The sequence below is a fragment of the Bidens hawaiensis genome, unplaced genomic scaffold, assembly GCF_021521415.1.
Source record: "Bidens hawaiensis isolate Kalapana, Puna unplaced genomic scaffold, B.hawaiensis_p1.1 tig00031414_1, whole genome shotgun sequence".
Taxonomy (NCBI): domain Eukaryota; kingdom Viridiplantae; phylum Streptophyta; class Magnoliopsida; order Asterales; family Asteraceae; genus Bidens; species Bidens hawaiensis.
The window spans coordinates 30746-102834 of record NW_027495280.1 but is presented as its reverse complement, the minus strand read 5'-3'; the positions used below and the strand labels follow the sequence as shown (position 1 = coordinate 102834).

The window sequence follows — 72089 nt, the reverse complement described above, 5'->3', positions numbered from 1 at the left end:
TGGAATTTAGCCCACCTTCAACATCATCCATCTCTCCTAAAGCTTAAGAGTAAAGAGATCAAGAAACACGCATGAAACTGTACATAAAAATTTTCTCCAAGCCAAGTGAAAGCGAGCATGCCACTTGAAACCGAAATACAAAACGCCTGTTTAAGGTCGAATGAAACCAAACATAAGCATTCTCTTGAGACAAATCAGCCTGAAGTAAATCATGTTGTTTGCAGATTCTGAACCATCATAAAAAATTATTAGGTTTTCAATATTTAACACTACATATTTATCAATGTTTAGCCCTGCTTGCGGTGCGCACATATGATGTATATATGTGTGAACCCTCGGGTGGGCAAAAGTGAAATTGCACTAATTTTGACGTTATTTTACTAATCTCGTGAAAATAACGTTAAAAGTGACGGACGGTTAATCAGGCATCATGTAGTGGCGTTGATAGCCGAAAGACAAGGGTACATGCACCGATCAGCCGGTGTCCCGATGATTGAGTGCTATGTGCCTTATGTCCAAGGCTTGATGCAAAACTACTATCGAGACGGGGGTCTCACCGGAAGCAGCCTCTCTATCCTTATGGGGTAGAGGTAAGGCTGTCTACATCTTACCCTCCTCAGACCCTACTATAGCTTTGCTATTGGTGGGATATACTGAGTACGATGATGATGATGATGATGATATTTATCAATCTTCCAACTGTTTTCTTCAAATACAAGTACAGAGGTGACTAAAGCCATAAATATTAACCAAAAAAACTTACAAAAACACTGATACAAGTGACTCTTCAGGTCTTTAACAAAAACCCTACACATCTTGTAGAATAGGCCACCCTTTTCTTATAATTTCATTCACTTTTCCATCGATCCGGTTTTTAATTCTTGGTGGACATAAATCTGCTGCATACCCATTTAGCTTTGCTGCCAAGCTCGATTTTTCCAATTCTTCTTCCGGTAAGTTACCAATCAATTGAAGAAGAAACGGGTTTCGTTTTAGCTCAAATTTCTGCATATTTCAAAACATATATTTCAAGTCAGTAGATTACATTGAGGCTTCGGTAATACTTCAAAACCATTGGGGCGGTCTTATATGCAGAGTTATATATGCATATAGACTATCTATAAAATAGTTAATAAACTGACAAATTTGCTATATAACACATACATTCTTTCACATTTATTCATTCACCACTTACCGCAAAGAACACTTCTATATCCATACAAGACTTAATAGATATAAATTTGCTCGATTACTATTTATCCTTGAAATAATGTGTTTTGACTATTTCTTTAGTCAATGGATCTCTTTGATTGTTTACATACATACTCCTCGGATGTGCTATGGTTCCCATAGTCAAGATATGAATGTCTTCGTTCTATTAAGCCGTTAATTTTCATTAATCATGTCATGATTGTTCAAATTTGTACCATCTTTTATTATGATTTACATCTGACATATATATAATTATGTGAGTTCCAGCACCATATATCACTGATGTTGGAAAAATAATTTGTTTTTAAGAAGTCATAAGCAACTTCCTGTGGTCATGAACTCATGATTGAATCATGGATGTTCGTGCGTAACTGCTTATATTGTTCTTAGGCTCATAAGTTAAAATCACCGGCATAGCATGTTTGTTTAAGGTAGAATGTAAACAAAAACTATGAATCATTACCGAGACCAACGAATCAAAAAAGAAAACAAACAAACCTGGTGTTCAGGCTCCGCAGGATAAAAGGTCCCAAGCTGTTGAATTTGGGTTGTCACAATGCTACTTCTCGACTTAGTTTGCTCTCTTTCCTTGCTTATGGTAGCCAATCGGGACTCATCGGTTCCATTAACAAAAATAATAGACCTGTTAAACCAAAAACATAAAAGTTAGCTATTCAAAAGTTGAAGACACAATCACGAAAAGATGTTAAAACACAATACGCCACCTGTGTATTGGTTCCCGACATCAGGACCTTGACCAAAGACTTGCCTAGAGTCATGACTAGACCAAAAGATTTCCAAAAGTTGCCTGAAATTAATCACCCGAGGATCATATTCAATCTGCACAGAGTACATAACTTCATATGATGCAAATTCTCTTAAAACATTTTAACAAACTGTCTACAATCAACAGCGTATATTAAGAAAGTTGAATCCGTAAGTAGAGTGCACAATTTCATTGTCCTTATAAAACATTAACCTAAAATACTACAAATTAGATCGCATTATAATCACGGTTGTAAAAATTCCCGATTACTCGCTAGTCCTACCCATCGATTAGTTATCAATTAATTGCCTATTTGGTCAAACCCGGTCAAAATTGAAAATTTTATATATACAATTTGGTACATATTTTTAACTTAAATACTACAAATTAGAGGGCATTATAGTCATGGTTGTAAAAATCCCGATTACTCGAAATGCAAAAAAGATGCATACTTGTAGGGATTCAGCATGATCACCCAAGCTTCGGTACTCAGGGTTAGACTTGGATCCACCGGCGTAACCGACGGTGGTTCTGACAACTCCGTCCAAGCAACCGAACACCGATTCGGCTCTCCAGAAGCTTCCGAGGGAGAAGACGGCCACCTGAGAGATCGGGTTGGGAAACCTAATACCTAAAGTTACATCGGAGGAGGAGGAGAATATAATGATGATGATGAAGATAATGTATGATAGGATTTGATGAAATTGAAAGGGCTTCATTAGGGTTTGGTTTCGCCGGATGACTGAGAGAAGAAATGACCGGAGTAATAATAATAATAATAAATTAATATTAGTCTCAGGGAGGAGGTTTGTCACCCGGATGTTTCTGTTGCGTAACGGAAATGATGCGGTTTAACTTATCATATGACACCGTCACCTAAGACTAACGTTTGTGATGTTATTTACTTGCCTAAATATTTAAATATTTAATTAATAATTTATAATCATAAATATTTAACTTATAAACAAATTTTAGTTATAATTTCACTAAATATTACCGTATGTTAATTAAAATTTCTTTTACTAATTTCAATAATTTGGACGAGAAAGTCAACTCAGATGAACAAGTGCATGCGAGCAACATTCTCTCAAACGAAGATCAAGATAATAAGATTCAAAGAACAATAAACATAGGGGAGATTCTCGGATTTCAAGTATTCGGCCAGGATGAACATGTTCGAGTTTTAATTTTAGTTAAGGAGTCAATCGGTATATCAATGAATTTTATGGCATACATATTTTTTTAAAAGGGGAGGGGGGGGGGGTGTTAAACTTGAAGGCGGAAATCAGGGGGAATAGTTCGAGTTAGTTTGACAAACTTGGTGCGAATTTTATTTTGTTTTTCCTTTGTAGGAGGTATTGTGTAACTTCGTTCATGTCTTGTTTTCATTTCTTTCCCTGTATGTTTCTTGGGCTCCTAACTTCTGGCTAGGGGTTTCCCGTTTTAATTTTGTCCATTGAAAAAAAGTTATTTTGCTAGATATCTTGTTGTGAACTTATGATTGTTGTCTTTGGGGTATTTTTTCAGCTGAAATGGACTTTGATCAGAATTTATTTTGATCAGTCGAACATAACTAATATTTATTTTCTTTTAAAGAGGTTGGTTTTATGAAAATGCTATGAAATGATTATTATTTGTACGGATTAACAAAATCAAACAGATACAGTAAGCCATTTCGTATTTTGTTGAAAATTCAGTAAATTTTTAGACTCGTTGTTTAAAAACTGAAACGAATTAGTTGTTCGGACCGGTTAATGACGGGTTGAGGAATTTGTTTATGGGTGTTTGAAATTTTTGGTGTTCGGATGCATATTACTTAATTTTAATTTTTCAATCATGTTTGGGCATGTAAAAAGTAATACCAAATTCATTAGAAAATATACGTTATAAGAAACTAAATGCTTATTTAAAAGGTAAACTGGTTGAAAGTAACTAGTTGTTTAGTTATAGCTCCGGATCATATCTACAAGCTACAAGTAGTCAAGTAGTGTTTACATGATATATTCAAAGCTATTTCTTCAATATCTTGCCAACTTATTCAATATTTCAATGAACAAATAACTATTGATTTTTAAATGTGGTATGGCGTTTGTTATCAAGAACCCATCACCAGGTTCCTTACGCTTATCATGACTTTTAGATGGCTAGGCAAAAAGTTTTGAAGCACGAGTTTGAGAGGGCGAGGGAGAATTGATAAAGGAATCCCGAATATTCAAACACGCGTCCTTTATGTATGAAGGGGAGGCGATTTCAAGCTAATACCATTGAGCCAACATTTTATTTGTTTACTTTTCATGCAACTTATTTTTATGGGTCTTGTCAGAAATTATTAGGTGTTGCTCGGATTTCGATTACATGTAGTAAGAATAAACAAAATTCAAGAGTGTTTGGTGATGCCCAATTAGTCCGCCCCTATCGGTTAAAGTGCAAACCTAATTTTTACCGGTTCAGCTGGGACTCATTATCATGTAACCAACTTTTTTTTGAAAACCATTTGGTAATACCAACCGAACCGATGAGAATCCAATACAATAACATGTAATGCAACTTGCAAAATACTCCTACTAGTATAAGAAAAGACTGAAATAACGTGGCAATATGATACTTGCAATTAAATGAGAACACATTACATATACCATTATTAATTCTTTATATGATATGATAAGCATGATGATATTAGAAAACTATATATGAGAAAGCCGAATGATCTGCTAGTTAGCCAACAGAAACCCGAGTGGTGATTGATCAATGAATGGGTGTGGGCTCATGCTTAGGGTTCGAGCCAGTGATGGCGATATCCGAGACATCCTCTTGAGGAATAGTGGGTTGGAAGCAGGTGTTCATACACACAAAGTTAGACAGACCACAATCCATAAAGCATGGTGCAATACTTTGAGATGACCCAAGGGTGCATGTGACACCACACCCCACAATTTCTTGACCACATCCTGTGAAACATTGCATCACTTGTTGAGCCCTTATACCACCTCCGAGTACACCTCCGATTCTGTCTTCTGGGGGAGCCGGTGCTGCGTGCTTCTGCGTTTGTTGTGCAACCGCCAACAAAATACCACCACTGGTGTGGTTGATGGTGCACATAATCAGCATGGATATTATGGTAAGTTGTATCATTAGGCAGTGCTCTAGAATGTGGAGGTTGATTTGAAATGAGACTTTGGGCAATGTGTTTTAGCTAGAAAGAATAGTATAGGATGTTTGACCTTAGCCAACACAAAGTGAAAGTATTTACTTGTATTCTAGGTGATTGATCGTTTGCTAAAGTGTATGTAACTTATACCGAGGATGTAACTGTTTACTTACCGGTTTGAGGATTCCATGGAAGCATGCATGTGGAATGAAGTAGTAGTTGGTGTATAAGATTAAATTTATATTTGATCATTCAAATGGCGTGAACAATGAAATTGATTGTTAAACCGTGAATGGAGGAATACTTCTTTTTACATCTTTTTGTTGTTAAAGTCGCTATCTTATGTGACTTTAGCCGCAAATAGACAAGAATTATGGAACTTTGATCTGACTAGATTATGTAAAGTGAAGTCGTCATATGAGATAGTGACTTCAACTCTAAAGTCACTATCCTAAATATGATAGCGACTAAACTACATTTGAAGTCCAATAAAATTTCGATCATTTTTCATCACGAGCTTTCAAAATAACTTATGTGAGTCGTGAAGCCCGTCTAGATATAAATTAATGATAGAAAGTTACATGCATCACAACTCTCTTTGCTAAACATCTATGAAGTAGCCACACACTCTTGTTGTCTTCAATTTTTTAGATTTTATTAATTAACACGTAGATTTAATAAGCATTAATCTTTTATTTTGGTTGTGTCAATAACAATGTTAAAAAGATCGTCCAATACATTCTTCTTAAATGTACATGACATCAATGATGTGATGGTTTAAAGTCTTCCACTATGGGAGCTTCTAGAATATGCTTATCTTTACCTAGTTATAGTTTGTAATTTTGAACTCCTAAAGCTTTCTATTCTTTATTAGGACGAAATATTGGTGTCTGTCCCGGCCATTTTTTTTCACCCATTTTGTAACTAAAAATATTGCACATGACCCATACAGAACAAGCTAACTTGTTATGTGTGCTTCAACAAGACAACATTGTAAACGAGGGAAGTCATCTATGGTCCACAGTAGTATAACTTTTATTATGAAATTATTCTTATTATAAACATTATATACAAGAGCATCATGCTCACATAACATCCTCAACTCGTCTATTAACGACCTAAGAAGCATACCCAACTTTGATAAAGACTCTTTTCTCCACGATTGACTAACACAACAGTCTTTAAATGTAGCAATGTTTTCTGAAACTATGAAGTGTAAATGAGTTCTGCAACAAAACGGTTCAGCATTCCACCTTCTCACTAAAGGCTTGTATATCAACTGATATTAATAATTATATTCATGATCCTCATGAAGCACGCACGAAGGCGCAAAACATTTTTTTTTCTAACAATCAGTGCACACTTGATCATGGCCTCTATACTTGCATATAACAAGCTAGCTGTATAGTCTCTTACAATAATGCTCACCAAGGAGGGTAGACATGTTAAACTACTTGAAGATACGTGTGAGACAAATTTGTCTCATGGTCATTCAACTATTGAATTTAAATATATTAATATTAAGCATTTGAGAACCTCTAAACAAGTTATGATTAAGATTAAACTCATTGAAGCCGCATACAAATTACAGATAAAATTCGCATCCGCCCAACTTAATTAAGATTCAGATACAAAACAGTGCATTCAATCAATCTAATAATGGCTTTTGACATAAATACGTTGCATGGGGAAAACTTCTGTTCGAAAGTAAACAGAACAAACCACACAAAACAGACTCTAACACTATAGCAACATTTCTCAAAGATAACAAAACATCACCTAAAACATGCCCTCGCAACATCTAAAATCAAAAGACTGAAACATTATTCGCTTCACAGCTGATCTATAATAATAACACAAACACAGTTCCATCAAAGTTTCCAAAAGATCCACCATGTACATGTATATAAATAAAGCTTACTTGAACACTAACGAAGTTTATTCTGAGCAACAGCCTGACAAAGCTCGAGTTCTTCATCAAACAATGCTCTGTTTGAAGGAAATGGCTTGCATACAGGTTTTAGCAGTACAGATGGAACGGTGTACTTTGGAGAAAATGATGACTCCTGAAACAAAACAGCTGCCACTTGGCGCATCTCCATCACTTTGAGACGTGAAGGAAGGCGGGCCCCATGCCTGGGTGCTTTTGGAGTTCTTGGTGAAGTCAATAGTTTCCTTCTTTTATCTTCCTTACTGCAGTAGATGAAAAATCATGTTATTGGTAGTCAAATACCTATCTACTTATAATTTATAAAAGGTCAAAGCAGGTTGACTTTTATCTATAATCGGTCAAGCGAGTAAAAAAAACAAGACTTGAAAGATACCAACCTCACAAAAGGCCAGTGTTGTGTAGAAACCGGGGTCGTTGTATTCAGCATTTCTTGTCGAGCTCTATCTGGTGTAGTGTAGTTAAAATGAAACTTACGAGCTATAGTAACCTGTTTCAGTTCATAAACGGTCATTTTCCAAGATTACCCTTTTATAATTACAAGTTCTACAATGTAAAAAGAAACAGTTTGTATGCATGGATATAGTTATAAAACAAAGAAAGAAGCTCACAGCCGTTCTGATCCGTTCAGAAACATGGAAAACAGCTCTAAGTTGATCATGGTGCAGATGACAAAGTATTTTGACCTTCAATCACAAACACAGTTAAATTAGTCAGATAAAAAAAAAGGTTAAAAATAGCCTTTACAAGGATAAAAATGTCAATTACCAGCATTTCCATTGGAAGAGACTCGAGCCTTGATTCAGAATCTGCTTTCCCTTCATCAGGGCGCGGTGTTCTCTGTAAGTTATTCTCTTTCAGCAAATCAGCAGACTCGGAACCAGGCCTTAATCTTTCCGGAGATAATATTATCGGGCTTTCATTGCCAGACTTATTCCGACACAAAACATTACAACCAGCTTCTTCAGCATCCAAAACCGCAACCCGTTTCTTCCCAAGATCCAAACACGACATCGACACCGACACAGATGCAGATGCAGCCGCTTTGCTGTTACATAGCCGAGCAAGAGCTCCGGGTTTCAGATACCTGTTAGAATCTTGAATTTGTCGCTTCTGCTTCGGTTTTGGTTTCACGGATGCTTTGTTTTTATTAGACACTTTCCCCATTCTGATCCCTTTACAGTGTCATCAGACCTCAAATCATTACAATCAATTTAAAATATGATAATTACAGCTAAATTAGCATAATAAACAAACCCTAAATTCACAACAATCAAATTACATAAGTTGGCATCTCAGATTCCAGACAACTATATGTAATCAATGAAGATACAACTTCAAAAGCCAACAAATTAAAACCCTAGGTTAGATATATACACTTGGAAATGGATACAAAATCCCAATCGAAGCTCCGAAAACAGAAATAAATTGACTAAAACTAAGAGCAGTCAACATCGATTAATCGATAATAATAATAATACCTGAAATCGATGGAACGGTGACTATCGGCCGCCGTCGAGAGAAATGGGAGGTGCTAGGGTTTTGAATCAGCAATTTGAAACGCCCGCCAAAATTATTCGCATAGGCTATTATTTATTTTATAAAATGAAAATAATAAAAAGGTTAATGATAATCGGACACGTGGCGTGTTTTGATTGGGAAGATGACAGAGGCGTTCGTGGGTTTTGGGAATTCAAAGTGTTTGGTGTGTCCAGTAGTCGAATTTGTCGGCGGATAGATTTTTTTTCTTTTTTTTTTTTAGAAAAGTTTACTACAATAACAAAAACCAAATACAAAAACGAGCTAGCAGGACCCATCGACTGAGCACGGAAGAGCCACAACTACTCTAAAAAAATTACATTAAAGCATTTTTATGATTTTTCACCATGCGCTAATCTGTTGCCACACCACCGTGGCGAAAACACAGCCTGTAAGATGTGGTTAACCGTGGCGAAAACACACCGTCGGCGGATAGATTCTAGTTTAAGGAAAAGTATTTATGTGTAATTATTTTTTAATTATAATATATTTGAGGAGAAAATTCTCAAAAAAAAAATGTTTATAGAAACAAATTTCAAGTTTTAGGTGTCAATTGCAAAAAATTCCAGAAATAGGTATTATAAACTAGTCGTGACGGGTAGTTTGTAAAACCAATTAAAATTTGTCATGTATCCTTAAACTAACCGTAAAGAGCAACTAATCATTTACTCGTCACAACTAAATAAGTTTTATGTCTCGTAATCAACGTCCACAAATAATTAATAACTTTTTTAGTCGCGACGAGTCAGTTTTAAAATTTTTTGAGACACGAGTAGTTTGCCAAACTAACCACGACGATGTGTTTATTTACCAAATATATCGAACCGATTAGTTTTACAAAAGACTAACTAGAATGGTTAGTTTGAAAGCTCAACTAGTCGTTACAACTGGTTTACATTCCCAATACGAGTAATTTGTTAGTAGTTAACCCGTCGCGACTAGTTTACAATCCCTATGCGAGTAGTTTATTACTACTTAACTCGTCGTGGCTAGTTTACCCGGTTTACATTCCCCATACGAGTAGTTTATAAGTAGTTAGATCGTCGTGACTAGTTTAACCTTATAATTTACTCGTTTCGACTCGTTAGCGGTAATCCAATATAATTTAAAAATATTTAAAAAATATTATTTAATCCCTTATTTTATGTCATTTAAAAAATTTATTATGCAAACGTCCGGCACGTGATGTTAGTCCTAAAAAACCACTACCAATGGGTTATAGTTTTGCTAGAGTTCGGTGTTTAAATTTGATTATTATGTATTCAAAGTTCGTGTATTTACTTTGTATTTAAGTGTAATTGTCATGTAATTTAGAAAAGTCAACTTTGTTCCTAAAGATTAGATAAATGTAATAATTTAAAATTTTATTAGTAACTATATTAATGGTTTAATCTTATGATTTTGCACTATTTTATTTGTAAATATAATATATACAATTTACTAGACTAAAATAATTAAAAAAAAATGATACAACTTTCAAAAAATTGAACACAACCAATAATCATAGCTATAGAAATCAATCGCAAATTGTCATCTACATATGAAGTTATGAACTTTAACGTTAACATATAAACAACACTATTGGTATAATTGTATTAACACAAGTTTTTCAAATTAAATTGGCTTAACAATAATATAGTGAAACACTTAAGATTGTTTAACATTTTGTTTATATATATATATATATTTTTATAAAACATGACATAAAAATAAGGGATCACAAAAAATATGAAACATGACATAATAATTTTTATAAACAATGACATAAAAATAAGGGATCACAAAAAATAGGGGACATGACATAATAATTTATAAAAAATGATATAAAAATAAGGGATCACAAAAAACATGTTACATGATATAATAATTTTTATAAAAGTTGATATAAAATAAGGAGGGTAAAGTTAAAATACAAAGGATAACAAAAATAAGAATGGTGAGAAAGAATCCAGTCCATTGATCTTATATTTGAATGGCTGAGATTAATTTATAAATAAAAATTGATGAAAATGGCATGAAGGTAATAACCCACTTTGTTGACTTTCTCTCTCCACATGCAAGGCACATGTCAATTCCCCCATCACTTTAAAATGTCCATAACTTTTTCATTCGACATTATTTTTTAAAAAAAAATCACAATAATAATAAGCGTTTTTTATCTTTAATATGAGTATCATATTGTTATATAAAAATTAAAAAAAAATAATGGACTTTTTTAATTGTGGTTTTTTGTTGTTTATTGTGTCTTTTAGTTGAGTTTTCATATGTATTGTATTATAGATTTTGATCATTATATTTTTCAATTGGTACTCATATTAAAGACAAATATTAAAACAAAGATTACGTCATTGAGTCATTTTGTTCGTCATTAACTTTTAGTCATTGTGTAATACGTTCATTGTCTTTTATTCGGATTGACATATGAAAAATTCATTTAATTTGAGAAAAATAGTATTGCGTTCATTGTATATTACGTTCAAGTCATTGTGTAATATGTTGTTTCCATTGTGTTTTACGTTTCAAGTCATTGTGTTATATATATTCACCATTGTGTCTTACGTTTTCGGTCATTGTGTTATACGTATTCACCATTGTATCTTACGTTTTAGGTCATTGTGTTATACGTATTCACCATTGTGTTTTACGTTTCAAGTTATTGTGTAACATGTATTAATTATTGTGTTTTATGTATTAGATAATTTGTTGTTATTTTATCATTATTTTTACATATTAGTATTACACAACGGTGTTATTAATATTTAAAAAAACATAATGATGAGTTGAAAGACACCATGACGAAAAAACACAATGACGAAAAAAGACACAATGATAAGAGAAAAGACACAATGGTGTGCGAAAAGACACAATGGTGTGCGAAAAGACACAATGATAAGCGAAAAGACACAATGGTGTGCGAAAAGACATAATGACAAAAAAAGACACAATGGTGTGCGAAAAGACACAATGACGTGAATTTTGTTTTAAATTTTATATAACAAAAATCATACTCATATTAAAGATAAAAAAACGCTTGTTATTGTTAGGCCACGATTTTTATACTGAGGATCATTTATCCTTGACTGTCTTATGGATAGTTTATCCTTGAAATATACATCAGGATATAAAGGATCGACGATCCTCGGTATTGTTTGTTTACTAATGATTGCGTTTAGTATGGTGATGTGTTAGACAGGTATATCAACTTCAAGACGAACTTGCATCAATTATCCACATGGGACATCCTATAGTTAGAACATGGATCCAGGATCCTAGTTCAACGTAACTGATTATAGACGAACTCTCTAGGAGATTGATGTTTAAATATCAGCAACGTCTGTGTGACTCATTCTTCCGCTTATTTCGCTACTGGGTGGCTATTGGCACGTGGTCAAAGATCGTGGAACGGCTAAGTGGAAGACTTCCGGATAAATAGGAAATATTGTTATTGTTATTTTCTTATTTAAACGATATATGATCGATAGGAAAACACACATGCACTTACACACACTTGATCAGAACTAAACACTCTCTCAACACTAGCTTTCATTGTAACTTCGATCATATTCTCCACCACATTTGTAACCATTTTTTGTTTATTAATACATTCGACGGTGATAGTTTTCACCGTCCGGGGGTTTTTTGTTCCGGAGACCACGATAACCATATACTCATCGACCAAAGGTTACCTTGTTGATCATTGTCTAAAGTACTTCGACCAAAGATTATCCTATTAATCTTCGACCGGAGCTATTTTACCAACGATTGCCTCGATAAGTTTTGACCGAAGTAAGACTATCGTGATTAAGGGCTTTTTCCTGGTGCCCAGGATGCTGGATTTCACCAGTCCAGGATCCATGGCTCAGCTTTCACAAGGATCTTCACTCTTTCAGTCAGGATCACATATCCTTCAACAAGGGTTCATGGGTCAACCGGCTCAAGGATCCTCAATGTTTCAGCCAGGATCCTCTAACCTGCAACCAGGGTCCATGGGCCAGCAAACTCAAGGATCCTCAGTCTTTTAGCCAGGATAACTCATCCTTCAACAAGGATCCATGGGTCCTCAGGTTCAAGGATACTCGGATTTTCAGCAAGGACCATCTAGCTTCAACCATGGGTCAATAGGTCAACCAATGCAGAGTTCCTCGATGTTCCAAAGGGGATCAGGGTTGCTTCCGCCAGGGTCCTCCGTGATTCCTTATCAAGGATCCCTCTTTCAGGATCAAGGATCCTTTGGATCCCAACATCAACGATCTTCCGAAGTCCATGATGGGGACATAATCCCCATGCAAACCATAGCTTCTGGAGGACCCACTCCGATTGCTGACTCCTCTTATCCCAAATACTCGTCTGGAATACCAAACTCAACCCAACAGAGAGGTAACTGGTACGATCCTATATCTTTAGATACTAACCATGTTCCCATGCAGGATTCAGGTATCAACCAGGCCATGGCCAAAGAGTTACAGAAGCTAAAGGATATGATATCCAGTGTCCCGGGAGTAATACGTTCAATTCCTGAGATACCGGAGGGAAGTCACAAATTATCCAGATTCCCTCCGCCTATATGTGATGCTGAAATCTCGAAGCGGTTCCAAACTCCCAACATGAAGACGTATGATGGAAGTACCGATCCGGAGGAACATGTTACACAGTATAGGGAAAGGATGGAAATTAATCCCGTTCCTGAAAGACACAAAGAGGCTTGCCTTTGTAAGGGATTTGGAGCCACACTGACGGGAGCTGCACTAAAATGGCTGCTAAGTCTCCCTCTTTTCTCGGTTACATCTTTTTCTCATTTAGTTAATTTGTTTAACACTCATTTTTCCTTTAGTCGGAAATTTGAGAGGTTAACCAGTGATTTATATCGTATTATCCAACCTAGTGATGAATCCCTTAGGGATTTCGTTACCAGGTTCGGAAAGGAAGATCTAGAAATCCCAAACCTTGATATGACTACTGCTGTTAAAACATTCAAGATGGGAATTCAAAAGAGCTCCCCTTTTTATGATGATTTAGTGATGACTCCATGCAGGACATTAGATGAAGTCAGAAACAGGGCATTAAGATACATCCGGTTAGAGGAAGATAAGAGGATCCAGGATCGTCTCGGGGGACAAACAAAACAAGAAACTCCCGAAAAGAATAAAGGATCCTGGAATAAGAACAACAACTCGAAGCCATACGCCAAGTTCAACAATCAAAACGTACGGGCAGTTGAAGAAGGAGATGACGATGAAGACTATCCTTGCATCTCCAACTATTGTTTCTCCGTGGATACTCATGGCCTGATCTGTGCCATGAAGGATCTGGGAGAAAAAGCAAGGTGGCCCCGAAAGAATGAGAAGGTTGTGGGCTTCAAGGAAAAGTCTAAGTGGTGTGCCTTCCACGAAGATTTTGGCCACGCGACAGACGAGTGCATCGGCTTAAGGAAGGAGATTGGATACCTCATGAGCAAGGGTCACTTTAAAGAACTCTTGGGAAGGAAGAAATCCAAGATCCAAGATCCTGAAGACCTTCCACAAAAAGCAACACCACCACCACCAGATGCTCATGTGATCAACTTTGTCTCCAGAGACTACGAACTGTTTAGAGATTCTTGTACCATAGAAGAAAGTCCCATAGAAGAATTCGAGTTGGATAATGAGAGAAGACCACTCATTCCCACCACTCGAGTAACTGATCAGAGAATCTTTTTCAATTCAAGGATCCCGGATCCTCAACAGGACAAGCTGGGTGTGCAAGCAATCAATTTCATCTTCGAAGGTTCAGACATCTGTGGAACTTCTTTCTACGCAGCAAAAAGATTCGCCAAGGAGATCAAAATGGATAACGGGGATCATCCGATAGTGTCAACCACATTAACAACAGACAAGAGAATCTTCTTCGACGAAGAAGACAAGTTGAACATTCATGATCCTCATCATGACGGTTTAATTATTACTTTATTTATCTCTAACCATTATGTACGCAGGATCCTAGTGGACGGTGGCAACTCAGTCAACATTATCCAACATGATGTACTCAAGAAGATGAACATCCCGGATTCAGAAATCATTCCTAGAACATCGGTGCTAGTCGGTTTCAGTGCTGAAACCAAGAAAATATTGGGGGACATCAACCTCCCAATTTATATTGAAGGGTTAAATTCATACCAAAAATTTTGTGTTATAGATAACCTTTCCTGTTGTAGTGTTATTTTAGGTAGGCCTTGGCTCCATGGAATGAAGGCCGTAGCTTCAACTTATCACCAATGCATCAAGCTACCAACTCCTTGGGGAGTTGTAAAGATAGTAGGTGACCAAGCGGAGGCTAAGAACTACTATTCATCATCAATGAAGCCAGCAGCCAAGCAAACTATAGCATAGAAACTACAGCAACATCCTAGGAACGTGCTGGAAGCTCGGGAGAAAGACCTCAAAGAAGTATCATTGGACCCCGAAGATCCAGAGATAAAAGTGTTCCTAGGATCCAGTATCCCCAGCAAAATCGAGGAGGATATAATATCCTTCCTAGGGCGAAGAAGATCTACTTTTGCCTTCAAGCACTCAGACATGACAGGTATTTCAAAAGAGGTAATCACTCATAAACTCGGCCTTGATTTATCTGTTAAACCCGTCCATCAGAAGCGAAGAAAATTCGCTCCTGAGAGGAACAAGATCATACAAGAAGAAGTTGAAAAACTTCTTAAGGCCGGTATAATCAGAGAGGTTCAATATCCTCGATGGCTAGCTAATGTGGTCGTTGTTTCAAAAAAGAATGGAAAGTGGCGGGTGTGTGTCGATTTCACGGATTTAAACAAGGCATGCCCCAAGGATCCTTTCTCATTACCACATATAGATGCCATGGTGGATGCGACGGCTGGAAATGAAATGCTCACCTTTATGGATGATTCCTCTGGATTCCAACAAATTCAGATGAAACCATCTGATCAAGAGGACACAACGTTCATGACTCCAACCGGCATATATTGTTATACTGCTATGCCGTTCGGACTAAGAAATGCAGGAGCAACGTACCAAAGACTAGTCAACATGATGTTCAAGGACCAATTAGGCAAAACTATGGAGGTATACATAGATGATATGGTGGTAAAGTCGAAGAAGGTAGAGGATCACCTCAGAGACCTTGAGGAAGCATTCAATATCCTTGACCAGTATAACATGAAACTAAATCCGTCCAAATGCCACTTCGGTGTTAAGGCTGGAAAGTTTCTGGGATATATGGTCACAAAGAGAGGAACTGAAGCAAGCCCGGAGCAGATCGAAGCTATTGTCAATCTCAAATCTCCTGCAAATGCAAAAGACGTCCAGAGACTCACCGGAAGAATAGCAGCCCTGAATAGGTTCATCTCAAGATCCTCCGAGAAGTGCAAAGACTTCTATGATATCCTTAGAAAGAACAAGAAGTTTGAGTGGACCAAAAAACATGAAGATGCTCTTACAGCCCTGAAGGATTACTTATCCTCGGCTCTAGCTCTAATGAAGCTTGTGGATAGAGAATCCTTGTATCTATATCTTGTTGTATCAGGAAATGCAGTAAGCGCGGTCTTGGTAAAAAATCATGAAGGTGAACAACATCCTGTATACTATGTAAGTAAAAGTCTTTTAAATGCAGAGTCCAGGTATTCTCATTTAGAAAAGCTAATTCTTGCACTTATTATGGCTTCTACTAAACTGAGACATTATTTTGAAACTCACCTTATTATTTTGAGAACTAACTATCCTGTAAAGAATGTTCTTAGAAAACCAGAGTTATCAGGTAGAATGGCTAAATGGGCTGTAAAATTAAGTGTATATGATATCCAATACGAGCCAAGAACAACAAGCAAGTCTCAAGCACTAGCGGACTTTGTGGCTGATTTCACTAGTGATCTACAAAAAGAAGCTGACTTGGAAGTCCAACAACTGAAAAAGACCAAGGATCCTTGGATACTCTTCACAGATGGATCATCCAACGTAAGAGGAACAGGATTAGGGATCCTATTGAAATCGCCATAGGGGGACATATTACCCCAGTCCATAGCTTGTGAGTTCCAGACAACAAACAATGAAGCAGAGTACGAAGCTTTAATCGCAGGTTTGCAATTAGCCAAAAGCATGAGGATCAGATATCTTCAAGTTTATGTAGACTCTTTATTGATAACTAACCACTTTAACGGCTCATATGCTGTTAAAGGTGAGAAACTAATGAAATATTTAGATGTTGTGAAGGAATTGTCGAAATCCTTCGAAATATTTGGTATTACACAAGTACCGAGGGAAGAAAACGCTGGGGCGGATGCCTTAGCAAACTTAGCCTCATCTCTGAAGATTCCTGAGGATTTGAAAATCCCAATAATACACATTCTCACGCCAGCAATAGGAGAACAGGAAGTTGGGGAAATAACAAAAGATAAAGAAATCGTGCTCTGGGATCCTTTATCCTCAAATAACAAAAGATCATGGATCCATCCTATCAAGAACTATATTCAGACTGGAGAAATTCCAGCCACAGAAAATCCCAAGTCCTTCAAACTCAAGGTATCCCAATATACTTTATTAGATAATATGGTGTATGGAAAATCTCTTGCAGGTCCATATCTGATATGCATCGAGGATCCTGAGATCCAAGAAGTACTTAAGGATTTTCACGAAGGAGATTGCGGCAATCACACAGGTGGAAGAGCGTTATTTTCCAGGATATTCAGAACTGGATACTTCTGGCCAACAATGAAGAAAGATTCAGTGGAGTATTCAAAAAAGTGTGATGCTTGCCAAAGACACGCGAACATCCTTCATCAACCAGCGGAGCCTCTATATCCTATATCCTCCTCATGGCCTTTTATAAAATGGGGTATGGATATTGTAGGCAAACTGCCAAAAGCACCAGGTGGAAAAGTCTTTATGCTTGCTATGACTGGCTACTTCTCCAAATGGACTGAGGCAGAGGCATTTTTACAAGTCCGAGAAAGGGAAGTAATATCTTTTATTAAACGAAAAACTAGATTTGGTATTCCCGCTGAAATTGTTTGTGACAATGGTTCCCAGTTTATCGGGAAAAGAACCACTAACTTCTGTGACAGTTGGGGCATCAAGATGATTACTTCGACTCCGGTTCATCCTCAAGCCAATGACCAAGCAGAGTCTAGCAACAAGATCATCATCAACAATCTAAAGAATAAGCTGGGATCCAAGAAGGGAAAATGGGCTGAAGAACTACCTTATGTCCTTTGGGCAGACAGAACTACACCCAAAAATGCAACAGGCCAGACACCCTTCTCTTTGATGTTTGGATCAGAAGCAGTAATTCCCACAGAAATGGTGGTTCCTACTGCGAGAACCAGCATCTGTGATCCTGAAGCTAATAAAGAAATCCTTCTTGAAGACTTAGATACTATAGAAGAGCTTAGAGATCTAGCAAAAATCAGAATGGCAGCTTATCAACAAAGGGTAGCTGGGGCATATAACAAAAGTATCAGAATCAGAAGATTTCAAGAAGGAGATCTAGTATTGAGGAAAGCCTTCCAAAACACAACAAATCCGGCTGATGGGAAATTAGCACCCAAATGGTAAGGACCTTATCAAATTGAGTCTGAAGTAGGAAAGGGGGCATATCATTTGCTCACAATGGAAGGCAACAGGTTACCAAGAGCTTGGAATGCCATTCACCTCAAAAAATATTTTTTCTGATCAGGATCCGCTATCCTGAGAGGATATATTATCCAGAAAAAGGATCTACGAGGTAACATCTTTCTGATCTATTATTCTTTTTGAATTACTATTATTAATTTAAGGATAATATATTCTTAACACTTTACCGTTTCCAAGTTTTGAGTAACCATGCAGGATTGCAATGAGTCATTTGATGTTCAAGAGGTTGGCCACCTCTCCGTTGCATTTAAGGTACTTAACTATTTCTATTGGCCTTGCCCACATTTGGATATGACCCCCGATGGTCATATCCCCTAAGGTCTAAAGGTTTTCACCTTTCTCATGATCTCCAGTTGCGCACGCTATCCAACATATAGTTCGGGGCAGCGGGACCAGTACACGCTTAGTGGCTGACAATTTCGTTGTCTCCGGCTATATGGAGGATCCTACGAATTATGGTAGACGTACCATACCTTCGGTTTATAACGTTTTCATGTTATCTCACGTTTGGGCTAAATCCCGGTTTGAGTGAGTCCCCAGTTTACATCCGAATCTTTGGGCCAGTCCCCAGTATGGGCTTGTCCCCAGTTTTTTGGGCTTGTCCCCAGTTTATTTTATGGGCTTGTCCCCAGTTGCACGGGCTTGTCCCCAGTTACACGGGCTTGTCCCCAGAATATTTGTTGGGCTTGTCCCCAGTTTAATGGGTTCGATCCCAGTTGATAATATGAATTCTTTGCAGTGAATTTTCTAAGTTCTTACTGGAGATCGAGAAACTAAGTATCCCGGATCCTAAAGCTACTCTTGTAAGGAACTTTAAGAGTTCAATACTTCTGGTAACCTAGGTCTATCTAGACCTTCTGGTATGATCTTTATTGATTAACTTAAGTTTGATATCTATTGCAATAAATTTGGATATTCCGGTTGGAAAGGCTATTCTTTTAAAGTTATTTGATTACTAAAGTCTTTAGCTATTTTCGGGATATTTTATCCTAAAATTTGTCCTTTGAGAAAATTTTTCTTATATAAATTTTATTAACTAATAAAAATGTCTTATCCTAAGATTTTTGGTTTAAGGATATTCTATTCTAAACGATTTTTAAAGATCTTTTACTTAAGAATATTTGTCAAACTATTAACAATGCTAAACCTATATTTAACAAATTTTTGAAAATAAATAACAAACAAATAGTCAAAAGATTTATATATTAATTAAAATAAGCCCCAAGGACTTATCCAAAATCCTTAACCCGGATTTCATCATACGAAAAGATGGACCATCCATTCGGGTTAAGTGAAAGTTACTAATAGTTCATAAAGTGTAGGGAATTTAAAAACAGTGGCAACAAAGGCTTCATCCCCACAAACAGAGGATCCCTCCACCTTTGTCACCCCCGCAGATTGTCTTAAGGATCATAGATCCTTTACCCTAAATACTATTGTTTGTTACAAACCACAAAATTTGTTCATGAAAGCATTATAAAGACAAAATAAAACGGATGGATCATTGACTTCGGTAACTAACTTGATTCTAGCCTCTAAGATCGACTTAGCTGCCCATACCTTCGCCTCTTCGGCTACCCGATTGATTTCATCCTGCATCTGAACGGCCAGGGTAGCAGCATGCGCCTCTATTTCTCTTTTCTCTTTGGTCATCTTAGCGAGGGCCTTCTCATTAGCAGCAGCTGTTGATCTCAGCATGGCGAGGGTCTTATCATGTTCTGCAATGGTCTTCTCATAATAATGTCGGGCAGAATCAATGGCCTATGAATAAAAGTAGAATAAGCCAAGGAAAATGTTTAAGATAATGGAAATTGGTGAAGATAAAGGATCCTTACAGAAGAAAGCATGTCCAGGATCTGCTTTTCGGCATCAAAGGGATTCTCTGTGTCTGAGCTTTTCTTTTCTTGGACCCAGACTTTGTTCGGGTTGTGATTGGACGAGGCTCGAATGTTGGAGTCGAGTTCGAAGTCTTTTTCTTGGTAAGCATGCAGTCTATATCCTTGAGGGAGAATTTGGAAGCAGACTTTCCTGATTTTGGGGCACCTATAAATAGCAGATAGCAGATAAGTTTTCAACTTTTAATGCTTTTTACTGAAAATTATTATTCTTACTTGACATGATTGATTCTGGCCTTGGTCTTTGAAAGGCTTCAACAGACTTTGCCTGAAAAGTTCTGATTGCAGGATCCAATGACAAAAACCTCCTTACTCTGTCTTCAACTCCTGGAAGACCGGTCTAGCAGATCGAAGTTTTCAACTACACAAATAATAGAAGTGGTTAGCGAAACAATAAAGTATCCTATTTATGTTATCTAAGGATCCTGGATCCTACCCTTTGGTATCCACTTTTTGGGAAGATTAGTTCCACCCAGAATAGAGTCTCTTCTTACGAAGAAAAATTGATTTTTCCAAAGGGTACTCTTAAGGGTGACTTTAAAAATGGGGTTCTCTTGATTAGGTTTTGATTTAAAAACAAAACGTTTGGAACCATGGGTAACAAGGTTGTACAGGTATGCTAATTCCGCTAAGCCAAACTCGATTCCTTCCTCCACTGTAATCCTTTCTATGGCATGAAGGACTCTCCACAACATTGGCATGGTCTGAATATAAAAAATTCCCGCTAAGTCGAAGAACCTTTGAGTAAAATTGGGGAATGAATACTTATAACCTATAAGAAAAGGTTGGGCCGGAAAGCAAACCCAGGTTTTCGAGATGCTGTCACTACGAGCTGTGGAATCGAAAGGTCGGAAAACCGTGTTGATTGGAAAACATGATCGAATTTCATCAATTTCCGAGTCTGTGAATTTACAGACTTCGGAAGAAGGTGATTGAAGGATGTTTTGCGAATAAAGTTCATCATGAAGGAAAAAAGAGGAGGAAGAGGATGTGGAAACAGTCGACATATTGGTTAAAGATGAATAAAAAAGATACTTGAGAGGCGCTTAGATGTGTGATTATAAAAGGATTATAATTACCACATATATAGGCGGCTTGTAATTATGGTTTGTGAATATCAACCGCCTGGCACACGTCTAATCATCTACTATTTTGCAGGATTTTGAATTTCAAAATGACAGCTGTGCTCCACTGTCACCCGCCATTTTCGGGGCAATTGTTAGGCCACGATTTTTATACTGAGGATCCTTTATCCTTGACTGTCTTATGGATAGTTTATCCTTGAAATATACATCAGGATATAAAGGATCGACGATCCTCGGTATTGTTTGTTTACTAATGATTGCGTTTAGTATGGTGATGTGTTAGACAGGTATATCAACTTCAATACGAACTTGCATCAATTATCCTCATGGGACATCCTATAGCTGGAACATGGATCCAGGATCCTAGTTCAACGTAGCTGATTATAGACGAACTCTCTAGGAGATTGATGTTTAAATATCAGCAACGTCTGTGTGACTCATTCTTCCGCTTATTTCGCTACCGGGTGGCTATTGGCACGTGGTCAAAGATCGTGGAACGGCTAAGTGGAAGACTTTCGGATAAATAGGAAATATTGTTATTGTTATTTTCTTATTTAAACGAGATATGATCGATAGGAAAACACACATGCACTTACACACACTTGAGCAGAACTAAACACTCTCTCAACACTAGCTTTCATTGTAACTTCGATCATATTCTCCACCACATTTGTAACCATTTTTTGTTTATTAATACATTCGACGGTGATAGTTTTCACCGACCGGGGGTTTTTTATTCCGGAGACCACGATAACCATATACTCATCGACCAAAGGTTACCTTGTTGATCATTGTCTAAAGTACTTCGACCAATGATTATCCTATTAATCTTCGACTAGAGCTATTTTACCAACGATTGCCTCGATAAGTTTTGACCGAAGTAAGACTATCGTGATTAAGGGCTTTTTCCCTCGTGATCAAACCATTCTGTTCACCGATATCACGCTTATACATTTGTTATTATCGAATTAGCACCTTACCTCACATTACAGATTTGGATACTTGATCCTTAGCTAATTTTTGTCCAAAACAGTTATTATGATGAATTTTTTTAAAAAAAATATCATACGAAAAAGTTATAAACGTTCTAAAATGATGGGGGTATTAACATGTGTCTTGCATGTGAAGAGAGAAAATGTGTACAATTACCTTTATACCCTTTTTCTTTTGACCCTCATTTGACATGTCAATTATTTATGACTCCTCACACTTCTCATTTTTGTTACACTTTGTAGAATAACTTGACCCAAAATAAGGAATACATATAATAAAGTTACATGATATAATAATTTTTATAAAATATGATATAAAAATAAGGAATCACCTAACATAAAGGCGTGACATAATAATTTTTTTAAAATGACATAAATATAAGGGATTAAATAATGTTTTTATATATTTTTGAAATATATCGGATTACAGCTAAAATGAGTCGCAACAAGTATATTATAAGGTTAAACTAGTCGCGACCATCTAACTACTAATAAACTACTCGTATGGGGAATGTAAACCGGGTAAACTAGTCGCAACAAGTTAAGTAGTAATAAACCACTCGTATGGAGTGTAAACTGGGTAAACTAGTTGCGATAAGTTAACTACTAATAAATTACTCGTGTCGGGAATGTAAACCAGGTAAACTAGTTTTAACGACTGGTTGAGCTTTCAAACTAACCATTCCAGTTAATCTTTTGTAAAACTAACTGTTTCGATGTATTTGGTAAACAAACACCTGGTCATGGTTAGTTAGGTAAACTACCCGTGTTTTGAAAAGTTTTAAAATCTACTCGTCGCGACTGAAGGACTTATTAGTTACTCGTGGGCATTAATTACGAGGCATGAAACTTATTTAGTCATGACGAGCAAATGATTAGTGAACTTGCTTGTTACGGTTAGTTTAAGTACACGTGACAAATTTTAATTGGGTCTACAAACAACTGGTGTGTTATCATAATATACTCGTCACGACTAGTTTAATACATATTTCTTAAATTTCTTGCAAATGACACCTAAAACTTGAAATTTGTTATCATAAATGCTTATTTTGATAATTTCCCCTATAATCGAGAGACATAATCAGAATTATATGGCTATTTTTTTCTAAACGAAAAATTACACGAATTATTTCAAGACAAATACTTAAATGCGTATTTAAAAGACGATCCGTTTTTTAATTTAAAGAAAGATCAAAGACTTGATATTATTCATCATTTCGAAAACCGTGTGAGGCGTACCGGAAAAAGTATTCTCGTCTTCAAAATCCACCAACAAGCGGTCAAAATGATTTCGTGCAAAACGTTTTTCGTATTAAAAGCATTCTCATCTCCTCCACTATTTCTAAATCCAAAATTACAATAAAACACTACATTTTTTTTCTTCTTTCAATTAAATAATACTTTTTTATACACATATCGTTACATTTTTCTCTCTTTCACTTACAACCACTTTCAAGAAATATTAAAATATTATATGGGGTGAACAGTAGTGAACAATTAAATTTTTAAATGCACATACTTGGTTATAATTTGGGTTGTGTAAAAAACTTTTGTACATAAAAATATGCTTAAACATGTCTCAAATAAGACTAGATACCATAACCTTTTGGTTGAGAGCAATGCCCATTTGTCACTAATTCAAGCTAGTTGTTATGTAATTGAGTTTAAACATTAAATATACATGCTGTTTTTCATAAAAATACATATAATTTAAAAAAAAATCGGGCCAAGGGGGCGTGACCACCCAGCCCTCCTAAGGGCCGACCTTGACCACACTCAACCAAACTTATCAGAATGGATCGGAACGTAACCCATCTTTCTTCGCAAGTCGGTTTATCTCCGCCTTCCACGCAAAGATGTTGACTTTTCTAGGCACCCAGTTGTTCCAAGACATAACAAATGAGTTGGAAGAGTCGTACGCGCTAGATAACGTTTTTTTTTCATAGAAGGCATCGTGAATTTTCCTGACTGTCTTCAAGCCAAATCCAATCATCCTTGGTATCCGACAAAGGTACCTGTGACAAAAGGTTGAGCAAATTTGCAAGCTCAACAAATTCTGAATGAGACATAATATTCCCACGAGGGGAGGAAGGTAATTTGTGTAGATAAGGAAGTGGCTATTCTTGCTCACGGGTTTTAAGTATCTCGTAGGGTAGAAAGTTGAAATGGTACGGTAGGATGTTTTCTTTTTGAATCTCGACAAGGGTCGTGTATCTAGCAAACTTGATTGAAGGATGATGGTTAACACCTAACAGTCCACATTATGGGACGCTTTTCTTTGCATATGTAGTTTTCGGTTGAATAACATTTTCCAACATGTAGCGATTCGATTGGTTCGATGTTTTTATCAAGAGCCAATGGGTCAATTCCTGACACGACACAAAAAAAAGGGATTTGGGTTGGCTAACACAATTGTTCTCATATACAGGTCAACCCAAACCCAACATGTTTAAAAAATGTACCAACCGGACACTACTCGTTAAAATATGGGTTGACCTGTTAACCCGTTTAATAGTTTTTTAAACAACTCATGTTTTGGTTTCAAAGATGGAAAATGTTAAAATTTAAAATTAAATATTTTAGTATTTAACTTTTCATATATTACTAATTTTTAGAAGTCAAATTAATTTCCTTTTTAACCTTTTTATTTACTTTTCACTTCCAACAATTTTATGTAATTAGTAGAAGTGTTCATTCTCCGACTATTTCTCTATTTTTTAAGAATATATTCACCTTTGTTCTTGGAAGCTACTTTTGGTAAATTTTCCCCTCTTTGGACTCGAACCCCTAAGCTCTCCGTGAAGCAAACCCTTTAGGAAAACCTCTCTGACCACCCCACCAGAGTACATTCTCCAATCATATCTATACATTTATTTGGATTTAAAGCTAAATATAAAAACCCAAGTTTGTTAATTGAGAATGAAAGATAAATACACAAAAATCAATTAAAATAATAAAAATTTGCAAAATGTTTTATATGAAATTATAGGGTAGAAAGTTGAAATGGTACAGTAGGATGCTTTCTTTTTGAATCTCCACAGCGGTAGTGCATCCAGCAAACCGGATTGAACTTTGAAGGCTAAAGGTTAACAGTCCGCATTATGGGACATTTTTCTTTGCAGATGTAGTTTTCCACTGAATAGCACTTTCCAATGTGTAGTGACTTGATTAGTGGTTCGATGTTTTTATCAAGAGCCAATTGGTCAAAGTGTTAGGGGCTGATGAGTTTTTGTTGCCTTTTGAGCCGGTTTGGGTCAACAGCAAGAAAGTTCAGGTCCATGTGGTAATAGTCATTGTGATTAAAAGCATGAATTTTAAAGAACGGGTCAAGGTTCGTGTTGGCATTAGTGTGCAGTTGACTTTCTCTGCAGCCAACATTAGTCAAATTGCATAATTGATTTAGTACCAGTATTGGAAATAAAACACTGACTGGTGATAATCAAACTGCCTTTGACAGATTACCAGCAAAAGAGAGTTGTGTATGGCACGCTCAAATGTAGGCTACAGCATGAACAGCACACGAGAGCTAATCCTGTTCCATTTTGCAACCTAACATATTATCCACATGAATTGCCCAGTAGTTTCATAGCCCTAGCTTCGGATTTCAGGTGAGAATCACGAAGCATCAAAATTGGAAGCGGTGAAAGGTGGGTTTAAAATGGAGGTTGATGTTGCACGGCATTTGGCATCACAATTAAGCCACAGGTGGACGGTACATGATAGCAGATGTGGTGCAGGTTAACGGTTTGTGGCACCGACCTGCGATTTTAATCTATACAGTAATATGAATCACAAATTCACAATAATATAGTGGAAGACAACTTGCCTTTGCTATGAAGGGGATTATGTGGTCCGAGTAAATAATTTCAGTGTCCATGAGTAAATAACGAGTAAGGATAAAATTTTAATAAGAAGCAAGAAATGAGCTATTTTAATAAGAGGCAATAAGATGAGCTAGTAAGACGTGTCAGGTAACGAGTCAAAACAACTTGGGTTGAAACATGCCATTTTTAAAGTACCGGTATAAAATGGCCGTGTAGAGCTGCAAACACAGTTCTGCTCATTTTCATTTGAAAGCAATAACAATATAAAGGTGCGTGAGTCCAGCATGGGAATAAATACACAATTTACTTAGTAAGATTTCACCAAACATAATGCTCAAGCCAGTGAAATATGTGCACAATCATGGAAAAGTCAAACCTCAATAAATATGATAAAATGCAGACTCACTGGATCAAATAATGAGACTTCATTATCATTATTATTAACATTAAGCAGTACAGGCAGAAAACAGCTAGAGTTACTCTACATAACACAGTTCAATATCACCCCAAATGGGATTCAAATCAACTTCATATTTCAAAAATAGCTATTGTCAATTGAAACATATGTATAAACTAACACCTAAAAAAGAGACTGCAAAAACACTCAAACCTTCATGCAACCACATTTGTCACATCCGTTTAATGCACAATCCAACTGGACCAAAACTAGCATGATTCAACAAAGCTCGAACCATTTTCATCAACTGGTGCATCCATGCTGAACCATGACAATAACAAGGGTCAAATTAACCAAACCAAACCAAACCGTTAAATCATCCATGCTCATAAAGCCTAGATATGCTAACGTCCAAATTATCTCCAACTTCAAGACTATTAACTATTTGAGTCAACTCTACAAGACTAAAACCTGGAACCCTAAACCCTCTCTCCATCATCAAACACTTCATCCTAGCTACATCTTCCCACCTCGCCGCTACCGCATAGATTATAATAAGCAACACATGATACGAATTATTCGACGGGTCATCATCAATCAAAGCTTCTGCAATTTGTTCTCCTACATTCACATCTCCTTTAAACCGACACGACCCTAACAAACCAGCCCATGCTGATGATTGAGGTGACATATTAATGTCAACGGGCATACTCTTCAAAAAGTCAACCGCGTCATTGACCAAACCTTGGCTAGCATAAAGATTAGCCATGCACCAATAATGTGCAAAATTCGGTTTCACATTGAAAACATTAGTCATTTCAAGAAAATGGTTTTTAGCTTCTGGCAACAAGCCTAATCGTGCACAAGCACATAATACTCCAACATAAGTCGCTTCATCTGGAGTAAACTCACCTAACTCCACCATTTGGTTAAACAACCGAAGCCCGTGTTTTGGATTTCCGTATATTGACTGCCCTGAAATCATTGCATTCCAACAAACCAAATTCTTGATCAACATATTATTGAAGATAACCTCAGCAACATCCGGTAAACCACATTTACTGTACATATCGATTAGAGCCGTGCCAATAATTAAACTTACATCCACCGACATTCGGATCAAAGAACCATGAACCGATCTCCCCTCTTTCAACCTACACGACCTACCACACGCTGTAACCACACTCACAACCGTCGTGTCATTCCACCTAACGCCCGTCATAACCATATTCCTAAACAACTTCAACACGAGCCCGGGATTCTTACCATCCAAATAGCCCTTCATCATAGCATTCCAAGACACCACATTTCTCTCCGGCATTTCATCAAACAACCTATGAGCACACCCCATATCACCTCCTTTCACATACCCGTCCACCATAGAGTTCCACGACACCGAATCTCTCACAGAAATTTCATCGAACACCTTCCAGGCGACATCAGTCAACCCACAGCCAGCATAGAAATGAATCAAAGCATTCTCCACATGCAAAACTCTATCAACACCCACCTTCACAGCCTGCCCATGACACTCCTGACCCAACTTCAAGTCCCTAGTTTTCATACTCGAGCTAATTAAAGGCGGAAACGTAAAACTATTGGGTTTAAACAACACGTCGTCTTGTTGAAGCATTTCAAAGTAAAAGCTAACAGCTTTATTAGGCAAAGAACAACACCCATAACCTTTGATTACAGTATTTACACAGAACGTGTCTGGGTAATCAATACATTTGAAAAGAAGTAGTGTGTAATCAACGCCGCAGAAATCCAACGAAAGCTTCAAAACCCTGCCTGCAATTGATGGGTTTTGGATGAATCCTTGAGTTATGAAATGGGTTTGGATCTGGTAAAATCGGGTCGGGTTTTGGCATCTGTGTATGAGGTTTATTAATCGATCTTTGAGAGAGTATTCAGGTGCTGATTCAGAGGAATTGAAGTGGGTTCTTATCAGAAAACCTTGAATTCTTCCGTAGCAGCGAATGAGCTCTCGCATGAAGGCTGTTGCCATTCATTTCCAGATCAGAGTTTAATGAAAGCTAATAATTTGATATTCTTTGTTGCAGCCATGGCTTATTCTTCTTCTAGACACGTTGGGTTTGGTCTGAGTAGGACCAAACCTTCCAGATTTGTTTCGATTCCAATCATCGTCAAAGGAACTAGCTTGATAATGCCTGAATCCTTGCCTGAACACGTTATAAGGCATGTAGGGCATATTCCTTTGATAGAATCCATAATAAGGAACATATGTACGATGTTGACAATTTCTGGCAATATGACCAGGAGTGCCACAATTAAAGCAAGTTTGATGTTTTATGAACAAATCATTTTGGGCAAACCCTTGTCTGGACTGGTTGTGTGGACGATTCTGCTTGAATCTACGAGAATTCTTGTTCTCGTTTTTGAATTTTTCGCCTTGTTTGTCAATAGAGCATCCTTCTTTGATAAACTTGGGCGCAATATATTTATTGAATGTTTTTTAATTGTATTAGAAACCATATTATTAGAATTCAAAGTTTCAACTGAATCAACCACACAAGAATCCTTGCTCTTTAAAATAGAGCCCACACAAACAATTGGAATAACATAATTCAAAACAGAAGTTTTTAAAGAACATCAGAAACAAAGTCATTATTAAATTCAAAACAAGGGTCGTCATCCTCATCAGTCCAATCCTTGACAATCACTTTTTCTGCACATGAAGTAGATACATTAGAATCGTTCATATTTGAAGTGGTCGGACCAGCATGCACCGAACTGGTCCCGTCACCATTGTCTTGTTTACCATACTTCATATCTTTTATCTTTTCCTCCTGTTCTTTGGTGACAGGGGTAGGAAAATAATTTTGGTTGTAAGGTAGGGGAACTTGACTATATCCTATTCCCTCACCCTCATTCTCCTTCCACCACAATTGGTTTTCAATCATTGAGTTAACTACCTTACTGGAACCGTCGAATTTTTTAAAATCAAGCTCAGCCTTTTCAAACTTATTAGTTAGATTCAAGATTTCTAACTTGGAGGCTTCCAGTTTAGCAGTTAACTCAGCAATTTCTTGTTTAGCATCTAGGTGATGACAACTTTTTATACTGAAATCAGATTTAAGCTTAGAAATGTCATTCTTTTGTGCTTCTATTTTATCTAGAAAGCCCTTTTCGTTTTTCTTAAGTTTAAATTTTCTGATATTATTCTCTCCATATCTCTAGTCAAGCTATCATTGTGAAGCTTATACATTTATATTTTTTCAACACAATTTAAAGAGCATGGTTTGAAACTTATCTTAGATGAATTTGGTGAAGTGAACGCCATATATGCAAACTTACCTTAGAAATCCAACGAAAGCTTCAAAACCCGGCCTGCAATTGATGGGTTTTGGTAAAATCAGGTCAAGTTTGGGCATTTGTGTATGAGGTTTATTATTTGATTGAAAGAGAAATCAGGTGAATTGAAGACAGTTCTTCTTTTGGAAGTTGAGATCAGAAAACCACCTTGAGTTCTTCCATAGCGAATTAGCTCTCGCATGAAAATTGCTGCCATTCATTTACGGATCAAGGTTTATTGTATAAGTTGGTATCTTTTGTTGCAGCCATGGCCTCCTAGGTTTTGTGAGGAGTCAATGTTGATGTTTGCAAACATTTTTAAGAGAGAATAATATAAACCATACCTCATAAGTTATAATAAAATTAGTGTTTCACCTTGCGCGTTGTGCCGGGACATGTCGGTAATACTCGGGTCGGGTGGTGGTAAATCAAAGCCTTGTCGGTCACCGGACGTTTAGGTGTTAAGTCGACTCGAATTCGGTCGGTTTCGGTTACGTGCGTTATGGTATCAAAAGTCAAACTCTGGCGTTGGTAAAACCCGAACGTTGTCAAACACCGGTATTGAGGCGGTAAGTCAGCGCAAATTCGGTTGGTCTTGCGGTACCAAAACTAAAACAAAAAAAAATGAAATAAAATAACAAATACAAAAAAAAAATTTGGCATTCGGTTGGTGTTTTTGTTACGTTCGTTAAGGCGCTGGAACTAAAACAAAATGCGTTGAGTCTATTCGAATTCGGTTGGTTTCCCTCACATTCGTTACGTTAGCGGAACTAAAACAAAAAGAAAAAACAAAATTGCCATTTGATCGATTTACGTTATGTTCGTTACGGTGCCAGAACTAAAATAATAAAAAAACACAAAGTGTCGTCGACTACTAAGGTGCTGCCAGGTGGCCCAATCGGGCACTTGCGGCACTAAAGTTGTCTTTTGTTATATATAATAATAATTGCAAAGTTGTCTTTTGTTATATATAATAATTATTAATGGAACATTATTATAATAAAAAGGATTAGAAGCTATTTTAATATTGTCTACTGATCATCTAATCTAAGTTGATGTAGCTTAAAAAACGAAATGTGAAACATGAATATTGGCAAACATTTGAAGCGTGTTATGATGAGTGTGACTAGCAAATCAAACATACAATAACTTCTACTGATGGTAGCTTCCAACTTAAATACCAAAATAGTTAGAGCATTCACAACAACAAACACATACAAACCGACACGCCATCGTCACATCAAATTCCAAACTTCACTCTCTTCTACAACAACAAACCTATTAAAAACATATTAAATATGTATATATATATATATGTATATATATACATATGGTATGCCGTATGTGTGTGAATTAAAAATGTGGGGCCCACACTACATGTTTCTTGCAAGTTTGAAGAAACAAAGTTGTCACAAACTTCAAAGCTCTACAATGATTAATTTTAAGTCTCTTCAAGTTTACTTGGTATCACATAGACTCAAACTTTAGGATATGTAGCCTATTATAGATGCTCTTAGAAAATCAAAACACTCTTCAAAAAAATTATTACTTTCTTTTAACTTTTGACAACACATTAGAAACACGACAACACACATTAGAAACACATAACATGTATATGGAAATGTAAGTATTATGTTTGTGTTCAAGACTAAAAGAACCACTATAGTGAGTGTTTAGGTCACGAGGTGTCCAATGAGGACATAGAAATTGCCATACACATAATAGTTAAAAGTATTAAGTATGCATACTTTTAGTTGCATGACTCAATGTTTGGTATAATAGGAAATCATGCGTGTGTATTCATCGATGGTGAATGCATTAAGAAATTACGGATACCATTCTCCTGAAGCTTATGATTGAAACTATGAGAAAGTGATCGCTCCTCTCCTAATTGGTTAGAGCATCACAAGTGGATGAGTGTGTGGGCGTATGTGACCCTAGTGGCTGACGATCTATGGATGGAAAAGTGAGAATAAGGTGTGTACGTGATGATGAGCGCTCATAGACAGTAGATGTGAGAAGGACTAGAGGAAAAGAAAGAAGATGTTTGTAGTGAAGAAACACATTCATGGAGGTAACCGACATGCCGACGTTCACGTGTGTACAACTAATTTCCGATCTCTCACTAAAAGACAAAAGCCTCTACCAAATAATCTAGCCATTGACTACTATTTTCGACCATAAAAACTAGGACAAAAACCAGGTTGCACAAAAACTATATATCTATGCATATTTATGATAAAATAATTCGAGTCTTATTTTATACTTGTATATATGGAATCTAACCACATCTCCTTCGTCGCTCCTCCCCTCTTTTTCGTCCAAACAACCCATTCAATGGTACCTCATTTCCAGGGGCGAGCCTATGCTGGCCGGAGGGGATTCGTCCAAACAACCCATTGAAGCTTACCAACCCAGCAGGTCAAGAATATACTTACGCTATTCGACTGGATTTTCCAAGTACGAATAACGAAGCGGAGTATGAAGCATTCTTGGCAGGGCTGAGAATTGCGCGTAAAATGGGAGTGAAAAACTTGGAAGCCCACGTGGATTCCATGTTAGTAGCCAACCAAATAAACGGGACGTACACGGCCGTGAACGACACAATGGCCCTGTACCTCGCACAAGCAAAGACCCTTATGCGCGATTTTAACGATTGTAAAGTCATACACGTCAAGCGTAGCGAAAACAAATCTGCGGATGCGTTAAGCAAGCTTGCATCGTTAGCCTTCACCCACTTGGGAAAGGATATCCGCATTGAACTCCTTGGAGCACCATCAGTCCCGCACAAGGAAATATGTGTCATCCAAACCGGCACAGAAACATGGATGACACCAATATTAAATTACCTTGCGGCGGGTATACTACCAGAGTAAAAAAACACAGGCAAGAAAAATACGTTGTAAAGCACTGAACTATCAACTCATCGATGACGTCCTTTATAGACGTAACTTTCTTGGCCCACTCCTAAGATGCGTGGACAACCAAGATGCTGACTACCTCCTAAGGGAAGTACACGAGGGCATCTGTGGAGTACACGCAGGTCCACGCGCTGTTGTAGCTAAGCTTAACAATGCGGGATACTTTTGGCCGGGGATGCATACGGATGCGCTGGCATACATCAGAAAATGTAGGTCTTGCCAGCTCTACGCACCCAACACGCATCGCCCGAAGAATGAACTTGTTCCAGTCACCTCTTCATGGCCATTCCAGAAGTGGGCCATCGATGTGACAGGCCCATTTCCCACAGCAGCAGGAAACGTTCAATTCCTAGTGGTAGCCATCGACTACTTCACCAAGTGGATAGAAGCAAAACCCTTAGCCCAAACAACCGCAAAACATATCAAAAAATTTATTTGGGAATTTATTATTTGTCGTTTTGGACTTCCACAGACTTTGGTGAGCGACAACGGCACCAACTTTGCTGACAAGAAGCTACAAGAGTGGCTGGAAGAACTTCAAATCACCCACACCTTTACCTCAGTGGCGCACCCGCAGGGTAATGGTGAGGTGGAAAGAGCAAATAAAAGCATCGTCAACGGCATAAAGAAAAGACTCTTGGAACACAGATCCGGCTGGGTGGACGAAGTCCCACACGTCCTTTGGGCAAACAGAACGCTGAAAAAGGCCAGTACGGGAGAAACCCCGTTCAGCCTCACTTATGGCACTGAAGCCATGGTCCCGGTCGAAATTGGTTTACCCTCACCAAGGGTCTTGATTCAGCCAGAAGACAATGATGCGGAAAGACGGTTAGACCTTATGCTAACCGAAGAACGCAGAGACTTAGCCGCAGTGCGTGAAGAGAACTACAAGCGACAAATGCAAAAGTACTACAACACGCGGGTAAAACTCTGCAACTTCAATGTAGGAGACTACATATTGCGTAACAACGAGGCTTCAAACCAAGAGCGCCCAGGAAAGCTGGCTCCGGTCTGGGAAGGACCATACATTATCAAAGAAGTTTTGGGAAAGGGCGCATACCGGCTTGAAAGGCTCGATGGCACTCCCATCCCAAGAACATGGAATGGAGCTCAATTACGCAAATGTTACATGTAGATCAATTCCAAACTTGTAAAGAAAAGGCCTAGAGCCACTTCTAATGGAAATGATTCTCCTTTATCACATTGTGTTGATAGCCTTACCTTTATACTTATGAACTTTCCACTCTGATGTGCCGGTATTCACCGCATAAATATGGGAAGAAGTAAGTCGTTGCGTGTGGAAGGCGGCAAAACCCGCATAAACACATAAAACGGTAAAAATTTCTAAGGGAAAGATAAGGAAAACCTTCACGCATGTCAGTTATAGGTGAAGTTTGGTCATCCTACTAAATGCAAGTGACGGTCCTACCCGCATAATCATGATAGAGGAAACTGAACATTAACCTATTAACAACCGCGCGTCGAAAGGTTAACTTATTCAAAACACTTAGAAAATTTCTAAGGAAAAGATGAGGAAAACCTCCCCACAGGTCAGATATAGGTAAAGTTTAGCCATCCCACTAAGTGAAAGTGACGGTCTTACCCGCACAATCACGAAAGAGGAAGCAGAACTTTAACCTATTATCTACCACGTGGAAAGGTTAACTTATCCGAAGTACTTAGGAAATTGCCAAGTTAAACTAGAATATGCATGAGCAAAACATATAAGGTTTACAAGGCAAAGCATTAACAAAAGATTTATATTCCATCAAAATTCAAATATTACAAGAATTGCTGGGCACATACCCGCGTACAAGAATATAAATCTATACAAAAATGAAAATCTACTCTAACGGTAGAAAGGGATCTAAAGGATCAAGCTTCAGGACTACTCCCACTTGGACCCGCACCATCAGTAGAGCATGGCGGTTCAAGGAAAGCCTTGAGAAGAGTTAGCCCATCATCAGCAGCACTAATCTTGTTCACCTTCTCCACCACCGGATGCGGGAAGACAGCATACTGATTCACTGCTTGGTCATAAGCAGCTTCAGTATCCACATCGTAAAGAGGGAAGTTGGAAGGCGGGATGCCTTGTTCAACAAACCCTAGACCAAGCAGGAAGCCAGCCTTTTCCCCATCCTCATAAGAAGCGTTGAGGGCTGCGCTCATCGCATCGTCATATGATGTGTTCGTGAAGACCCGATGCACAACCTATAAAACAGAAGTATATCAAAAACTCTTCTAAGTGTAAGGAAAAGCGTAAAGAAATTGTGAAACTGCGCATACATGTGACAACGCTTCTCGAAGAAGCCATTCCTTGGTAACCAGAGCCTCCTGGAGGGCAGCTTGAGCTTCATTACGGGCGCGTTCGGCTTCGTTCTTTGTAAGGTTGGCAAGCAACACATCTTTGGCTGCAGCCTCTTCGACGCCCTTTAGCTTACGCTCAGTGTGGTCAAGCACCCCCCTCTGGTCCAAGATCTCTTGGAGCTTCTTGGCATCTTCCATGGCCAAGGCATCATGAGCCTGCTGGAGCCTCTCTAATTTGGCTTTAAGTTCCTCATTCTCGATGCGTAGAGGCTCAGCAACAGCTTCAGCCTTGGTGGCCCTCTCGGTTGCGTTCCGTGCAGTTTCCTTGGCCAGCCGAAGCTGTTCGTTAACAGCTTGGGCAGCCTTGGAACGGGCCTCGAGCCGGGCCTGAACTTCAACCTCGAGGGCCTTGAAGGCCTTCTCCTTTTTCGCAGCAACGGCGGCAAGCTTCGCATTCTCCTCCCGGATAGCCCGCGCCTGAGCCACTTCAAGGCTACGCGCCGTCTTTAACTTGTCGTTTTCACGACAAAGTAGCTCGACGCGCGGCTGCATCCGGGCGAGGAGGATTCGGAGCTCGTTGGACAGCCTACCTTCCTGGTAGCTGGCCATGGCCTCCCCCAGCGCACCGCTTGGGGCGGCGTGACGCGCCCATTCGACGCACTCCTCAGCAGTCCGGAGGGTCGTTCCTCGGCGGATATTCCACCGAGGAGCGTACACCTCGTTGGAATCACGAACTGCAATAAAACAAAAAACAGTTAAGAGAGAGAAATGATGAAAGGGATATAGGCCAAAATAACCCTACGCACCTGTAGGGTCGACAACAGGCCGATAGCCACCAAACCCATCACCTGAACCTAAGGGATATCCATCCAAAAGGTCAAGGAGACGGGGAGGAGGCAAGGATTGGCTAGACGCCCCAACCCCAAACGTACCTGAAGGACTGGCCGTAGTCGCAGGCGCCGGAGGAGGCATGATGGAGGCTGCCGCGGTGGAAACCAACGGAGGTGAACTCACCGGAGGTGAACTCACAACCGTGGCCGCGGCTGCGGAAGAACCCGCAAGAGAAATCACCGCCGGCTCAGTGATGGATTCTGTGAAAATGGCACTGACAACCGGCGGGGATAATGTTACAGCTGGAACAGTTGGCTCAACGGGATGAGCAACTGAACCAGTACTGCAAGCAGGCGTAGCCGCCTGGGTCATCGCCTCGGGTAGGTTGACCAAACCTACCTTCATGGGTCCAGAGCTGCTCCCTCCCGCTCAACTCTGGAATGCCGTAGCATCCACGCCTGCACGAAGACAAGATATATAAGTATAATAGCGGAAAGATATGAAGTTAAAGTTATGTACACTTACGGGTCCTTTTGAGCTTGAAGGTGCGAACAGGCGGGGACGAACCCGATGGAGCCGGTCTCTTCGTACCGGTCACCGTCGTCGTCCTGGGCTGCTCGGAGGTGACAGCCGTTTCAACCTCCGGAGCAGTGGTCTCAACACCACCTGGGTTCCCCGCCGCTTCATCACTCTCGGTCTCCGACTCAGACCGGTTCCCCTGATCGGCAGTGGAGGCAACCTTCGCCTTACCCTTCCCGCCGACAGCCTTCTTCTTCCGCGCAAGGAAAGGACCATCTGCGGATTCCTCATCAGAAGATGACAAGATTAGAGGAATTCCAGCAGAGGTTTGAGCATTGAGAGGGCGAGGGTTAAATAGTCTTTTACCTGGCCGCGTGGCGCTCAGTATCTCATGGCCTGGCGGGTAGGCCTCCACAAACCGATCCGCCGTCTGTTCGAGGATGGGCAACTCGTTCTCGTCAAGAGCACGAGTACCCAGCCGAGCGGGACCACCAGCTTCCCGCGGATGCAAGAGCGACTGCAAGTCATTCCCCTCTGAAATAAAAAGAGTTAGAATAAAACCCTAAATCAACAAAGAAGACGGAGCATACCGTAAGGGATAAAGTTCAAACCGTATTCAAGGACGATGGGAATCTGTGGCGCCTCCGCCCCAGCATCCTTCCACACCCGGCTCATGCCGAGCATCACCATCCCGGACTCCGCAAAGCGGTAAACCGGAGACTGGATCCGGGAAATCTTGGCAAACCATTCCGCCTCCTGGTAGTTGGAGGCGTGAAGGCTGGGGAGTGCTCTCCCGTTCTTGAATGTCATCGCAATAGGGACGACACGGGCAGAGATGTAAAAGAACTCCCGCTTCCAAGACCGAAGACTGCGCTCGGTAGCGCAGATCTTCAAACCCTTGATCCGGGTGACCAGGGTGTACCAGCCTTGGATGCACCTCCAGGAGTAGAAGGTCATCACGCGGTCAACATGGGGCTCCACGCCAAGAATGAGGCACACCCATTCAAAATGGCGGATCTTGGCGATCGCCATTGGGTGTACCTCCGTCAGGTGTACACCGTGTCTCTCCAAAACACGGTATACAAACTTCGTCAATGGGAACCTGAGATTCCCATAGACGAAGAAGGCGGCATATACCCCTATTTTGCCCTTGGGGGCATCATACACGGTCTGGTGAGGCTCAGGAAACTCAGGCTCGAATGGCTTAAGCATGAACTTCCTGATGATATACTGGTAAAGCTCGATGGGAAGAGCACACTGGCATTCGCCAGCAGTGCTCTTATCGTCCTTATCAGACGTAGACGTCGGGTTCTCGACGTACACGTCAGACTCTTCGGCGGTAGCTTCAAGATCGTGAGCAGAAGACATGTTTTAGAAGTAAAGAAGAAACGATTTCAGGAGAATGCTCGACAAAGCTTAGAGTATTCGCCGGAAATCGTTTAGAAGAAGAAGAGAGAAGCGAAAGTGTGGATTAAGATGAACCCTCTCCCCCTTTATATACTTATCGCAATGAATGCGATGAATTTAATGCGGAGGAGAGAGAAAAGCGCTGGTGCAATGAAACTATGACACGTGGAAAAAGCAAGCTGGCAACAGCTGTTGACAGGACGCGCGCCGTAAAATCCGCACCCACGCGCCCGAAAACTCGCGCCCACGCGCCTGAAAAAGCGTCTGGAATGACCACATACTGTCACGTCGTCATAACTTCCTGCACGTCCTGAAACTGTCAGAAGAAACCGTCGGACGCTAACGTCCCTTCAACAGTTTTGACTGTTCTTATCCTTTCACCAACTCTTCGAATTTCAAAGAAATTCAAAAAGATTCAAAGATTCAAAAATAAGAGGGAATATACCCCTTACCTTGGTATCTAAGAAACCGTAAGACAAGTGCGGGTACAGTGTCAAGGCGAAACCCTTCACATACCTAGCACCTGCAGGGAATTGAAGCCAAGAATACCTTGGTATCCAAGAAACCGTAAGACAAGTGCGGGTACAGTGTCAATGCGAAACCCTTCACATACCTAGCACCTGCAGGGAATTGAAGCCAAGAATACCTTGGAAGTAAAGAAACTATAAGATGAGTGCAGGTACAGTGTCAAGGCGAAACCCTTCACATACTTAGCACTTGCAGGGAATTGAAACCAAGAAGGATCTTCTGGACCGTGCTTGCGGAAAGAGAAATAGCACCTCCGCATAGCGGGAACGTTGAGAACTACCTTGTTTGAAACTTCAAGGCGGAATTGGTGGTTTAACATAACTGATCACTATGTCCGAAACTACCAAAATCTCGTGAAGAATCTATGCAAGTGAAACTCAACGCTCCCGATGTGCGAAGGGGTTAAACACCTACCCGCATCACAACCAAAGATCAGGCAGAAAAGTCGGGAATTTCTGCGAGTGACATTAGGAAAACCGCGGGAAGAATCCCCACGGAAAACCTTAAAACTAAAAACCCTTTTCAAAACCCCTTGCTTAAGTCCAAAAGTTCACCTCACTTATTAACAATTCATGAGAAGAACATTGGACTGGGGGGACTTGAAGAGGTAGGTCCCAGCAGAGCCCAGTTGGACCCGCAAGACTCACCTTGAAGAAGGACGTCTGCGCAAGGACCAACTGGTTCCGCAGGACCAACCATGCTCAGAGATGAAGACCTTACGCGCAGTACGCCAGCTGTTCCCGCAGGAAAAGCCTCCCAATGGTGAAGTACCCCGCCTGTTCCCGCAGCTGCAGGTACAAGCCATCAGGGAAGGCTATCCGCACTAACAGCAAGGCTACACGCATAAGGCACTAAATAATTCAGTAATGTCACATGAAGGAATGAGCAAGGCGGGAACACTCCCGCCCAAATGAGCCAGTCCGTACGCTTCTGGAAGGTCTTTTGTACTATACCTGCCAAGGTATGGACAAAATAGACAAGATCTGACCAGAGCGGCCCATGAACCAATCACAGGGTGACAGCTCACCGACAACAGTACGAGAAGCACGCTCTAGTACAAAATGTCACTATCAGCCGCTGCCTACTCACCAACCCTTGCGTGGCACGTACATAGCCTGCAGTTGGTGGAAAAGGAACAGTACACAGCCGGCCATGTCACTATCAGCCGCTGCCTACCCACCAACTACCTGCATGGCACGTGCGTAGCCCACAGTTGGTGGAAAAGGAATATTATACAGCTGGCTGTACCTGCTTGGAAACCTACCTTCGGCTATAAATACTCTAACACCTTGGAACGGTATCATTATCTTGTATCTTATCTTCTCTAGCAATCTCTCTTTATATACACTTATATTCAGAGCAATCTAGTCTGATTCTCACGCCGGAGGGTGGTCACAAGGAGGAACCCCCCCCCTTCTCAGTGACGAGCTCACGGTGTCTGTTTTGCAGGTCATCAGAATAACCATCTCTGCCGGACCTAACCCTCGTGGGAAACATTACTTAACCCCCAGATTATCCATAATCTACTCGGGGTCACTTAGTGTTTCTTCAGTAATGTTATATAGAAAAACTTGAGTGAACCGTAACGGTGTAGCAGATAACATATGCGATAAATGAATATTTGGTCCTGGGTTCGATTCTCCTCTGGCTGGCATAGAAAATCTCGTCTGATCATGCCAATTCGATTCAACCAATCGGAGCATTTCAAATAAGGGCGCTTCAAAGAAAGTTAATTGGACCGGCTATGTACCCGGTTCCGGATCCGAATAAGAACGCGACACTCATAACCTTTACACCCTACCACCAATACGCCTACGTCATACATACATAGAAATAAAGAAACAAAAGATAAAATTAATTGCTTGATTTTGACTTTGTTAAGATAAGATGTCAGTCTTTGAATCTCAAATACAACGTGACCATATTAATATTTTTATCACATTTTCTATTCATTTATTTATAACATATTTTTAATGTAGGTCGTTTAAAAGTTTGTGACTCAGTTTGAATTTTTACACAGTAAATACATGAAAAAGTTAGCTTCATATTGGCCTATGCATAAACAAGCCAAGCCAGTACAATCTTTAAACGAGCCAAGTCTCTAAGCCAAGGTGAGCTTGGCTCGGCACATGTCTCACTCATTAATTGGCTTGTTGGTTCCCAGGTTTGGAACGACTAATACGCGCACACAAGATGTGTCATTTTTACACAATAATTAATGTTGGTTTGTTTATTGTTTTAACAATCTAATGGTGAACCGGCAATTATCACTCCTTAGAACTTGGTTATGCATTGAACACAAATTATAAATTATGTAAGTTTATAAATTTTGTATTATGTGTACGTTAAAAAGATACATACAAGCATTTTTAGTTTTGTATATTAATATGTGTTAAAAGTTAAAAAAATAAAATTCGATGACTCTAGCTTTTTACGAGCCGAATTTGAGTTCAACATCAATGAATACTCGTCATGATAAACAGGTCAAGGCGGATTGGCTCATTTACAACCTTCCCTTAAGAGTCGGGTAAAGTGCATTGCAAATTACATGCTTTTATATACCAAACCAGTAAGAGCATCTCCAGTGAAGTGTTCAGTTCAGACGTAGCATTGTTCAGAATTCTCATTGGAAGTGATGTCCAGTTTTAACATATTCACAAAACTAGATAAGATTAAACATGATAAGTGGGCCTACTGTAATTATTTTTCATTTAAATTTTAAAACCAATTCCAACTACCACTTTAATTATCTGTCTTTTTAAATAAAAAAATAATTTTTTATTTGCCTTTACCTTCAAACAGTAAAATCTTTATTAAAATAATAATATTTTTTTTCTCAACTTTAATAGCAGCAACAACCATTTTTTTTTGTTTTTTTTGGAAAGCAATGCTCTCCATATAAACTACTCTACCAATCCACAAAAACTTCATCCACATTTATCTCACAAAATGAATGATAACAATCTCTTTCAATGTTTGCTTAGCAATGCTAACCCACTACATACCCCAAACACCAACCCAATCCCGACTCCAAACACCAACCCAAAAATGTTGGAATTCAAGACACGTTATGAATCGGCAACAAGGATGTCGAGAGGGCATTCAGTGTCCTTCAAGCTCGATGGCACATTATACAAGGGCCAACAAATGTATGGAGCAAAAGGTTAATTGATAGAATGTATGCATGCGTTGCACTACATAATATGATTGTAGAAGATGAAGGAGACGTAATAACCAATTGGTCGGATGATGAGGGTGAAGAACTTGAACCAACAAACCGTGGACCGACAATAGATTTCGAAGGACACTTGGCAAGATTTAGGAATATACATAACAAAGAAGCTCATCACGTGCTTCGAAATGATCTAGTGAAGCATATATGGTTAATTAAACAATAGTCGGTTTGAGTGAAGTAGATTTTTTAAAATTAGTTTATGTAACTTTTTTAGTTTATGTTTGCGTGCGGTTGTTTCATTTACTGTTTATGTAATTTTAAATTTTTATTTATATGACTTCTATTATTTATGTAAATTTGTTTACTAGAACTTATTTTATTATTAAATAATATGAAATAAAAAATAATACACTTAAATAAAAGTATTTTAGTGTATAGAAAGAAAATATAGAAGTAGATGATTATGTGGAATATAGAGATGTTTAAAAGTGAATGTAGTGTTTGAGGAAAAATGAGGGTTTTTAGTGTTTGAAAGTGAATGAGTGGAAATCTGATGTGGCAGTTAATGTGGCGTGTTTAGTTTATTTTTCCTCATCCACCATTGTAGATGCTCTACGTTTTGAAAATAAATTATTAGAAAATATGGGCTTAAACTACAAGTGTAATATTTATCCATATATACAATGAGACAACCCGTATACATTAAGTTTGATGCATATAGACCTTTTACTACATTTGTACTTCAGATAAGTCATATATGCATGTGAAATTTGGACTTTTATTGTATCGAATTGTTTGCAAACTTGTGTGTGGTGTTTTCACTAATGAATTAACTTTATGATATTTTTCTCCCCTATTAAACTGGAAAAGTTTTCGTAATCTTACATAAATTAATAATATTTTAATAATGTTAGAAATACAAAGAATGTGGTCGCAAGTAACACTTCTTTGTAGGTGCAACTTCTCATGTGTTGAAAACTCACAATCAAACACCCTTCAAAACCACGCAAAACTTGTGAACAACAAATTGACTCACTACTAGCTCATACCAATATTATATCAACCCAATTCTTCCATTAATCCAATGTGACAACTCATGATGATTTGCAAATTGATCTCTTTGATATGTCCATATTTCACTCTACGAGCCACAAGTGCAAATGAGTACGGTTGTGAGGACGATAAGTCGTGTTGTGTGTGCCTATTGAGCTTTGACAAGGCTAAAAATGATAAAACACGTGTTCTTGCTTGTGGGCATGAGTTTCACAAGGCGTGTGTCGAGAAGTGGTTTGATTTTTTCCACAAAAAATTGTCCCATTTGCCGGTTTCCTGTGGAGGTTGAGGAAGTGAAGAGCCGGAAGTGTGACGAGTTGACTGAGGAAATGGTGATATGGTTTTCTTCTTTTCATGTTGCCGGGTATATTTAGAAAAAGGAAAGTGAAGGAGGGTGAAATGATGATACATGAAAGACATTTTGTATAAACCTACGACTATAAAAAGTCGATAAATTTGGCCTTCTAGGAGAAATATATACAAAAACATCTAAAGATGATCAACATCATACAAAATAGTTTTTTTTTGGTTAATTACTTTTCTTTTTATATATGTACAAATTAATATTATCTGTTCGTCAGATATAGGGGATGTAAACAAACAAGCCACTCGTGAGCTGTGTCAGATCGACTTGATAAAAGTTTAAATTGAAAAGTGTTTAAATGAATTCGAGCGTAATTGAAGTTAATTATTCTAGGGGGGACGGGGCACCACGCGATGGATCACCCATCACGCGTGGTGACCTTCTCCACACCGCCGCCGCCCCCTTGTCACGCGATAAAGAGGGGATTTGCGTGATGACCATCACGCTTGATGAGTGGTGGTTTCCAAGAAATTGTACCGTTGGGATGTAGCCGTTGGGATGAGGGGGGGGGGGGGGTTTAAATAAAAAAAAACCAATATAAAACCAAAACAAAAACATAAAACAAATCCAAATCAAAACCAAATCCAACTCAAAAACACTCTCAAACTTCCCCTTCATTCACAACAAAAAAATATGGAATTTCCGAAACACTCGATGCCCTTAGACACCGATAGCTCTTCGTCTTCGGACGATGACATTATCGAATGGTTCCCGTTGCTATATAAAGAACTTGAAGGCCCGAGCCGTCCAAAGAAAAAAGCGGTGGTGCGTGATCGTATACATGCCCACGACGTGCTAATGAACGACTATTTTGTGGAGGAGCCGAAATACAATGACGAGACGTATAGGGAACGCTTTCGTTTGCCGAAATCTTTATTCTTAAAGATTATAGCCGACGTCGAAGAAAATGAAGAATGGTTTCAAGAATCTTACGACGCGAGAGGCAAACAAAGTTTTACGGCGCTTCGAAAATGCACATCCGCTATTCGTCAACTAGCGACAGTTAACCCACCCGACCAATTCGATGAATACTTACAAATGTATGAGAGAACTTCACGTGAATGTCTACAATTTTTTTGTAACACGATTATAAAATTGTATGCCAAAGAGTTTCTACGAAAACCAACAAGACACGACATTACACGTCTTTACGCCGCACACGAGGCTAGATGGCATTTTCCAGGGATGCTCGGTAGCATCGATTGTACACATATCGAATAGAGGAATTGTCCACGGGAGTTGCGAGGGGCGTATGTTAGGGGTGATATCAAACGACCGACCATCTCACTAGAAGCGGTTGCGTCAAATGATTTATGGATTTGGCATTCTTATTTTGGTGTTCCCGGCTCAAACAACGACATCACTGTTCTGTACACATCACCGTTGTTTCAGAGCGTAACAGATGGCACTGCACCTTTCTGTCCGTATTTTGTGAACAGGAGATATTACAGACGTGGCTACTATCTCGTCGATGGTATCTACCCTCACTGGTCTGTTTTTGTGCAAGCCTTTTCGTTTCCTGTAGAGACCAATGAAAAGGCGTTCAAGAAGTTGCAAGAATCAGAAAGAAAAGATGTCGAGAGAGCTTTCGGTGTTTTAAATGGTAGATGGTGCATACTTAGTCGACCGGTTCATACAATGAAAAAAGCCACGATCTCTAGTTACGTGTATGCATGCATCATATTACACAATATGTTAATAAAAGAAGATGAAAATGCAATTTCTCCATATTGGGTACCGGATCCTCCGACTCAAGTTCCCGTTCCCGATGATGTCCAATTAAACTTGCGGGATGAAGATATTCACTATCGGTTGAGATGGGATCTAGTTGAGCTTATAGGTTCTTTAGGGTTGGAATTCCCGGATTCAGACGAGGAGTAGACGTTTATTGTAACTTTTAATTTTTTAATTCTAATTTTTAAGTTGAATTATGTTCTAGTAAACTATTGTTTTTATTTTTAAGTTCTATTAAATATTGTTTTAATTTTTTAAGTTACAAAAAAAATAAAAAAATAAAAAATAAAAAATTTCATCACACACCACCACACCACACCTAGTAAAAAACCATCACATGTGATGGATTTGAGGTTAGTGATGTGGCACCATTTGATTGGGTGAGGTGTATGATGAGTGATGCAACCACATCTACCACCCCTCCCCCCTTATAAATGTATGTGGGCGTGAGCTTTATTTATTGAAACGGGATAGACTCAGAAGCCTACATTAGCCTATTAGTTATAAATACTTTTATTTATTATAACAACTAGGTTATTGACCCGTGTACGACACGGGTGGAAAAATATAAATCATTAAACAACAACACTCGAGGAGAAAATAATATGATATATAGCTGTTAATATAACATATTCTAAAAAAAAGATACTTCAACATACGTACAACCAAAAAAACATTGTTTGTATAACTACTATTTACATAATACAAAATTGAAATTGATAATTTCATAAACAAAGGAAATGAATAGATAAAACAACAAAATAATTGACATCAATATGTTTGAATAGTATGGAAAACACTCAATAATTGATATCCATATGAAATGAACAGATAAAACAACTAATAACATAAGTAAAACAGAAATTCATTGATAACCATTTGAAGTTCAAATATGACAAATAAAAAAAAAGTCACCATATCAAATAAAGGACAATAAACTCAAAGACGTCCAAACTCAAAAAACAAAACCAAAAATTAAATCCGTAAATGCATGGAAAACATTAAATTTATTACAAAAAGTCAAAATCCTTCCTGTTTATATCTTTTGCATTCCATCGGTATCTCCTTCACCAGCATTAGCCTCGACAATTTGTTTTTCGTCAACCTTCGTCTTGGTTGCAGACATACCAGTGTCATCATTAACATCGAAAGTGTCATCCAACTTGCGCTTGAGTTTTATATCAACGATAGGATTAGAATTAACCTTTTCATCAAGCGATGCAAGACGATAAAGAATAACATCTTGTGAAATTGAATTAGGAGTAAACTGGTTTGACGAAGACGTACACAATTCCTACATAAAAGTTTAGACTTATGTTTCGAGTGTACACATTTATATACTATGAAATATTATATATAGGGTAACTTGTATACGTATTCAAAAAAAATTTTAATGGCTTACCTTTTCGGTTGACTTCAGCCCATAGGTTGAGCCAATTGTTAAAGAGTGATTGCGTTAAGTTACAGATGAAGTTAAAATTAATTAATTAAATAATAATGTGTTAAAAAAAACATGGATATTATAGATCTTCATAATTTTAGTAATTGAATATGCTAATAATACCTGACCATCACCAAGCTGCTTATCATGGTCATTAAGAACGTCCTCGTCGTCCGTTAACCTGATGACACCGTAAACATCATATGAGTTTCTTATATTGTAGTCACTAACCTCTACAACGAAGGCAAACCTTTTTTCAAATATAATATTGAGTTCTTCCGGAAATGTGTGCATGGGATCAAGCTTCAAAAAAAAACAGTAAGAAATGTTTGTTAACCGCACGTAATCAGAATTCATTAAAGCTATTAAAAAACATTATTAAATGTCTACTGAAAGAATTAAGGTTGTTTTTACTGAAAGAATTGACAATCATGGTGAATTGCCTATAATGTTTTTTAAAAATAAAAGACAAAAGGCAATAAGACAAAAGCAACATATTAAATGCAGGAATGTTTATATTAAAGATTCAAAAGACACAAACGAAACAAAATACAGAAGCAAAATATTAAACTCAACTGTGACATAATTATACCTCAACATTAGTGGTGACATACTCATCTGCACCCTTATTAAACAATTGTCTTGCATCACGATCAAACAAAGTTAGCGATACGACACCGGTCGTATCCTGGACACGAATAGAAATACGGAATCTGAAACATAATCAAGATGATATTCCAAAAGTGTATTAAAACAATGTACAACTTTTATACTATTTTATAAAAAATAGTAGTATAATATATTTTGAATTGTTAAAATATTACCTTGGTCTAGCGGTTACCCCTTGAGAATTACAACTTGCACTCTTACACTCGTAAACTTTGACTCCATCAACAAAAGCCTCAGAAACCTTACGACTACAACGTTTGCAACCGTTGTAGTACCATTCCTTGTTACCTACTATTGCCTTAACGGTATTAATTATGATGACGTTTTTAGCCTACAAAAAAAAAATAAAGGACATTTTTGTGAAAATGATTTTTAAAATGAGTTTTTGTAGATATAAATGCTTATATACCTTCAAAATGCTACAAAGATCACTAATTGAGTAGAATTGATAGTTCTTCAGAAACTCATCATTGACAGTTAAAAGCATACATGAACCAACCGGTTTTGATATTTCGACATGCACTTGAGTTGACATTTCAAGCAACCTATTATTAATTCAAAGTAAATCATAAAGTGTTTAACATAAATAATAATGTTTTTAAAGAAAAAAATTAAATTATAATTTATAGTTATAAGAAGATACCTCTTCTTGTAATCAAGCATTTCATACAAGTAATCATTAATGAACAGCCTTGAAACAACATTACCATATTGTTGACATATACATTTTCTGCCAAAATCATATTTAAATATGTTACTTTTAAATTATTAAGTATAAAGAATTTAATGTTTTAATTGTTGATACCTCCATAATACTTGACTTTTGCGAATTGGAGAACGATAATGAGATACTCCTCATCTGAGTTGTCAGCAACATATTTGGTAAGTTGCTTCAGATAGTCATCCCATAAAGTGAGATAAATCTTATTGTCACTGACCAAAAAAATCATAAGTTAAAACAATTGAATACTTTGATTATACATGATTATTTATTACATTATTAATAATACCTCAAGTCAGCAAAATCCATTGTTCTTCGATTCTGATGTTGTGACTCTCGAAAGAATGAGTTCTTGTTGGTAAAAAACCCGCTGACATGGCCGATTCCATCTGTGATAAAATTCAAAAATAATGAAACATATATTAAACGATACTGTTATATCTAAAATGAGGAACATACAAAATTTATTAAAAACAATTGTATTTGGATAGAATAATACCATCTCATCTTGTAAAATCATCTCTATGGACCAATCCTCCCCCGTCTTATTATTGTCCTTCAAACGCCATAGTCTGAGAATACGAACCTTCAATACACAGTCGTTGTTGGAAACATCCAAATCCTTGAGCATGGTAATGCTTGATTCCATGTTGCTGTGCCTGAAAAAAATAAGATTAAAGCAAAGATGAAAGATTCAACATCTGATATTTATAAATTGAAGAAAATGAAATAACCTTGAGAATGACTCAAATATGAATGTTCAGAATGGAAGACTGAAATGTGAGATTTTCTTTATTCGGTTTGATAGTATTTATAGCATATTCTGTTAGAAAATTTGAATTGTTAGAGTAAAAGGAAATGTGTAAATATAGTAACTTTAGGGATTATATTTAGGGATTTAAAAAAATTAATTTATAATTGATATTAAGTTAATTTGGACGTAATAACCGAATGTAATTATGGGTTATTAATAAGACAATTAAAATAAAAAGTCATAACTCATATAATACGAATTAAATTAAATCCTCTTATAATTCATGTTTACAAAATTGACACATGAAGTTGATTTTAGAATCAGTTATACATTAAAAATTCAATATTTAAGAAATACCATAATTGCCCGAAATACACATAGGAAATATAGGAAACATATCAATATGATCAATATGAATTAATTAAATAAAATGGCCGATTCATGTTTACAAAATTATACAAACTAACTTGAATTTGAATAAAAATTTAAATCAGTTTGAAATTGTTAACTTATAGTAATGATATGATTGAATAAAAATCAATTACTTTTAATGAAATTTGGACAGAGTTACACATAAGTTGAATTTGAATTCAAATTTAAATCACTTTTAAATTGTTAATTTATAGTAATGATATGATTGAATAAAAATCAGTTACCTTGAATGAAATTTGAAAACAGTTAAACATTAAAGAATTTAAAATAGTAAGAAATACCATAATTTATGAGGAATCATATCAATTAACAATTACACATTACATAATTAAAATATAAATAATACCATAATTTTTATTTTTTAAGATTAGACATTAGACATTAAACATTAGAAATTACACATTACACATTACACATAAAATAAAACGTAAAACATTAAACATTAAGCAGAGGAAACATATCGGTTAACATAAAACAATTAACAATTCAAGATAATAACCTAAGAATGTAAACTACTAACCTAGGTTAATAATCTAAAATATAGCTTAAAAAAATTGACATTAAACATTAACCATAGGAAACATATGAATTAAACATTAAACATAGTAACCATCGATTTGAAGATAATAAGTTGACAATGTAAAATACTAACCATCGATGTGAAGATCTGATTACCAATCGTGATGGATCTTCTCAAATCGTTTCACGGATGGATCCAATCAATCGCTATTATCAAATACGGACAGTACGTTTCATCGTGATGGATCTTATGAAATCGTTTCACGGATGGAACCGGACGGAATCATTATTCGATTCATATACAATGATGGCTGATGGAATAGAGGCTTTGGTTGATTAGGTTAAAAGGTATGGTATGAAATAGAGCGTCTATTGAAGCGAAGATGAAAGAAAAGTAAACTGAAATTTTTGTTTCTGGTTAATGGTTAAGTATGGTATGTAATTAAGTAATTTAATTATTATTATTTTGATTTATTTAATTCTTTAGAAAAATAGAGAAGTGGGTGTTATATTTAGAAAAAAATGAAATTTGTTTTAATAGTATAGTAGAATTACAATAAACTGATTAAGTGACTCGTTCAATAGTCTTCAGTTATATATGAAATTAGTAATAATCTTGTTTAAATGAGTTATATATACTTGTATGGAATCTCATCGATCTCTGTATGTGCTAGATATGTGCATGGAATGGAGGGGTATGGTAGAACAACTTTTATATTATTTAAAAGGTAAATATCATATAAAAAAAACTTAGCCTTTTATATTTTTTTAATGAGTTTTTAATAATATTTTACACGATAAAGTCCTCATACAAGTTAATAAATTTGAATTAAATTATGAAAGAAAAATGTTTATAATAGCAAACCAATACATTATGTTGTTTTCGTTACATGTTTATTTTTTGTTATTCGGTGACTTTTTTTTATCCTATTATTAAACAGTTTTGTTATACGATTTCAAGTTGTTTTCATAATCCCATCTCGTCCACGTAGGTTCATTTATATAAACTCATTGTTGATATAAACTTAACAACCTACTTATAGAAATTTACACACGTTTCCTTGCAAGACTTAAGTTAATTTGTATAATTCCATTTAGGCAAGAGGGGCGTACTCGGTAAAACTCCAACACCCCTTTAGTCATTTAAGTCCACTTTTAGGTACCTAAAATCAGTGGCGGATCCAGAAAATTTTCTCATAGGGGTCAGAAAACGTTTTAGTCGGTATTCAGTTGACCATCGCTACATAATTATTTTCCGATCCAGTTCGACCGATCGTGTCAAGTAATCGGTATATATAATTTTTGGTCTGGTTTGGCCCCTCCAATCGGCTAGAATCGGGCTGCCTCGATTAATATAGAAAAAAGATAATCAAACAAAAAAAAAACGTGAAACTTCATTAGAAATGCATAAATAATATACCATATGTCTAAAATTGTTCTTTACGGGGTTTCATTTTTTAAAACTTAACAAAAACATTATATAGTACGCATGTCTTTTTATTTCAATAAAACACATATAACTATCGTTTAAATTCTCATCATCCATTTGATTACACAAATCAGACTTCATGTAAAAGTAATTTCAAATTTGCGGTTGCGATGGGTAATACGAGAGCTAGCCTCAATAAGCGATAAACCAATACAAATGAAGTTGGTGAGCTAACGTATGTAGAAAGTCGAAACATTTTCTTTGAAGATTAAAACTCTTATAACCCGTTGAACTCACGTAACAAATTACTTGCCATGATAACCTTTTTTAAAAAGTTAAATGTATGGGTTGAGAGTTTGGGCTTGGACTTAAAAGTTATGAATAGATTGATTGGACATTTGGTCTTAAATTTGTTTCATTTAAACTCAATTTTAGTTATTTATATATATTTACATAATTATAAATGTAAATTTGGAAATTTATATTTTATTATGGCCGGTGTTGAAATTTCATGGGGTCGTTCTCGAATTTTCACAGGGTCTTTTGTCGTTCTTGAAATTCCACAGGGGTTGGTGTCAAAATTTCACAGGGGTCGGTCAAAATTCAACACATATATACCACTAAAAAAAATTTCTCACAGGGGTCGGCCGACCCCCCTACTCAAAGCATAGCTACGCCCCTGCCCAAAATAGTGGACAAGTACCCGATCAATTTGAGGAGAATATAGCATTTGTTTAAATGAAAAAAAATAAAATAGGGTAGTTGAGTGGAGTTTTAAGTGGTTTTAGGGTAGTATATGATATAAGTGTAGGGTCGGCCATAAGGTGTGGCAGGGTGGTCGACGGCAACAGTCCTGACACTCCGTTAGGCCCGAATTTTTTCTTTATTAAAAAAGAATTATATGTATTTTTATTAAAACAACATTATTTAGTGTTTAAACTGAACTACATAACCACTAGCTTGGTTTAGTGGCAGAGGACATTACTCCCAACCAAAAGGTTATGAGTTATACTCTCATTTGAGGCACGTTTAATCTTATTTTTATACAAAATTTTTTACACAAGCCAATTATAAACAATTAAGTTCATATAAAAATTAAATTGTTTAAACTCAACAAAATACTTCTTTTACTTGAGACCCAAAAATATTTTCGTCTTCGGCCCAAAAATTTTTTTCTTTCTCAAAGCCGGTCTTGTATAACTAACATGAAATCATATAATTGATTAGTATTACGGTACCTTGAGTGATCTCCTGGCCTCTTGCTCTTACCCACATGCAAACATTTAATAACTCCAAGATAATCACATAAAACATTTAATAACTACTTTTACACCCGTATTCATAATCCCAACATCATTCCCATTCCCCATAACATGATATCCCCCACATACACATAGTCATAAGGGGGGAGGGGATGGTTTATTGTGATGGTATTTTCATCACTTTGACCACTCAATGGCATGGTGCCACCTCATCCCAACAAAATCCATCAGTGATGGAATTTAGTGGGGGTGGTGGTGTGATGGATTTCAAGGATCCCAACCAAATCCAACGCTAACTTTTCAAGGATTTCAAGCGTTGTCACCACCACGCTAATGACCCCATCATGCGTGATGGGGGGATCGGCGGCGGTGTTCCACGCTTGGTGAAAGCCCCATCACACACCACCCCGTCCCCCTAATAGTTACACATGATTATCCATTACGTGCACTCAATACATTCATAAGAACCATGTTGCATTACTTCCCAACCACTGTCGTTTATCCTTCACCATAAAACCCATCATCACATACATAAATATAATTACATAAAATCCTATCAACATCCGTGTCATGCTTCACGTATCATTCTTCCCATACACATAGCGCATAGTTATATCATAATTTATGTGTTCAGGCCCTGTTATGAACCATATTCGTTTCTCATGGGCCAAACTTAGCAGCCCATTACGAAAGTGAAGAGCTACACCGGACTTGGCCCAACTAAAGCCCAAAGAAGTAGAGCCCAGCCCAAGAAGGCCCAGAGCACTCCAAGACAAGTGCTTGGGTCAACGATTGAGGGGTCTCTATTAAACTGAGCATCGCAGAAGGCTGAGGATGACGCACTCCTGAAGAAAGAGAAGCGTCCAGCGGATAATAGAGAGAACCCTGTAGAAGTCAGTAGGAGATGGAAAAACCGGTGGATAATAGGGAGAGCTTCAAGACCAACAGTCTAGGGAAAAGATTTCCCATAATTCTATAAATGTAAACACTTGATTGTAACAAAAGGCATGTTTAAAAGACAGAAAAAGAACATATATTCTTCCCCTCATTCTTTCGGTCATTTCTAACTAGAATCCTTCCAGAAAGCCTCACACGTTCACATGAACACACCATAACTCTATCAATCTAACCATAGTGTCACTTGAGGTTTCTACATTGGCGCCATCCGTGGGACCTTTGTAACTAAGAGGTCTCACACTACGGTTTTAGAAGAGATAACCGGCCAAAATCCAGAAAAAACGCATTTAGTGCTCCAGTCCGCCGCCGGAAATGGGAGTGAGTCGGTCGTGACCGTGGTTAGCGAAGAAACAAACTTGCAAAACACACGGGAGACTGACGGACCGGTGATAATCGAAGACGAGACGGAGAAGGAAAACCAAATAAAAGAAGCTGAAAAAGACCAGGTGCCCGAAGGAAGATGGGAGATAACCCCGGAGTTCATACGGACTCACAGGGACGCGCTTAAAACCTGATTGGACGAGCATGAGAAACAGGAGAAGCTCATGGAGGTCAAGACACGCCTATCGTTTGAAACCCCAAAATCCAGGGAAGAAGAAGAACCAGAGGTCCAGAAAGGGTTACGAATAAAGATCCAGGCGTCCTTCTAGAATCCCTAGTCACCCTCCTCTCTTCGGTCAAAAGCAAAGAGAAGGAAAATTCCACACCTGACACTTTGGACACTCCATACCGTCCGTTAGACACCTCAGACGTGTCGAAGTTTACCAAGCGGATAACTGAAGTCACCCTGCCTCCCAAGTTGCATTACCCCTCTACGGTGGACAAATATGACGGAGCACAAGACCCAGAAGACCACCTTCACGCTTTTCGAGGAGAAGCTATGGTCAGTGGATGGTCCATGCCTTCCTGGTTCCTGATGTTCCCCCAGACCCTGACGGGAGGAGCACGAGTGTGGTTCGACAGTTTGGAACCGGGAAGCATAGACAACTACGAGGAATTAAGGGGAAAGTTCTTGCGGAATTTCAGTCAGCAGAGAAAGGCCATGAAGAATCCCAACGAAATCTTACACATCCGAAGGAGAGATGAGGAAAAAGTGGAACAATTAATGGACCGGTACGTGGCGGAAAGCATGAATATCAAGGGTGTCTTAGAAGTCATGAAAATCAGCGGGTTCATAAACGGGGGTGAGGTTCTCCCAGCTAAAAGAAAATCTAGGGGAGGATTTCCCAACCACCTTCGACCAGGTGATGGATCGAGTGTGAGCCTTTGTTAGAGGAAAAGATACGGAGTCAAAGCTGTGGGAGTAGGAAACAAAGAAGGGGACCCCCAAACCACTAGGGGGAGGAATGTTGGGAACTTTAGCCTAGGCCAGGTGCGAGTGCCATTTGACAAGGCCTGTTTCACACCTTATCGAACTCCTGGGAGTTGCGTCGGTTACATGCCCTCAGCGACGTATCACCATCTACGATTACCCAGTATACGACCTGGGGGGGGATTACAGACCTCCCAACGGGGAGAAACTGACCCCCGGAGGGGAAGACGTGTTAGTGGCGGACAAAGCCAAGTACCACACCAAAATGCCTAGCCCATTCAAACAGGCATACAAACCCAACCCCACAGGATACTGCAATTACCACAAGAGTTTTGGCCATGCTACTGAGGATTGTGTCCAACTGAAAAAATTATGTGAGGCGACCTTGAAATCCGGGCAGTTAACCCTCCCAACTAGAGGATCTCCCTCCAAAGTATAAGAAGAGGATGAAGACAGACACTTCGTGGATATGATACGAAGAAGAGATGAAGAGGAGAGAGACCCCGGGAGAGCCTCGAAAGCAGGAAGAATGGAATTCCTCACTGCCAGCACATCGTGGATGAAAGTAGAGGTACATTTCCCCGGTGTAACCGAAGAAGAAGCCAGGGAGATGCCCCTAAAAATATGGACACCGGGTCGCCTGGGTACACGTTGATGGAGGTAGCGGGGTAGAAGTGATGTACGAACACTGTTTCCTGAGACTACAAAGAGAAATCCGAAGCAAACTAGAAGAAGATATATGCCCATTGATGGGATTCTCAGGGGAGGTGGTGGAGCCATTAGGATCTCTTACCCTACAGTTCACTCTCCGGGACGGGGAAAAGGCTCGGACGGTATACCTTCGTTTCTCCGTAGATCGGGCACCATCAAAGTATAACATCATCCTAGGCAGACCAGGCATGAAGGCGCTCAAGGCGGTCCCATCTACAGTGCATGGGTACATGAAATTCCATACTCCCAAACGAGTAGCCACTATCCAATTGTCCACCGAAATAGTATCCAACATCGGCGGAGGAACCAAAGAGAAGAAGGGAGTAGAAGAGTGGGTGCTCATTGGGGAACACCCAGATGAGACGGTAAGGATCGGGTCGCAACTCTTCGATAAAGGGAAAGCGGGTTTGAAGAAGGTACTGTTGTGTAACGCTGATGTGTTTGTTTGAAAGCATGAGGATATGACCGGGGTTCCACGAAACCAGGTACAGCATACCGTCGATGAGTTCCACTGGATGGAACCCGTCAAGTAGAAAAGGAGGAGTCTAGGGTTGCAGAAAAGCCGGGCGGTACAAGAAGAGACAGCAAAACTAGTGCAGGCAGGGATTGTACGAGCAGTCAAGTACTCCGGTGGATATCAAACCCAGTAATGATCGCTAAATCGGACAACAGTTGGCGCATGTGTATTGACTTTAAAGACCTGAACAAAGCTCGTCCGAAAGACTCGAATCCTCTCCCGGAAATCGAGAAGAAGATAGAGTCTCTCGCCCAGTACCTTCTGGAATCCCTAGTCACCCTCCTCTCTTCGGTCAAAAGCAAAGAGAAGGAAAATTCCACACCTGACACTTTGGACACTCCATACCGTCCGTCATACACCTCAGACGTGTCGAAGTTTACCAGGCGGATAGCTGAAGTCACCCTGCCTCCCAAGTTGCGTTACCCCTCTACGGTGGACAAATATGACGGAACACAAGACCCAGAAGACCACCTTCACGCTTTTCGAGGAGCAGCTATGGTCAGTGGATGGTCCATGCCTGCCTGGTGCCTGATGTTCCCCTAGACCCTGACGGGAGGAGCACGAGTGTGGTTCGACAGTTTGGAACCAGGAAGCATAAACATCTACGAGGAATTGAGGGTAAAGTTCTTGCGGAATTTCAGTCAGCAGAGAAAGGCCATGAAGAATCCCAACGAAATCTTACACATCCGAATGAGAGATGAGGAAAAAGTGGAACAATTTTTGGACCGGTACGTGGCAGAAAGCATGAACATCAAGGGTGTCTCAGAAGTCATGAAAATCAGCGGGTTAATAAACGGGGTGAGGTTCTCCCAGCTAACAGAAAATCTAGGGGAGGATTTCCCAACCACCTTCGACCAGGTGATGGATCGAGTGTGAGCCTTTGTTAGAGGAAAAGAAACGGGGTCAAAGCTGCGGGAGTGGGAAACAAAGAAGGGGACCCCCAAACCACTAGGGGGAGGAATGTTGGGAACTTTAGCCCAGGCAAGGTGCGAGTGCCGTTTGACAAGGCCCGTTTCACACCTTATCGACCACCTGGGAGTCACAACGGTTACATGCCCTCAGCGACGTATCACCATCTACGATTCCCTAGTGTACGACCTGGGGGGGGGGGGTACAGACCTCCCTACGGAGAGAAACTGACCCCCGGAGGGGACGACGTGTTAGTGGCAGACAAAGCCAAGTACCACACCAAAATGCCTAGCACATTTAAACAGGCATACAAACCCAACCCCATAGGATACTGCAATTACCACAAGAGTGTTGGCCATGCTATTAAGAATTGTGTCCAACTGAAAAAATTATGTGAGGCGACCTTGAAATCCGGGCAGTTAACCCTCCCAACTAGAGGATCTCCCTCCAAAGTATAAGAAGAGGATGAAGACAGACACTTCGTGGATATGATACGAAGAAGACATGATGAGGAGAGAGACCCCGGGAGAGCCTCGAAAGCAGGAAGAATGGAATTACTCGCTGCCAGCACAGCGTGGATGAAAGAAGAGGTACATTTCCCTGGCGTAACCGAAGAAGAAGCCAGGGAGATGCCCCTAAACATATCGGCCAGTGTGGCGGGACACCGAGTCACCCGGGTACACATTAATGGTGGTAGAGGGGTAGAAGTGATGTATGAACACTGTTCCTTGAGACTACAAAGGGAAATCCGAAGCAAACTAGAAGAAGATATATGCCCATTGATGGGATTCTCAAGGGAGGTGGAGGAGCCATTAGGATCTCTTACCCTCCCGTTCACTCTCCGGGACGGGGAAAAGGCTCGGACGATATACCTTCGTTTCTCCGTAGTTCGGGCACCATCAAAGTATAACATCATCCTAGGCAGACCAGGCATGAAAGCGCTCAAGGCGGTCCCATCTACAGTGCATGGGTACATGAAATTCCATACTCCCAAAGGAGTATCCACTGTCCGATCGTCCACCGAAATAGTATCCAACATCGGTGGAGGAACCAAAGGGAAGAAGGGAGTAGAAGAGTGGGTGCTCAATGGGGGACACCCAGATCAGATGGTAAGGATCGGGTCGCAACTCTCCAATAAAGGGAAAGCGGGTCTGAAGGAGGCATAACGCTGATGTGTTTGCTTAGAATCATGAGGATATGACCGGGGTTCCACGAAACTAGGTACATCATACCCTCGACGAGTTCCACTGGATGGAACCCGTCAAGTAGAAATGGAGGAGTCTAGGGTTGTAGAAAAGCCGTGCTGTACAAGAAGAGACAACAAAACTAGTGCAGGCAGGGATTGTACGAGCAGTCAAGTACCCCCCGTGGATATCAAACCCAGTAATGATCGCCAAATCAGACAACAGTTGGCGCATGTGTATCGACTTTATAGACCTGAACAAAGCTCGTCCGAAAGACTCGAAGCCTCTCCCGGAAATCGAGAAGAAGATAGAGTCTCTCGCCCAGTACCTGCTATGATGTTTCTTGGACGCGTACAAAGGATATCATCAAATTCAAATGAATCCTAACGACGAGGAAAAAACGGCATTCTACACCAACGAGGGAACCTTCTGCTATACCAAGATGCCTTTTGGCTTAAAGAATGCCGGGGCCACGTACCAACGGTTCATGGACCGCTTGTGTGATCAACAAAAAGAGGGAAACGTGGAGATCTACGTAGACGATCTGGTCATCAAGAGTACGGACGAAGAGAGGATGTTCGATGTTATCCGGGAGACTTTCAACACCCTCCGGCGGGCTAATATGAAACTCATCCCCGGCAAGTGTTCATTTGGGGTCGAGGAGGGAAAATTTCTTGGAGTCCTAATCACCAAAGACGGGTTTCGAGCGAACCTAGAAAAGATAGAAGCCTTAATACAGATGGAACCACCAAGGAGCGTCAAGGAGGTGTAGAGACTAAACGGGAGCCTGGTCGCTATCAATCGATTCATCTCAAAGATAGCGGACAGAACACTCCCGTTAATGGCCATTTTGAGAAGATGCATGAAGAAGAACAAATTCTGCCGGGACACGGAGGCGGACGAGGCTTTCCGAGAATTAAAGTTACATATTTGTGAGCTTCCCATTATCACGTCACCACGGCCGGGGGAGACGTTGATTCTTTACCTGTCGTGTATAGATAAAACGATCAGTTCCGTACTCATGGTCGAAATAAAGGAGGCTCAGATACCCGTATATTTCGTTAGTCAGACACTGAAGGGTCCAGAGGAAAGGTATTCTCTAATTGAGAAACTGATACTGTCTTTGATCTACATGGCGAGAAAGTTGAGGCGGTACTTCCAAGGCCATGAAATCTGAGTTCTAACCGATAAGCCTCTCCAGCGGATATTAATGAAACCCGAGATATCGGGGAGGTTAGCCAAATGGGCCATAGAACTGGGGGACTACACCATTGAATACAAACCGCGGGCAGCCTTCAAGGGTCAAGTGATAGCCTATTTCCTCATGTAACATCCTGATTTTTGATAAGAATAATAAAATAAGTTTCGTTATTTAACAGTGTGTCGTTTATCGGTTTAGATAAATAAAATATGAGTTGGGCTTGTGTTGGTTAAATGGATATGAGTTATGGACTTGGGTTAAAGGAAAGAAGAAAAGACCATGGGCTCAAGCCCAAGACCCAAAATATATTAACAATAATCACCATTTAATCCTTCATTTCACATATTCCATACACCATCCAAAACACACACTTAAGCTCTCTCTCTAGTTCTCTCCTTATTTTAGCCGAAACCAAGAAGGAAACCGAGCACCGACCCGAGGTAATGATAGTATGATATTGTATGGACCTAAATCCGTTAGATTTAGTCGCGAAACGACGAGCCGACACCTATAAACCGTTGAAGTCATGTTATCCGGGTGGAATCGGGTATGAACCGAGCAAAAGATGAGCCTAGGGGTCACCCTAGCTCAGACTTGGAACGAACAGGACGAAAAACGGTGGAAAACAAGCGAAATCTCGCTTTTTCGGCGAGATCCCAGTTTTCCGGCGACGGTGGCGCCGGAAAGTAGGTACGAGGTTAAGGGTAATGTCAGAGAATGTTCTGACATTTTCTGACCTAACCTTAATTCGTTAACGGGACACTAACGAACTAACCTTAATTCGTTATGCCATTCGTTATTGAGAACTGACGAACGAGCTCCAATTCGTTAAGCAGTTTGTTATTGGGAATGAGGAATAACCCTCATTCGTGAAAAGGTTCATTCGTTATATAAGGTTCATTCGTTACAAGGACTAGTTCGTTATAAAGGTTCAATTCGTTATAAAGTCCAATTCGTTATAGGGCTCAGTTCGCTATGAAGGTCAATTCGTTATAAAGTAATGAATTAGCCAATTCATTATGAGAGACAAAAGTAACGAATGAACTCCAATTCGTTAAAGACTGGATAATGAACTGAAGTTTAATAAAAATGACAGAATGGTCTCTGGACTTAGAAAAGAATGATTTAATTACAAAGAAGCCCTCGACCCCAGCCAGGGGATCTGCCCCTTGGACCCTACTAGGGGCTGCCGCCCCTAAAACCCTGCTGCCAGGGGCTCTGCCCCGGACCCCTGTTCGTTGAGGGTAATAATTAAACTAGAAACGCATTATGGGTAGTGATAGTTAAATTGATACGTGTAATTGTTATACAGTTAGTCGTGCACAACTCAAGAAAGGAATAACCATAAACGGGGAACGTAACCGCATTCAGGTGAGTTTCTAGCCCCATTCCTTGTTATGTTTTTGGGGCTGTGTGGCATACTTGATGTGATAGTTAATACACTTACCTTAAATGGTAAGTGTATGCCATGTATGATTTGTATGTTATTTATGTATATCTTGGATGTGAATGAAAGCTTGTCGGTGCGTGAATAATCTTCGGATATTGCATGCACTGCTAGGTGATGGTTTGATGATATGATTGTATATATGATGGATGAATGATGTATGTACGTATGAAACTTACAATTTTATATATGGAAAGGTATGGTATGATAGTAGGAAAGAAAGGGAGACCGAACCCTAATAATATCTGAGGATGGAGGGTACCGGACCCTAATAATATCCGAGGATGGAGAGCACTGGACCCTAATAATATCCGAGGAAAAAGGGAGACCGGACCCTAATAATATCCGAGGATGGAGGGTACCGGACCCTAATAATATCCGAGGTATGTAGGGCGAATTGCTCTTTATAATGGTTAGTTATGAATGTATATGAAAGAATGATGCACATGTTAAGTATGTAAAGCGTACGTTCGGGCACGTATATGTGTATGTGAAGTAAGTTATCTGATTAACTAGAAATCACTCAGCGTAGCTGACTTTTAGTATGCACGCAGGTGAATGGATTGCAACAGCTAGCTTGAAGGAGACACATGGCAGGATTGGAAGAGACTGGCTTCTGAAGATCTGTTATGATGTTTGATATTTTATGTTATGTTATGTTTTAAAAAGACAAGTTATGAACGTTTGTAACGAATGGTTGACTTTTAATATTATTCCGCAAAAGTTTTAATTAACTCTGATATTTAGAACAATGTTTATGGGTAATTCCAACGTCAAAAGTGAGGCACCAGTAACGGGGCCTTACACCTCATCGAGGCCTCATTACCCGAGAGCGGGGGAACCCCACCTCTGGAAGAGCATCGCGAGAACACCAAAGTCCAAATTTCAGAGAACTCGGAAGAGCCTGTTTCGGACCTCTACACCGATGGAGCCTCCAATGAGGACGGAAGCGGGGCATGCCTAATTCTCATTAGCCCCGAGGGGATAGAACTGACATATGCTATGCGATTAAATTTCCCCAGCACTAACAATAAAGCAGAATACGAGACTCTGTTAGCCGGACTTAGAGTGGCAAAAAAGATTCCAGTGCGACGCATCAGAGCCCACGTAGATTCATTGCTAGTTGCCAATCAGGTTAGTGGGGATTACGAGGCAAAAGACCACAAGATGATAGAATATTTGAAAAAGACAAGAGAGTTGTTGCAGAGTTTCAAAAAGGCAAAAGTTGTACACATCTCCTGGGGGCAGAACAAGAAGGCGGACGCGTTGAGTAAACTAGCGTCAGTTGCCTTTGATCATTTGGCAAAGAACGTCAAAGTAGAGACTATCAAACAACCATCTATACTAGAAGACGTGGCCGCAAGTATAGAAACAACTGGGCCCTGCTGGATAACTCCCATTCTCCGATACTTACAGGAGGGGATAGTGCCTGAAGACAAGCAAGAAGCCCGCAGGCTAAGAATTAGAGCGCTCTAGTACGAGGTCATCGATGGAACTCTCTACAGGAGATCCTATCTGGGCCCCTCGCTGAAATGCATTGATTACGTGGAGGCCGAGTAAGTCATCCAGGACATCCATGAGGGTATATGAGGGATGCATATGGGAGCTAAAATGGTTGCAGACCGCGCCATGAGAGCTGGATATTATTGGCTGACCATGTTCTTAAGTGCCCTAAGGGAAATACGGAAGTGTGATAGTTGTCATATTTACGCCCCGGTAACCAGAAAGCCCAAACTCAATCGCGTACCGGTCAGCTCTTCCTGGCCTTTCCAGAAGTGGGGCATTGATCTAGTGGGTCCTTTTCCGAAGGGATCAATGAAGGCTAAGTTCCTTGTGGTGGCCATTGACTACTTCACCAAGTGGGTAGAAGCCAAACCTCTCGTCACGATCACATGGCAACAGATCAAGAGGTTTGCGTGGGAGAACATTGTCTGTCGTTTTGGGCTAGCTCACACCATTGTAAGCGATAACGGGAAGCAGTTTGCCGGGGGAGTCTTTCGGGAATGGTGTGAACAGCTGCGAATCAAGCAGGTCTTTACGTCAGTAGCACACCCCCAGGCGAATGGGCAAGTGGAAAGAGCGAACCGAAGCATAGTTGAAGGCATTACCAGCAGTCTAGGAAGAGGACGAAGTTCATGGGTCTAGGATTTTCCGCATGTCTTGTGGGCTCACCGAACCATGCCCAAGGTCAACCATGGGGAAACACCTTTTAGCCTGACCTACAGTACCGAAGCAATGATACCCGTGGAGATAAACGTTCCTACAAACAGGATGCGGTTATCTGAGATGGAAAATGAAAATGACCTCAGGTTGAATCTAAATTTCGCTGAGGAAATAAGGGAATCAGCGGCGCGACGAGAAGTTGAATATAAGAAAACGATGGAGAAGTATTACAACTCAAGGGTAAGATAAGTCAAATTCAAGGTTGGAGACCTGGTACTACGGGAAAATAAGCAAGTAGGAAAGAGAGCCAAGGAAAATTGGGGCCTCTATGGGAAGAACCTTATCAAGTCATCTAGGCCGGAGTCAAGGGAGCCTATAAGCTGGCGTACCATACGGGAGAAGAAGTGCCCCGTACCTAGAACGCAATGCAGCTAAGGAAATACTACGCCTAAAACCCCGCCGAGGGGAAAACAAAGGGGGGATAACGTGTGGATCCATCTCTTGATATTTTGTGACAATTGGCCATGTGTTACCTAGAAAGGCCTCTATAACTCAATAATCACCTATCCGGGAGGAAATCCGTATAGCGGGTCGTTGATAACCTTCTTTTTGTAATCATTTCATGTAATGTGACCCAGTTTTAATGACTTGAAATTTATAGTTCAAAACGTTTATGATGCCTTCTCCGAGAGGGTAATTCCATGAAAATTAGAGCGTCGGTCTCAGAGACAACGACCAACTAAACTTGCAATACTCTTCCGTCATAAAGGACAGGAGGAAGGCCTCGCCGTTAGGCTACATGTTTAACCAAAAATACGATCAAACAAGGTCAGGCGACTTCAAAGTACCGCGACCAATACACAAACCGACTTAGACACAAAGCTACTAAGCAGTTTTAATAATAAAGTTTGGTCCCCTAAGGGGAAAAAGCGATTACATAAAGATTACGGGCCGTCGAAGGGCAAACAGTACGATTATCCTTGCAAACCACGTCAAACACAAAAGAAAGTTATTAAAAGTCACAACCACCTAGATGCATCATCAGCCACCAATCAGGAGTGGGGAGTGGGAGGATCATCTACTGAGGACATAGCCTGGATCTCGCTTACCGGCCCACCAGGGGTAGTGGAAAGCTGCTCCAGGAACGGGGGCTCGTAAGCATTGTAGGCAACGAAAGCTGCCTCGGCCTCGGTTTCAGCAGTCTCGGAGTAGGTAGGAACCTCAACAAAGGGGACTCCCTTAGCCTGATAATCATAGCCGGCCCTCAGGCCATGTTGATACCTCGATGCAAAAACTGCCCTATTCATAGCATCCCGAGCCTGACAAGTGTCACGACAAGACCTAGCCCACCAATATACCAACTTGAACCCTTCAGTCACCATCCAAGCCCGGTCGGCTTTGAGACTATCACGTTCCTGTTCCAGCTTGTCACACTTCTCAACAAAATCCCCTATCAACCTATCCTTGTGAACCCGGATTGCTTCAATCTCACACTTCAACCTCTCATGCTCTTCACACACCCGTTTAAAATTAGCTTCCAACTATCAATAAGGATATTAACAGTCAAACAAATCGCAAAAACAGAAGGAAAGAAATAAAATGAGAGGAAATACGTACCTATAAAGTCTTCTCTCGGTCAACCTGCGCCTCGACACATCGAGCCTCGAGGATGACCATATGTTGATGTGCCACGGAAAGTTCCGTTGTCAATCGAGCAGCCTCATCTTGAGCTTTATTCAAACTGACTTCCAATCCAGGCAGCCCCATATATTTCTCCTCAGCTAGCAGGACTTGTTGCCTCAAGCGTTGGATTTTCTCTTCGTTTTTCTTGTTCGCCTACTCAAGCTTGTTGATCTCTTTTTGATGCTCATGCTGTACCTGGTCGGCGTCAATCACAGGTTGACGTGTGGCAGCATCCAAAGCTAATGTTCAATAAAGCTGTGTACCAAAGTCATTGACCAAACGATTCTTTCTCAGGGCACGAATGTGAGCAGATTCAACCGGAGGGATGCCCTCAGTGTGAAAGTTGTGTGCCTGCTCAGGTTTCATGACGGATGACTCAGCGTTCAAGCTCCACTTGGGGACAAACAAGTTTACTTTAGTTGATTGGTTAGCGTTAGGAGGAGGTAAATTCTTGAAGAGAGGGAGTGGATCCTTCAGACCGCTTGCCTTGAGGATCGATCCGGGCAGAACCAGACTCTATACCTTCATGTCCTTCAGCAGGAGTAACCACCGGGAACTTGAACTCCGCATCCAGATCAAGAAACTCTGCAAAATAAGCCACCGGACGGGACGAAGACGATTCGCCCATATAGGGACGTTTGGAACTCCTCAAACGGGTTTTCATTGAGACATTAAAAACATCTGACAAGAGTTTTTTTACGTTTGGGAGTATCTTCCATACCGAGGAGTGGGTCTGGAAGAGACCGGTCTAAAGAAGTCGATCTAGTCTCCGAGCTAACCATTGATGTAATAGGAAGATGTACAAATTCAGCAGCCTTCAAAGAACCTTTCAGTAAAGCTTACTTCAAGCTCATCTTTGCATGAAGAAAGAAAACAAGGTTATAAAAATCAAAGAAAACAATCAAATAGTTATAAAGTAAGAAAAACGAGAGGCTGGGAACCTCGATTGCCCTCGAATATGGCTGGCCTGGTAGAAGAATCCGACCATATCTGGCTCAGCCCGACCATGTACAACAAGGGTTCGGGGTGATGACCGTCGTTTGAGTCAATCAAAAACCTAATTATTCTAAATAGTTAGAGCAAGTAGGGTATCGTATCACAAGGAGTATGTGGTTAATGCAATTCGTGTAACAGATTTAATATTATGAAGTAACAAGTTTTAGTGCTGATCACACAAGCAATAGTTTGAATTAAAAGAACTAAGCAACGAACAAGTAAACGAGTAATAAACAGTTAACAAAGCAAACCACACCCGGGAATTCAAGTAAGCAACCAAACAGTATCTCATGCAACCTAACATATTTATTATAAAAACTGATCAACCAGACAAAACCTTAGACGTCAACAATTACTTTACACACGGCACTGGTTATCAAACAGTCATAGCCAGTGTGAATCAGTTAAGGGTAATTGTACATTTTATCGTATTAAATCTAACCAAACAGTTATATGACTAATTATCTAGCAACTGGTAACAGATCGTTCAGACCAACGTAAACCTAAACCGACCGAGCACGCAGAGATACTAAACATCAATAATCATATATCAATCTTCAATAATCAAAACATAAGTATTCTTAATCACATGAGAAAAACTATAAATGGTTACAAACTATACATCCCGGGTGCGATTCTAGGAGATTATCCGAGCCGAGACATCATCAAATCTTCGATACGAATGATATGGATCATAGATATGATCTTGACATGAGCTAGGACAGTGGAAATCGCCTCTTGGAGCTGCTGGAATCGCCTATCGTTCCTCAAAACGGAGTTAGGGTTCTTCCGAATGAAAAATAACATATAAGCCTAAAATTCCCGCTTCAAAGGTCAATCGCGTACCGCGATTGACCAAAAAGTCAAACGATAATTTACTACCCATCGCGGTACGCGATGGGTACTTCAGCAGGCCCATCGCGGAACCATGTTACAACAATCTTCATTCCCTTCATTGTTTTGCGTTCTGAACATCTCGGGTCTTCATTCCGTGTCACAACAGGTCCATAATGAGTAATTTAACGCCTGTGACCTGAAATCTAATAATGCACGTATGAAGTATCGATAGTTCTAGAATAAACAGTTAAAACTAAATAATAAACGAACTAAAACATATACAAATTAACCGACCATCACATCCCCACACTTATCTTTTGCTTGCCGTCAAGCAAAACTCTAAAGCAAACATCTACCTCCATCATAGGTATGTAGATTATCACCATTAATACTAGTAAGGTTTATGGTCATACCCAGTTTCCCAGACTGACACTGTTTTTTAGATTGACATCTCACAAATACAATTAAATGCTATAATAAAAACAATAGAGCCGCCCAGACAGGTGTACTTTGTTTCCGGTTAAGGCACACATGCTCATACCACTCGTAATATAACATCTCTCCTCTCGGTTTAATATATGGACTAGCAAAAGATGTGCCAGTATCACTCAGCTCTCAATATCACTCATAAGTACATATTAATCCATCAAGCTGCTTTGGCACAAATGCAAATCAAGAGGTCTTTAAAAGGGTTTTAACGGGGCCAGGTGTAAGGGTATGGAAGGGAAATATTTAAGTAGCTCAACCGACCCGACCCGGCTTATTACAAAACATCTAAATAAACGAAACAACTGTACAACTAACTGACTGATTATATACATCTAAATAAGCAACTATTAACATACTGATTTCACATTTTTTTTTCATTTTTATTTAACATAAACGAACTTCAACGAACGAACTACAGAATACATAACTGAATATAAACAGACATTTTTTAAGCATAATAACGTGATGCTTAACAATGAGATAAATACAAATACAAAACAAAAACAAATACAGTTACATATACAAATAAACCTATTAAGCCGGATCGTCTCGTAACATAATGTCGGGGTTAAACAAAGAAAAATAAGTCCAAGAAATGTTTTCTAAGGGACCCAACCCCCCACCCCTCACATTAACCTCACCTCATATGTGTAATAATGAGGCCCCAACCCCCCAATACTCACACTCACGCTCATCCAGACGAGGCTTAACCTAGTTGCCTCTTTCACTTTTGCATTTTGCCAACTGTGATCCTGAAATCCATGAACATCAGTGAAAGCACTCAAATGACATGTGTGTACTATATATTATATGTGTATTATATATATTTGGGTCAACTCACACACGTACCGGAGGAATAGGGCTGACGATATAAACATGTGTACCTGTCCTCATGACTCGTTATTCCCGCCTAAATGACCCCATTTTCAACTTCTCGTAATAAAAAAAAATTTGAGTAAGACTAATGAGACGCTGAAAAACCAACCATGACCAGAAACCTATTACTTGGCATTAATGGCAATAATTAACAGTTAACAACTTTGGTTTCTAAACACTCTTCGAGGTACTATCGGGCTAAAATTTTTCAAATTTCCCCCATCCCCACACCTGAGGTTTAAATTGTCCTTAATGTAAGATTAATGAACATTTGAGGGACGCGGTTGAAATTGACTTTTGACTATTAAGCAATTTTTAAAATTTCGGGGCTTATGTGTGGCGGTTCTACTAGCAGTTATACAATTACACTTTTAACGTTTAAAATAATAAACATAATGAAATTATGAAACTGAAATCATCTGATATCAACGTGATTGGAGAAGGACCAGTCGGCTCGTGAACTCTCAAAAACACTCGTGTACTCTCGTCTCATCCAATTACCAAGCTGACAATCGAACCTGCAAAATCTCGAGATGTGTAGAAGCAAGCTTCTCACAAGTGTAAGACATAGGTCTTTTAAGAGTTTCAAAAATGAATAATTGTTAAATTTGTTAAAACAATTACCAAGCCAAATTAACGTTTCATAATAAATTCTGTTAAGTTAGTTAAAAACGTTAAAAGACCTAACTCACTTTCGTAGGAATCACGATTGCATTTAGCATATGCAACAAGCCCTGTAAACCCCCTGGTAGCCCGGGAGGACGAGTGGGGTCTCGTGAGGGTTTATAGTGAACTACACCCACAAAGTTCAATTACAACAAAATATACAGATAAAATCAAACACAACAGCAATCAAAAGATATATAAACATATAATCCCAACCAGTTAACCAAACATGATTCCCCCAAAATATTAGATAATATAATACAGACCATGCTACTGATAAAAAAAATAAAGTGAAAAATGGTAACCAAAAAGCTACTGTACTGGCGGATCATCATCTGCCTCGTCCTGCGGATCTACCTGCGGGTCCACTGCAATAATCAATGACGGTGGTAGTGGTACCTGCGAAGCAACAAACAATAAATGAAAGTAATCATCATAACGGGCCCATTGGGCCCGCGTCTACTCTCCCTGTGCCAGCACGGTCTCTAAAGGCTGCTGCTGCTGCTGATAAATCATATCCAATGTGACTGGCTTCTGCGGCTGGCGGGAGGAAGATGCTGAGGCCTCTCGGAGCGGACGCTGCTGCTGCGGTAGCTCGATATGTGGAGTCGGACGACGCTGCCGGCGTGTCGGAATACCTCTATGAAGTGAAACTGCAGCCTCCGATCCCTCTGGTGGTGGTACCTGTAGACCCTGTCGGACCGGGACTAAAGCTATCGGATCCTGCTCCTCAACAATCCCGGCCCAACGGGCCTCCGATATCCCAAAAACACCTGTATTTGGCCCCCGCATAAAATGTCCAGTCGGATAACGCTCAAAAACCCCAAGCTGCTCGGCGATCCTCGTAATATAAGGCCCTAAAGGTAAGCGTGCCGAGGATCCCTGAAGTCTGCTACCCTGAGCGAATGACGTGAGCAGGAGCATCGCCACATTGGCTGGTCGCTGGCCAAGGATGGAATATAAACATGGCAGATCTAAGTTGCTGCACTTCTCGTGGCCCGAATGTCGGCCGGCGAGAGTACATGCAACAATCCTGTGAATGTAGCGATGGACGGGGTCCCTAATAGACGACTCCACAACAGAACTGGAGTGGGCCCCGTCGGCGATCTTCGCCCAATACTGGCCGAGCTGGGTCTTCGTGAGCCAGTGCTCACGGGCCGCCTGAGCATGTGTCTTGTAACCACGTATACTCTGTAGGAATGCAGGCGCCCGAACCTGTTCGGCCGTGTAAAATCCAGTGGCCACGGCAAAATCTGGGACTGACATCTCGTATAGTTGTCGTCCCAGTGAGAATGATACTGCGCGTAGCCACTGAAGTCCGTGGGCGTAAATTCAAAGGTCGAGTAGAACTCACGTGTGAGCTCGACATATGAACGTGAGTCACACGCGAGCACAGCTGCCCACGGACATGTCAATAAAGCACGTACCTGGTCTTGAATCCCCAACTGACACAACAATGTCCAATTAAATGAACGGTGGTGAAGAAGCTGCATCTGTCGGACCCGCTGCAGTCTGGTATACTCCTCTGATGTGAAGTCGAATCGAACAACCTGATGGAGTACACGTCCATCTCCCATAATATCCGCTGGCTTGATGCCAGGGAAAATCTGGACCTCGTCACAGTCATAGCGGATGACGCGCGGGTCAGTCCGCTGCCTTTTGCGCCGGTACGCGAGGACTCTGGTGAATCAGCCATATCTGCAAACTCAAGCAAACAAGTTAATATGCTAATATGGCGACGACCGTATAGCATTTTGGTCACGGTCATCCCATATAATAAAATAATATTAAAATATTAATAAAATATTAAAATAAAAATAAAGACGATAAATTCGGGGACACCCTGCACGTATATCTAAAAACCAGACTAATCTGCCCGGATGGAGATTGAGTACGGCGGGTAATCAAATAACAATTCAAACTGTCAAGGTATTCCCGAGACTCGATTAACAAAACACAGAAAAACGTGACTCGACACGCCTCGATTAACCACAGCCAACCAAACAAAACAAAAGACAAACTAACAACTTAACACAAATTGACCAACTGTCTCGAAAAACGTGCAAAGCAAACAACTAATATTTCGAGTTGGGTTTCGAAGTATTAATAAAATATTTTAAAAATACGTTCACATAAATCGTTTAAAATCGAACAAACACTATCACTAGTTTTATAATAAAATAATGATTTTTAGATGTGAATATCAAAACCCGACTCGTCATGTTGAACAATTCCGATTACTCAAACGAATAACCAACTCGACCAACCCGACAACCATAATCCCAAAGTAACCACTAATAGTCTGCCCATAACCCGGTAACTCAACCATGTTCATAATTTCCATATCGATCCGAAAACCCCACCACCTACTTTAACAAACTTCACACGAACCCAAACTTCTAAACTTAACATCAACGTCGATCCCAAAAACCGATTTTGTAAACCCAACCATCGCGCAATTACAACTCAATAAACCGACGAAAAATAACGTAATAATAATAAACATGTACCTCGATGTCGGATCGGCAAGCCGAAAGAATAATAATAATAGCGGAGACAGAAACAGTGGCGGTGGAACAGTAGGGTGGCAGGGAGTGGGTGAAGCAGTGGCGGTGGTGATGGTGACTGGATGGTGATGGTGTGGATGGGTGGTGTTGGTGTGGTGGTCGGGGACGGCGGGGGTGAGTGGTGGTGGCAGAGAGAAGACGGCGGTGGGTGGTTAGGTGGGAGACGGAGGTGCAGGATAGTGATGATAAGGAGGCGGTGGTGCGGCGGTGACAGTGGTGGTAGTTCGCCGGAAAGAGGAAGACGAGAGATGAAGGAGAGATCGGATAAGAAGAAAGAAAGAAAGAAAAAAAGAAGAAGAAGATAATTATAAAGGTCCGGGTCGGCGGTGCTCCGTGACCCATCGCGGTACGCGATGGGTTACAATGGGGTTGGGAGTGTACTGCCACCTAATTTGGGCCAATTAGGGTTTTAACCCCATCGCGGTACGCGATGGGGCGCAATGCCAAGCCCATCGCGTACCGCGATGGGTTCAAAAATCAGTTTCGAAATTTTTGGAAAACGCACCTGTTTTGGCATCCCGACATCACCCCTGACACGTTCAAAACTGAAAATACCTATACATACCTGAAGTGACGCGTACTACACCAACGCTTACCGAACTTTTCAAGTTTCCCATTCTTCAACAAGCTTCCCCACACTTGGCGTTGACTGCACAAAACTCGAGACTACACTAAGTACAAGACTCAATAAAATAAAAATAAACTGAACAGACACCTAAAAACCCCGAGTTGCCTCCCGTAAGCGCTGAATTTAAAGTCTACAGCTCGACAACGCCTCGAACTCAGTTATCTTCATAAACCGGTGAAGTTACGATAAAATTCACCGATTCCTTATCCAGTTCGTGTATGTCCTTCATCTCCAAATATGGCTTCAGTCTATAGCCATTTACCACTTGCCTCAAATGATCATCGAAATCTTCAATCTCGTACTAACTATGATTTCCAACCCTTACAATAAAATACGGGCCTGTCCACTTACTTTTCAACTTACCCGGGAAAAGCTTCATCCTTGTGTTGTACAACCACACCCGTTGACCAACTTCAAAATTCTTCAACCGGATATTTGCATCATGAAATTTCTTCATTTTCGCCTTGTAAGCGGACGCGCAATCATATGCTTCGTCTCTCAACTCCTCGATCTCGCACAAAGCCAGTTTTCTCGTTTTACCTGCATCATCATAATCCATGTTAACCTGTTTAGTAGCCCAAAACGCTCTTTGTGCAATTTCAACCGGTAAATGGCAATCCTTTCCATACACAAGTCTATAAGGAGTGGTTCCAATTGGTGTTTTATAAGCGGTTCGGTAGGCCCATAAGGCATCGGTCAACTTAGTTGACCAATCCTTTCGGTCCGTCTGAACAGTTTTCTGTAAAATTTGTTTAATTTGCCTATTGTAAACCTCAACTTGTCCACTCGTTTGTGGATGGTAAGGAGTTGCAATCCTATGATCAACACCATATCGTTTAAGCAATTTCCCGAATTTAAAATTCTTAAAATGAGATCCCCCATCACTTATGATGGTCCAGGGGACTCCAAATCTCGAAAAAATATTACTTTGAACGAAATTGCAAACGACTATGTGATCATTTGTCCTAGCGGCTATCGCTTCAACCCATTTAGAAACGTAATCGACGGCCACTAGGATATGCAAATTACCGTGTGAATTCGAAAACGGGCCCATGAAATCGATCCCCCAAACATCAAAAATGTCAACAACTAGGATCGGATTCAAGGGCATCTCGTCCCACTTAGAAATA

At 39.6% G+C, this 72089-nt stretch overlaps 4 protein-coding genes and 1 pseudogene across 4 annotated transcripts; 1 reads left to right on the top strand and 4 right to left on the bottom strand.

Annotated features, from left to right (window-relative positions):
- Positions 1-765: 765 nt before the first annotated feature.
- On the bottom strand, positions 766-2719 carry LOC143582030 (peptide methionine sulfoxide reductase A5-like). Its single transcript, XM_077064688.1, has 4 exons — positions 2431-2719; positions 1944-2052; positions 1711-1859; positions 766-1005 (listed from the first exon to the last, which is right to left on the bottom strand). The coding sequence occupies exons 1-4, from the start codon at positions 2695-2697 to the stop codon at positions 808-810; spliced, it is 723 nt and encodes a 240-aa protein (XP_076920803.1). The 5' UTR covers positions 2698-2719; the 3' UTR covers positions 766-807.
- Positions 2720-6700: 3981 nt separating this feature from the next.
- Positions 6701-8437, bottom strand: LOC143582029 (F-box protein At4g35930-like). Its single transcript, XM_077064687.1, has 4 exons — positions 7843-8437; positions 7686-7760; positions 7455-7564; positions 6701-7319 (listed from the first exon to the last, which is right to left on the bottom strand). Exons 1-4 carry the CDS (start codon positions 8239-8241, stop codon positions 7055-7057), a joined length of 849 nt encoding a protein of 282 aa, XP_076920802.1. The 5' UTR covers positions 8242-8437; the 3' UTR covers positions 6701-7054.
- A 17880-nt stretch (positions 8438-26317) lies between these two features.
- On the bottom strand, positions 26318-28514 carry LOC143582028 (pentatricopeptide repeat-containing protein At3g51320 pseudogene; annotated as a pseudogene).
- Positions 28515-45625: 17111 nt separating this feature from the next.
- Positions 45626-48069, bottom strand: LOC143582026 (uncharacterized). The gene is made up of 9 exons (XM_077064685.1): positions 47880-48069; positions 47710-47809; positions 47516-47632; positions 47343-47429; positions 47109-47244; positions 46855-47030; positions 46623-46743; positions 46154-46333; positions 45626-45883 (listed from the first exon to the last, which is right to left on the bottom strand). The coding sequence occupies exons 1-9, from the start codon at positions 48067-48069 to the stop codon at positions 45626-45628; spliced, it is 1365 nt and encodes a 454-aa protein (XP_076920800.1).
- A 12987-nt stretch (positions 48070-61056) lies between these two features.
- LOC143582025 (uncharacterized) lies at positions 61057-61530 on the top strand. Its single transcript, XM_077064684.1, has one exon. The coding sequence runs from the start codon at positions 61057-61059 to the stop codon at positions 61528-61530; it is 474 nt and encodes a 157-aa protein (XP_076920799.1).
- The last annotated feature ends 10559 nt before the right edge of the window (positions 61531-72089 follow it).

Coding starts and splice junctions, on each gene's coding strand:
- LOC143582030 (XM_077064688.1), bottom strand. CDS start 2,697: ATGAAGCCCTTTCAATTTCATCAAATCCTATCATACATTATCTTCATC. Junction 1,860..1,943: donor TCCTGATGTCGGGAACCAAT/ACACAGGTGGCG, acceptor GTTTTTGGTTTA/ACAGGTCTATTATTTTTGTT. Junction 1,006..1,710: donor CTGCGGAGCCTGAACACCAG/GTTTGTTTGTTT, acceptor TGAAATATGCAG/AAATTTGAGCTAAAACGAAA.
- LOC143582029 (XM_077064687.1), bottom strand. CDS start 8,241: ATGGGGAAAGTGTCTAATAAAAACAAAGCATCCGTGAAACCAAAACCG. Junction 7,761..7,842: donor CTCTTCCAATGGAAATGCTG/GTAATTGACATT, acceptor TTGTGATTGAAG/GTCAAAATACTTTGTCATCT. Junction 7,565..7,685: donor CTGAACGGATCAGAACGGCT/GTGAGCTTCTTT, acceptor GAACTGAAACAG/GTTACTATAGCTCGTAAGTT.
- LOC143582026 (XM_077064685.1), bottom strand. CDS start 48,069: ATGGAATCAAGCATTACCATGCTCAAGGATTTGGATGTTTCCAACAAC. Junction 47,031..47,108: donor ATCTTTGTAGCATTTTGAAG/GTATATAAGCAT, acceptor TTTTTTTTGTAG/GCTAAAAACGTCATCATAAT. Junction 46,334..46,622: donor ATGTCACCACTAATGTTGAG/GTATAATTATGT, acceptor TTTTTTTTGAAG/CTTGATCCCATGCACACATT.
- LOC143582025 (XM_077064684.1), top strand. CDS start 61,057: ATGCGATTAAATTTCCCCAGCACTAACAATAAAGCAGAATACGAGACT.